This window comes from Rutilus rutilus, assembly GCF_951802725.1.
Source record: "Rutilus rutilus genome assembly, chromosome: 11".
In the NCBI taxonomy this organism is placed as follows: domain Eukaryota; kingdom Metazoa; phylum Chordata; class Actinopteri; order Cypriniformes; family Leuciscidae; genus Rutilus; species Rutilus rutilus.
This window is the reverse complement of record NC_140216.1, coordinates 35,275,620-35,347,708: the sequence shown is the minus strand read 5'-3', so window position 1 is coordinate 35,347,708 and position 72,089 is coordinate 35,275,620. Positions and strand designations below refer to the sequence as shown.

Here is a 72,089-nt window from a genome sequence, read left to right as displayed (position 1 = left end):
ATGCAAGGTGTAAATGTACCCTACATGAAATATTAGCCCTGGTATCCTCTATTACATTCAATTAGTCCTGGCTTTTGAAAGTTATGTATTTAGTGTAAATCTTAATATACCTTTAAGGGAACATGATCTTTTGAAAATAGTTAGCTATAGTTTAAATTGGCTTAAACTACTTTGAAAACGAGTCAAAGTATTTTTTTTTACTATTTGAAAAAGGTTTGCGAGATTTTAGCAAATCAAACCAGACACGTTGTCTTTCTAAAACAGCTGTATAATATCACCTTCAGAACTTAAATAATAGCCAAAGTTTGACTTACCTGCGTCACAAAATGCTCACGAACTAGAAAAAACTCCCATCAAACTCCGACCCCGTCAGTGTCTCCATGGAAACGGATTATGGGTAGTTCTCTTCTGACAAATATTTTATCGAGATTAATTGATAATTAATGGTGAAATGGTAAGGTTTGAGGCTAATAGTAGGTTGAATATAAATATTAATAATAAATTAATCTTTAAACCAATCAATATTCATGACACAGTTGTAAAGTAAAATAATAATAATGACCATAACATTTTCATATTGTAGAATTATCAATCACATTTTTGTGTTTAAATATATCAAAATAAAATTATATGTGTATATAAGCATATATATATATATATATATATATATATATATATATATATATATATATATATATATATATATATATATAAACATTTGAATTGATTGGGTGAATCCACTGACTCCGTCAGTGTCTCCATGACAATGGATTATGGGTATTCTCTCTGCCAAATATTTTATCGAGATTAATTGATTATTAATGGTGAAATTGTCAAAACAATGAATATATGTATATATTAAAATAAAATAAAAAACATTTGAATTGACAGTGAGGACACTTCCGGGATGTTATATCAACACTCAGTTCGCCGTGCCCTGGGCGTTCAATAGTACCGCGGATGGGTTTACATTGGAGTTAGTGGAAAGCTCTGTGCGTCTCTTTTGACGCTCATGGGTGCCATGTGCGTTGAAATTGTACGCTGACGGACGTGTCAAAAGCGTAAGTATATTACGCCCCGGGAATGAGAACGGGTTGGAACAGACGACCACACAGTCGCACATCTGTATAAAAGTGAAATCAACGCATCTTGACCTCGTAGGTTTTTGTGAGAGGAGTTTGATTTTGAGATAGCGGATTTTTGGTGATATAGTGACATAGTGCGATTTGATTAGTTATAGGCTATTTAGGCTTGCATTTAAATTTAACATGAATTTAAATGAAACTGGAAAGAGATAGCTGTAATCTTTCCTCATTTGTATGTCCTAGCTAAAAAAATATCTCCGCCGTTGGCGTCAATGACCTCGTAGTGTGCCGACATGTAGCGCCTTTGCACTCGGGCGTCCCGAGTTCGAGTCCCGGCTCGTGGACCTTTCCCGCCTCGTTTTTTTGTCATCTCTCTACTGTCCTGTCACAATAAAAGGAAAATCACCAAAACAATATATATATATATATATATATATATATATATATATATATATATCTTTGCATGCCAGTAACAAGTGTCCCTTGTGAGAGGATTTTTTCAAAGGCTGGAGAAATTATCTGTAAAAAAAGAAATAGTCTAAGTCCTTCCACAGCAGAGAAATTAATATTTTTGAATAAAAATCTCTAAAAAAGTGAGACATTGTGGCTTGATTTCTTTTATTAATATTCATTTTGCAAGACCAAAATAACATTATGCACAGTGAGGAGCCTATAGGTTACAATCTTCACATATTAGAAAATTATAATAATAAAAAAACAACACATTTTTTTAATGGCTCGTCAAGGTTGTTTCAGATCAACACCTGCAAGTGACCACTAGGTGTCACCGTTGAGACGGGTGTCGGATTGATTCGAAGCCTCGAAACAATATGGCACATTTGGTTCAACTGTTTCAATTGCTTCACGAGGCCTCGATCTGGCCATCACTACGTAGTGGCTGAAGCAGAAGCAGAAGCAGAATCCAAGTGCAGCAGGTTTTATTAAAGAACCTCAAAAGATAACAAACTCAGACAGAGACTCCAGAACAGCCAACATACAACATCAAGAACTCACAAAGACTGAAACAAGACACAGGGCTTAAATACACAGACAGACAAGCTAAACAAGCTAACAAGGGGGCGTGGCTAATGCAAAACACCTGGGGAGACTAATCAACATAACGGGGATGAGACAGGGGAAAACACAGACATGAATCGTGACAATAGAACTGTATGATTACCACATTCATACACAACACTATGGATCTTCAAAGTATACCTAAAAAACACCATGATAATATGATCATGGTAATAACAAAAAATGTAGAAAGAAGAAGAAGAAGAAGAAGAAATAAACATAGGTCTATTACCAAGGTATACCTTGGTAATAGACCTACAATGTTTTGTTCTTCTTTCTTTCTCTCTCTATTTTGGTTCATGTCAAATGTTTGTCCAATGGTAAAACTAGGCATGTTTAACCATAAAAATAGAATAATAGACAAATTTCAACACACATCAGATTCATTTAAATGCTAATTTTTTATTGATATTGATACAGTTATACATCTTCAAATAAAATATAGGGCTGTTAAATATCTGATGGTGCTGATATGACGTAGAGATACAAATATGAAACCTTATAAAAAAATATTTTCCTTCTCTCAGGACAGAATGTTCTATTAAAGATAACTATATTGCTGTTTATGTTTAATGTCTTTTGATCTGTATGAAAATTGAGCACAGCTTCTTTTTACAGTAGATAGTGATAAAATGAGGTCATCATTTTGAGGAAAATTAATATAGAAAGCTAGTCACATATTCTGGTCTTTTCACATTGTTCTGTGTCCTGAGAGAAAGAGTAGAAAACTTTATCTCTTTAAAGTAAACCAGTCACAGTAAATAAACTCATACAGGTTTGGGGCGAGTAAATGATAACAGAATTATTATTTTTGTGTGAACAATCACTTTAGGATTCTCTGAGGTCTCTGTGCTACAGCATTACTGTAGATTCTGTTCACTAGGTGGCGCTATATAGTTTCAAATCAGAAAATACAGACACACACAATGAGGTTCATACAGTCATTGAACACTTGGAAATATTATGTCATTTAAAATTGTATTTATTTAGTGATTTGTTTTTAGTTTACTTGGTTAAAATTGGTTCTTTGTGAGTGCTATGTCTGGTAAATAATTTTTGATTGTGCATCTTTAGTCCTAATTATGATTTGTGTATTGAGTGTGTGTTGCAGTATTTAACACATGATGGACTGAGTGATTGTTTAGTTCTGATTGTTTTAACAGAGACGGCAGTATGGAAGTAAAATAATGCCAAATGTTTTTGAAACAAAAAAGCCTTTTGAATTGCACTACTTGAAAAAAAATAGGCATTGCATTAAACATGCTTGCATTTTAATGCAATGTATTTTTAGGGCTTGCACTATTATGGGCTGAAATTCAACATGGTTGAATATTAAAGCTGTGAATATTTAAATTCAAAACATTTCAAACACATTTTCATTATTAAAAATTAAATAATCCATATTCACCTTTCATATTTCACTTCCAAAATAGTCAAACTGTTTAAAAATACAACCTATAATATTAAACAGGCAGTTTTCGGTCCATTTTATTTCGCTTTCACAAATTCAGTGGTTCAACTTCGACAGTAAATTCTAAATTCAACATTGACATCCAGGAACTGCAGGAAAAGCAGTACCGAGCATACTCTCCATCTCCAAGCGCGTGTTATTGACGAAGACCAGCAGCAGTTAGAGCAAGCCATTTATTCATAAAATGAAAATTGATTATCTGGGTCAGTATATATGCGGAAAAGATGATAAAGATACAAAAGCTGTGTTTATGTTTCATTCAATAACTTCATTGTTACTTTCTCTGTGTAGCCATGTTATCAGCTTTCTCTACCATGAACGGAATTATAATCGGTTTCCCCTTAATACCTCATCATACTCCATAGATATATACACTAGATGTCGCCTTGGCTACGGCAGTTCATTGGAGCCCCTCCTCTTTAATGCATCAGCGTCAATGTAGGCAAAGGTCTAATTAATTTTTTGGTTCGTTCCAACGGTCAGACATGTATTTATCATTGAGTCCAGAGAAAATGTAAGGTTTTGATATTAAGATAATCTATTTCTTTTTCAAAATATAATGCATAGTGCGTGCTAGTAGGCCTAAGTTTATTAGTCACATTCTTCCACTTGAGTAAACTTAGAATGAACTATCGCTACTTTATATATATGAAGAGTTCAGATGCAAAAGCCTCTAAGTGCCATCTGAAATGTTCTTCTTGAATGATCATTTTTATCAAGCTTGGTTATTTAAGTTCAGTAATTTCACTTAAATGGCAATTAATAGGTCATTTTCATTGCCATTTAAGTGGAATTACTGAACTTAAATATACAAGCTTCATAAAAATGATCGTTCTAGAAGAACATTTCAGATGGCACTTAGAGGCTTTTGCATCTGAACTCTTCATATATATATATATATATATATATATATATATAAATGAGAAAAACTTGGCCACTAAATATTTAATATTCAATTATTTTAATGATCACAATTAAAGTTTTAATTTTATTAAATTGAACAAGTGCAACATTCAGCATTCAATCAAATATTCTAAAAGATGTATTATTAATAATAATGTTATTTCAACATAATATCTCGTTATTTCGACATAATATGTGTGCGTGCAACAAGCAAGATGTGCATTTGTAAATCCGGTGACGCGTGCATTGATTTGTATTAATAAACTAGTGTTTTCTGACAGTGTTGACTCGGCTGCAAAGATGAAGTTGACGATAACCATAGTGGACGCGCCTACAGAGAGAAATGCACATAATGGATTACATAATCAGAGAGTTGCCTTTTTCTTTTCGGTTTGAATTATTTCGTTTAAATACATTTCAAGCTTTGTGTATTTGATGTATTTCTCATGTCTGTGTGAGGCATACACTGAGTTTCGTTAAGTTAGGATGAGATGCGCTCCAGTTAACGTGCAATGCAAGTGACCGCGGACGCCTCCATGATTATATTGTCTGTTATATTTGCTTCTTATTTTTTAAATCCAGGCAATTGGTTGATAAAAAATGTATTAAAATTAAGATACAATTTATACAAAACGAAATTCACTTTAAAGAAAGGCTTTAAACAGTTGACATTTTCACAAATTCCAGTGTCCTTCCACACCTCCATCCCCAGTTTGCAAGGAAGAAACAAGCCCCTGAGCCCACTGAATCCTTGTGCAAAACGCACACATAGGCCTACATAAGATTTGTAGAATTCTATGAATAATAATTATGGATGTACTGTTTGAAGATTGACAGGGAGAGGACAAGCATAGGCTATTATTAGGACTGTACTTACAGGTTACAAGCGCCACACTGATTTTTTTTTTTTTTTTTTTCATTAAAAATCAAAAATCAAAAGTTAGGAACAACAAAGCACAACACAGCCAAAAGTGGGTATTGAGGATCAACTCCTGCATATTGTACATTTTAAACACAAGGGTTATTAAAAAAATTATCTAAAGAGTACAGCACATTCACAGTTCATGTTCTTCCTCCAAGCAGAGAAATGTACACTTAACTTATAAAAAAACAACTTGACTACTACCATCCACAGAGTAAATGTAATCCCTTGCTGTCTGGTTTAGATTTCGTTCGTGTGAACATCCATACGCAGCACAAAAGTCCGTCATCCATGAATTCGAAGTATGGCGGCGATAGCAGCGTTACCTAGCTACTTCCTATGACAAGACCCCTGTTCCAAGATGGCGGAGGTTTTGACGCACCCCAAGGCGACATCTAGTGTATATATCTATGATCATACTCAAGGATTCCCCTTCCGTCGTGACAAAACACTATATATAAGTATGCCTACGTGTACTGCATTAGATTAAACTGGGAAGAGTCATAGCACTTGTATATTGTTGTCCTCCATTAGTTTAACTGTAAGTCGCTTTGGATAAAAGCGTCAAATGACTAAATGTAGCTTAAATGTAAATTGGCTTGACATTGGACATTCGCACATTTAGGGACCGTCTCTAAAGTTGGATACAACATTGGCATACACGTTTCTAATCTAACTTCAATAGCAAACTTCAATTTATTTGAGTAAATATAAAAAATCTAAATGTTGCACATTATTCCTGACACTACATGAACACTTTACAGTTGGTTTTGTGACTGTAAGTCGTCCTATTCAAATGCTATCGAAGTTAGAAACGTGTATACCAATGTCGTATGTAACTTTAGAGACGGTCCCTAAATGTGCGACTGTCCAACGTCAAGCCAACTTTATGCCAGTATATCACTGGGAAACACTCAGCATTAAGCTTTGCGCGTTAAATTCATATTCTGAGTCCATCTGCTTGCCTGCGAGTTTGGTTTTTAATATCACTGTATTAGTCCATTAAGCTACGTTAAGCGTTTTATATGTCCAGCAGGGGAATCCTGAAGTATTGAGGGAAACCCTATTATATACACTCACCTAAAGGATTATTAGGAACACCTGTTCAATTTCTCATTAATGCAATTATCTAATCAACCAATCACATGGCAGTTGCTTCAATGCATTTAGGGGTGTGGTCCTGGTCAAGACAATCTCCTGAACTCCAAACTGAATGTCAGAATGGGAAAGAAAGGCGATTTAAGCAATTTTGAGCGTGGCATGGTTGTTGGTGCCAGACGGGCCGGTCTGAGTATTTCACAATCTGCTCAGTTACTGGGATTTTCACGCACAACCATTTCTAGGGTTTACAAAGAATGGTGTGAAAAGGGAAAAACATCCAGTATGCGGCAGTCCTGTGGGCGAAAATGCCTTGTTGATGCTAGAGGTCAGAGGAGAATGGGCCGACTGATTCAAGCTGATAGAAGAGCAACTTTGACTGAAATAACCACTCGTTACAACCAAGGTATGCAGCAAAGCATTTGTGAAGCCACAACACGCACAATCTTGAGGCGGATGGGCTACAACAGCAGAAGACCCCACCGGGTACCACTCATCTCCACTACAAATAGGAAAAAGAGGCTACAATTTGCACGAGCTCACCAAAATTGGACAGTTGAAATCTGGAAAAATGTTGCCTGGTCTGATGAGTCTCGATTTCTGTTGAGACATTCAGATGGTAGAGTCAGAATTTGGCGTAAACAGAATGAGAACATGGATCCATCATGCCTTGTTACCACTGTGCAGGCTGGTGGTGGTGGTGTAATGGTGTGGGGGATGTTTTCTTGGCACACTTTAGGCCCCTTAGTGCCAATTGGGCATCGTTTAAATGGGCATCGCCTACCTGAGCATTGTTTCTGACCATGTCCATCCCTTTATGACCACCATGTACCCATCCTCTGATGGCTACTTCCAGCAGGATAATGCACCATGTCACAAAGCTCGAATCATTTCAAATTGGTTTCTTGAACATGACAATGAGTTCACTGTACTAAAATGGCCCCCACAGTCACCAGATCTCAACCCAATAGAGCATCTTTGGGATGTTGTGGAACGGGAGCTTCGTGTCCTGGATGTGCATCCCACAAATCTCCATCAACTGCAAGATGCTATCCTATCAATATGGGCCAACATTTCTAAAGAATGCTTTCAGCACCTTGTTGAATCAATGCCACGTAGAATTAAGGCAGTTCTGAAGGCGAAAGGGGGTCAAACACAGTATTAGTATGGTGTTCCTAATAATCCTTTAGGTGAGTGTATATATAATAGCAAACAATACTATTTGAACTATCCTCCTACGTATGGTCGCATTGTAAACGGTGGGGCGGTACTTCTGCCGGCACCGGCGTGACCTTTCAACGTGATGACGTAGTTCCCTGTCCGTTTGTTGATCAGCTCAATCCGAACTATTGAAGATAAAAAGTCTATAAATTATTATTATTTTTTTTAAATGACCTATTGTTTCACTAGATAACAACCTCTTTTCAGCTGTGATCGCGTACAGCCCGTTTAAACACTTCAAAGACTTTTGAAACTGTATTGATTTGGACTTAAAAACGATGGGAACCAATGAAGTCCATTGTTGGATGACAAATCCAGAAATGTTTTCCTCAAAAAACATAATTTCTCTCCCACTGAGGAAAGAAAGACATGGATATCTTGGATGGTTTTGGGGTGATTCAATTATTAGGAAATTTTCATTTTGGGGTGAACTAATCCTTTAAAGAGATAAAGTTTTCTACTCTTTCTCTCAGGACACTTTTTTTTTTTCTTCAAAAGGATGACCTCATTTTATCACTATCTACTGTAAAAAAGAAGCTGTGCTCAATTTTCATACAGATCAAAAGGCATTAAACATAAACAGCAATATAAATAGGCATCTTTAATAGAATAATCTCTAATATGTCCTGGAAGAAGGAACATATTTTTATAAGGTTTCATACTTGTATATCTACTTCATATCAGCACTATTAAATATTTAACAGTCCTATATTTTATTTGAAGATCTATATAACTGTATCAATAAAAATGAATTGAAATTGGTCTATTATTCTATTCTATTATATTATATTCTTATGGTTAAACATGTTAGTTACCTAGTACATACCTAGTTTTACCATGGGGTAAACATTAGACATGTCACCTTGGTAATAGACCAACAATGTTTTTGTTTTCTTTCTTTCTTCTTCTCCTTTTTTAATTTTTTAAATATTTTGTTATTACCATGATCATAATATCAGTGTGTTTTTTTAGGTATACTTTGAAGATCCATAGTGTTGAGTATGAATATGGTAGTCATGCAGTTCTATGAAATATATTGAGGTATTACCATCTGATTTACCACAGTATTATCACAGATCTGTAATTAATGGTAGAAACAGCTTTGATATAATGTATCATGTTATCATAGTTTGGTTTGGTTTATTTTAATGTAAAAAAAAATTACAGGCACTTTAACTTTGTCAGGTTGAGATGGGAGAAAACAATGGCATGAATAATTATGAAAAGATGAAAATATAATTGTTAAACAAGCATTATATTTTCACAACATAATTAGCAATTTTAGCTAGAATTATAGATCTTAACAATGAAAAACTAATTATGAAAATATAGCAAAACATGTTTAGATTTGTAATTATATGAATAATTTTCAATGTTTATTCCATATTAGGCTGTAAATTCATTTGTTGTGTTTGACAGGTGTGATGATCAGTGGAGTTGAGTTTTTACCTCCATCATTAAGGAACGGGCAAAAATATGGATAGAGTTTCCCAGTGAAAGACTGATCAGTGAAAGAGTAGAGATGAGAGCTGGACTCCACATCATAAAAGGAGACCAGACCCTCCTCATAATCCACAAACACACCGACCCGCTGCGGCTTCACTCTCACACACAGAGAGACAAGAGAATCAACACTGGCACTATATTCATTCTCATTCCTCAGCCACACAGTCCAGTATCCATTACTGGGTCTCAGTGTGATCTTTCCCTTCCTGTTAATGGATTCTCTGACCACTCCTAAATCCCAGTTAGTCTTTCCCTTCACCTGCACCTCAAAATAAAATCTCCCTGAGGAGAATCCCTCCTTTCCTAGAACAAGTATACATGTATCAAATCTCTCTGGTTTGTCTGGGAGTTTCTGCTCAATGTCTCCACATCTCACTTGTTTTCCATCATCAGACAGGATGAGATTAGGATGAGCTGTATCAGGATCCAGAGTCACATCCACTGACAAAACAGAGTGTAGCGACAATGGCATCTGCTTTTCAAATTAAGGAATCATGTGACGCCAAAACACAGCGTCTTTGTCCTAACTGGTTAATAATTACCCTACAAGGACCAATTTGCCAGCGCCAGTTTGGCTGGGTCTCCCCCGACTTTACAGCCTCATGACATTCCACACACACACACACAAACACCCTTTTTGTGTATAACTGAGAATACGAGAAATATCTTTTCTTTTATTTTCATAATGTGTGTACATTCCTATATGCACGTGTAATAGAGGTGTGGGTTGCTAAGAGTAAAATCTTGAATTCTAAAGATTCATTGAAAGGAAATCACTCCATAGTGTCTTGTAACTCGAACCTGGTCATAAACTTTTATGGCTCCAAAGCTGCAGCTCATCCAGCTCCTTTGCAAGCCAACATTCCAACACCTTAACACACATGGAACATTTCAGAGAAAACTCTTCAAATGTTTGATATGTATTCCTGTGTCTCAAGTGTCTTCACATGCCATAAAGGAAATACTGACCATTTTATTGTGTGTTTAAGCAAGCTTTATTTGTGTGTAATGATGCATATGAACATAATGTTATGTGTGTCCAATATCTACCTGTAATTCTTGGTATCTGTCTGACCGCCCTGTTTTAATTCAACCAGTCCCGCACATAGTATTACAGTAAGATGTATTGTTCCAGGTGTACAATCTTAAGAAGAAATATGAATTCTTTCTCTCATAAGACATATGGTGAAAGTAGGCGTTTTCTTCTTCACACAAAGAGAATTTTCCCGCTTCAGAAAAGACAATCTGATTCGCTGTCATTCCAAGAGAAGGCGTAAACAGATGTTTGTTAAAAGGCAGAAACCCCCTCATCACACTCTCTTCCTTCTTCGACCTCTCTTCTCTCTGATCCCTGCTCTTCTCTCTTCGATCCCTGACCTCCTCCTCTACTCCCCGGCGCAGCGCTTCTCCAAGGATCATCTGAAGAAGGCCTTAGTCTTCTCTATCGAGCGAGCACATGTCCGAGTCGTAGCTGCGTCCCTTGCAACAAAGACTTTAAACCTCTCCCATCCAGGGAGATGAATCTGATTTTCCGGTAACTTTACATGCAGTGAGCCTTTTCGAACTTCGCGGCACCGGAAGACCCAGCAAAAACAGGACGCCACCCTCAGCATCAGCCTCACCCGAAAGGGCACAGAATCGCAAGTACATTGTCTGATAAAAGCTGTTTCCCGGTGTCTCGTGAACCTAGGTTTCTGGATGTAATAATTACTAGCTTTTCCCTTCTCTATATTTCTTTCTTGCTTTCTTTCTTTCATTTCATTTCATTCTGATCACTTATGTTATTGTTTGGTTATATGTTGTTTGTTTATTGTTCGCATTTTTACGTACGTTTATATTCGTAGCTCATATAATCTCTAGTTTTGCATTTATTAAAATTCATAAATACTTTTCACTGCCTCTGTGTTTGAAGAATCCACTTTTTATGAAGTCAATGAAATCAAAGATCTTATTTAAGCTACAAGCTCGATATTAGACTACATTCAGTAGTTTTAATTTATAAACTCAGAAAGTTGGGTGTCCGTGGCCAGGACATGAAACTCTTTTGAAGTTCGTGAATACCTCTTCTTGACTGTAATGATTTTACATTTGTTCGCTGGACGAATTAAATGTTGGTCAGATAGTTATAGAACAAGGTAATCTCGATAATTGATAAAATAAATGTACATGCGACTTATGAATTATGACCATGAGCCATAAATATTAATATTACCAAGATTCCCCATATTCTTGAGCTAATTCATATTTACCCAGAGTCGTATTCGTTACAAGAGAATATAAGTCACAACTTAATACAGATATTTAGTGATGATGTGTGTAATATGTAATCAGTGTTTAATCATACTGTCGGTCAGTGATGAAGCTGTGAGTATCTGAATGTAATCTAGTGTAGTGCAGACAGCACACTGTACCTGCATACTGCTGTATCCTCTTCAGTTCTGTAGAGACTAATGACAATAAAACACCATCAGATCTTTGACATGTTTATGTGTGAATTATAGACACGATTTAAGATTATATTTAAAGAATTGTGTAAAACATCATGTTTTATCTGATCAATGTTTCTCTGCTGATATTTAGAGAATCCCTGAACTCCTATTGTGTTTGAGCTCGAAATATTCCTCCTTTTTAGAAGATCTTTGGGAATGTTTTATGAAATTTTTATTGTAGATATTTTTATGCCTAATGTTATTAATCTCAGTTTTGGAGTGTATTAGTGTTGTGGTTATTCAGCAAAGACAACACTATAAAAAATAATCTTTAAATAAATGAAAATGAAAGCCCAGCACTGCAAAGCTGTTTGAACTACAGGCCAGAAATATTCCTATAAAAAATAAATTCCTTAAATTCATGATGTCTATCGATTTGATTTTCTTCTGCTAAACTGATTTTATCTGACACATAATCACAACATTTAGATGAAACAGCTGAAAAGACAAACAGAAAATGGCAGAAAATGAATGTTTCTTTCTGTAGTTTCTCATCTAAAAGTGTTCACAGATTTACTAAAGCCTCAAGGTTCTGGTTACAGTGATGAAGCTTCTAGTACAAGATGAATTTACTGCATGTTTTCTGAAATTAGAGATGAATATGACCTGATCTCTTCAAGAAGAACTGTGATGATAATGAGACACAAACACTTGATCACACACTTCTCATATTTAAGCTTGACCAGATTCATTCTTCATTACTGATATTAAAAGATGATAAATATATGTATCTGTACGGTGTGTTTGATATTGCTGTACCAGTTAGCGTGAGTTTCTCTTGTAGAGAGTCCTGCAGTTTAGTCAGAGCTCTCCTCAGAGTCTCCAGACTCTCATCAGTCTTCACACTGATCTCAGACCAGTTCCTGGTGTTTCTAGAGCTGCACAGGGATGAGTAAATCTACAGCAGGAGAGAGGAGAAATCCTTCAGCATGGGGAGTGTTATGGTGTCATATACTGCATTATCATTGATCAGAGAGATGTTGACTGACCTGTAGGAGGTGGAGGTGATCTTCAGTGTGTGAGAGCTGCTCCAGCTCAGTGTTTCTCATCTTTAGCTCAGTGATCTCCTTCTCCAGCTCTTCAATGAGCTCTTCCTCCTGTTTCTCTGCTGCTTTCTGCTGCTCCTCCATCATCTCCAGCAGTTCAGTCTGACATCTCTCAATGGAGCGGATGAGATCAGTGAAGAGCTCCACACGGGCTGCTTTCTCCTTCTCTGTGTTTTTCTGCTCAACCAGGACAATCAACACATTATTAGTGGTGTTTGTTAAGAGAAGAATCAGTGTTATTATTTCTCATACTTCAGTGTTTTTAGGCGGTTTTCAAAATCCCTCATTCTGCAGCGTTTGCACTGAATGATTCCTCAAATCATGTGTGTTGTTGAGGAGAGATGTGTTATTACTTTACTAAGTGATCAGAGAATCACAGCTGTGTCGATATTCAGACCAACAGAGTGACTGTGAGTGTGAAATTGCTTTTATACAACAATCCAATAAACAACAATAGATATTAAAATTCATTTAATTAAATTATTTTAAACTCACTTTTCTGATTTCTGCCGAGTGTTTGACGTCTTGAATCTTCTTGATTCTGTCCTGGATCATCTGCTGTGTGTCTTTCTGTGTCTTCATCAGTTGAGTCTATAGACGGAGAACAACACACAATATGTTTTCATAATCGATTCATTTATATCAAAGAACATGTGATTCCTCATGATAAGAGTCATTTAAAATCAGTTTGTCAGTAACTTTTACCTTCTTCTCTTCACTCTCCTCTTCTAAAGAAACAGTGTTGTGGTTCTTGTGGTCTGTTACACCACACATCAGGCACACGATAGTCTGATCATCTCTACAGAACAGCTCCAGAGGTCTCTCATGTTTCTGACATATATAGTCCTCCAGATTACTCACAGGATTGATCAGTTTGTGTTTCTTTAAACCTGCCAATCTCAAATGAGTCTCCAGGTGAGTTTCACAGTAAGAGCTCTGACACACCAGACACGACTTCAGGGCTTTCAGCTTTCTTTCCTCACAGACGTCACACAGAACTTCAGCTTTTTTCAGAACTTCAGCTTTTTTCTCAGGACTTTTCTTTTTATAGTGATCTACGAGCTCTCGGAGTGTGGTGTTAATCTTGAGATCAGGTCTGTGCTTGAATGTTTCTTTACAATATGGACAGTTGCAGGTCTGTCTGTTGTCCCAGCACTTATTCAGACAGGTCTTGCAGAAGTTGTGTCCACATGGAGTGCTGACTGGATCAGTGAACACGTCCAGACATATAGAGCACTGAAGCTCCTCAGTCAGTGGACCACTGGAGGAAGACATCACTGGAGAGAGAAATGATGAAGATAAATCACCTGCACTATAGTCTAAAGTTTGGACACACTTGATACACACACTCAATTTAAGTTTCTTATAATATTAAAATATATTGTGGGAGCAGGACAAGGCCGGTGGCGTGATTGATAAAGAGCGACACCTGCACGCGACGCACCGGTCTCGTATATTTACAAGTCTATATAACGCTCTCCATAAAATATATTATATGGCCAAGAGTAATTTTTATCTTAATAATGTTTAATGTAGGCTAAATGTGATTTTCATCTGCAGTTTAGCAGGTTTGTGTTCAGTGAATCTGCAGGTCATTTTAGTAGTTATGTATTTGTGACAAAATGACAGAAACGCCAATCTTTGTATCACAACCAATCAAATGACATATTTAAATACAATTCTGATACCATTTCAGTGCAGTAAACAACTAAAATAGTTGAGTATTTGATATGCTTAAACCTGGTTCTGTTCAACTTATTCTAGTTCAACATAAACCTACTAAACCAGATCACTTCCATTAGAAACCTGTTCAGCACAATCTCTCTTATATTTCTATCTCTTACCTGTGAGGATCAGATGTGTCCACAAGACTCTTTGAACGGATCAATAAATATTCTGTTGTTTAAAGAGGTTGATCGTTTCAGGAGTCCATATTGTTGTTGATCAAGTTAGTTTCACTTTCTCTGAATCTCTCTGAACTACCGTGATGTCAGAGCTCCGAGTTCCCCAGAGTGGATGATTGGGGCGGGTCGACACATTAAGGCCGCCCACACCCGATTTTATTGGTTTATAATACAGCAATCTTATTGGCGTAGACGCTTGAGGCATGAGCATGCGCATTCCTTTATGTACGAATTTATTAATTTTCTTCTATGCTGTTTAGCCGTAGGCTACTACAGAAATATTAAGTGATAACCATGGCGATTTCAGTAATGATCAATTGGATAATGTTTTGATCAATTTACACGAATCAAGTTAGATGAAGTTACTGTCAAAATGTATTCGTAAAGCGCTCATTTCACATCGTTTCAAAGCAGCTTTACAAAAAGTCAAATTGTAAGCTTTAATATTGAGCAGTTTTAGGGTTGCCAACTTATGGAAAGGAAAAGGGACAATCGTGGTTCTTTATAGGAAAATAAGGGACGGAATAAGGGACACTCAAAATATTTACTGTACCACACAGTGCGTATCATTTCAGAATTTGCAGTTAAATATGTGTACAAAAGATGTATAAAAGGTTCTCAGACAAACACATTTGGGTAATTTCATGGAAAAAGCAACCACATTTCAGAAACTTTCCCAGCTCAAATGTTTTATTTTGTTTAAAAAATATATATTTCGAAGAAAGACAAACATAAATGAAGAAGAAAGCCAAAATATTTCACAAATATTTCATATTTCACAAAAGCCACAATTTTCACCTGAGATTTGAAGTCAGATTACAGGGGGGTTAAAATGACTTAAGAACCTCATCATTATTTTACTTTTACACAGAGATTGTTTGGTCTATTTAGCTAAATCGGTTGACTTTAGCCATCTTTGTTTCATTAGCTATGCCAACGGCCATTTTTAAAATGGGAAAAAGCACTAGGCTACTTTTTGTTTTTTGCCCGAAATGTGCATACCTGCAACTCATTTTAAAAATATCTTAATATCCTTTTAGATTCTAATTCTTAACAAACTTTTATTTTGGTTTCTTACTTTTTAAGGCCGAATATGGTTCATTTTAAGTCCCAATTTATAGGGATGTTAATCTGGCTCCATGAGTAAATTAGTACACATTTTCAATGGTGGCACATTTTCTGAAGAACAAATAAAGTTGAAACTAGAAATGTATCTTATTTTTTTTCTATCAACACAATTGAACATTACTGAGTGTCATAAATAGTATTTTTCCATAGTTTGTGTGCCTGTAACTCTAAAAGTAACAAAGATATCTTAATATCCTTCTATACTCTCATCCTTAATAAACTTTTCTTCTGTAATCTTCATTTTAAAGGCCCTATATTTTTCAATCCCATAGATATAATGTGGCTCCATGTTCAAATTGTTGAATTTTCCCAATTTTCAATATATAGCTACACCAATGGATTTTACTGTATCATCAACCTCTATTCAAAACGATAAACATAAAAGGTTTTTTTGTGTGTTTTTTTGTCAGGAAGATACATAGATGGCATAAAATTAAGCGCAATAACTGAACATCTTTGAAATGATGAAATTACAGCAAAAAAAAAAAAAAAAAACTAGGCCTAAATGTTTTTGCAACCATGTAGGCTATAAATAAATGAAAAGAGCATACTTTCCAGATAAAGAGAACCTAGATGATTAGTATGGGCTGCTTTTGGTGCTTGAGATTGTATTGGTTATTTTCAAGTGCTTGTACACATCAGCCTAATAATAGGTTTGAATACAGTCTGAGGATTTTAGGCCAGTTGGGACTTTTTTCTACTCTGAGAAGCTTTGTAAATAGTATGAATAATAATTTTGTATGATTTAGATATTATTTATGTAATTATTAATCACACATGCACAATTTTAGTGTATCAATTATTTTTAGGAATAAATATATAAAGGTAATATAAATACGCTTTAGAACCAAAAGCTATAAAATGACTACATTCTCTCAATAGGCCTACCTTTATCAACTGTAAAAACTTACAATATTTTACTTGCATTTATATAGCAAGACTTTTTCTTGTGTCCTCTTTCATAGACAGCTATTTTCTTCTTGCTGTGTAAACCTGAGAAAGCAGAGTAAGTCAAGCCCGTTTCTGAAAGAGAGGTAACTTATACTCAGAGTCAGTTACCATGGTAACTTACTCTGTGAACCTAACCTGGGGTGCGTTTCCCGAAAGCATCGTTGGCCAACTATGGTCGCAAGTTCATCGCAATGTCCATTGAACTCTATTGGTAACGACGGAACTTGCGACCATAGTTGGCCAACGATGCTTTCGGGAAACGCACCCCTGGTCGGGAGCAGGTTTTCTTCGGTAAACCCAGAGTTTCTTTCGGTCTCCTCCCCTTTTTTAAAGAGGAAGCGGTGTTTAAACACCTCATGCATTCTTTCGGTACATTTATTCATTGCTGTTTTTACTGCTGTTTTTTTCTATTTTTTAATAAGATGAAGTCTATATGACTCCTTAACTGGCAAATGAAAATACAGTAGTAGATTAAAGTTGCATAATGTAGTTCTAAACAAATTCTACAGAATTAAACTGTGGCATTTACTGAGAATCACTGAACTGTGTTCATCTGTGCAACAGAAGTTGATGGGACGGTCCTGTTTTTCTTCCACACTCTGGGGGGGAGAGACAAGAATACCCATTTAGATTTAAACTTAGATTCTATAGGCTACTCCACATAAAAATGTGAAAAAATCTGAATGTGTATTGTTTGATAGACACATAATATTAACATTATTGGCCTCTCTGTGGCAGCAGAAACTCTTCATCCCCATCGTCCTGTCAAGAGGAGCATTTGGTTGAGTACACTTTATAACACTATTTGTCATAATTTCTGGTGTATTGAGTAGGCTACTTACGTTGGGACCAACAAAAAACCCAACCTCAAAGTAAAATAAATGGAAATATCAAAAATAGCCTAAAAAATAACACATATGTAAACCTCTTACATTTTATGAAGGCCCTTGGATCTTCGGGAGTGACTGGCTCTGAAGTCCGTCCAGGAATTCCCTCAGCCAAAAATGCTGCTGCACTGCTAGACACTGGATGCTATTTAGTTATTTAATATGTCAAATGTTTGTAAAGTCAGGTAGCCTACACCCATGATATGCTCAAGCCTTACCTGATTTAATTATGTTTTTATATTTAATTTTCAGCTGCTGCCATGTTCTTGCAAGATTGCACCTACATGAAAATTTTAATTATAGGTTGAATAACATACTGTTCTTCCAGTTTCACCTCTGATATTATAACAGTTGGGTAAGTTACTCTAAAATAGTTATTAATTACTAACTACAAATTACATCTTCAACAGTATAATTAGATTAATGTAATAATGACTATCTTTAGAAAGTATTGGTCTACTTATTACTAATTACTAAATCCCATATCAACCTCAACCACTTGAACAATACAAGGAGAGACAAGCAACTGCACTTTTAATGATTGTTCAAATAAACAATATACAATTGCATGAATTATTCTTGAATTGACCAAAGTGTGTAGAGGGAGAAGGTTACATAAAAAATATTCCTTTTAAAAATGTATTTTAAATATGCAGAATTGTCCGGGGGGGCTCAAGCCCCTGCCCCTTTTGTCTCAAAATGTATTGTGCCCCTCTCTGATAAATGTAAATAATTATTATTATTAAAATAAATATTATAATAAATAACAATACACTTATACACCATTGCCACTAACAATAATAATACAAAAAAATATTAAATACTTTTTTTTTTTTTTTGGCGGAAGCATTTGGCGGAGGTGAAGTGGTAGGCGGAGTTTCCTTTGCAGCAGTTCGCCGCGAGTCTTCAAACTGCACGGGCAGCAGGTAACATAAGTTAATACGGAAAAGTTACATTAATCCTACCATGCTAGGCCTACTGTAAAAGTTGCGGCAGCATATGAGTTATGCTTAACAACATAAAAGTATAACTTAATTGCAGCCACATTCTGAGTCTGACAATCATTCGTTTTTGTTCAAGGCCATAGCAAGTGTTATTAACGTTACATCTAGTGAAAGGAAATTTTAAGTCCATGTCCAGCTCTAAATTGTAAGGAATTTATATCTTTGATTTCAAAGTAGGCTACACTTTACAATAAGGTTCATTTGTTTATTATTTCTATTAACTAACATGAACTAATCATGAGCAAAACATTTGTTAGGCTACTGTAGGCCTATTTGTTAATCTTAGTTAATAATAATACAACTTTTAATTGTTTTTTCATGTTATGTCACAGTCAGTGCATTAACTAATGTTAACAAATACAACTTTTGATTTTAATAATGTTTTAGTAAATGCTGAAATTAATATTAACTAAGATTAATAAATGGTGTAGAAGTGCAGTTCATTATTAGTTAATGTTTACAAATTTAACTAATGAAACCTTATTGTAAAGTGTTACTTATTTCATGATAGCTAACACTTTAATGAATACAGCCTACATAAAATGTATAACATCAACATAACTAAATATGAATTCCTCATAATTACCTACTTGATTCTCTTGTATGATAGCTATAAGACCAATGGTTAATTTGAATAAGAGTAGAGGTCTAACTCAGTAAGAATAGCCTATTTAAACTTTACCCTTTAAAAATTAGGGTTTTACTCTTTTTTTTTTTACAGATGTTAGCTAGGCGTACTGTTTGTGTTAATGAAAATAAATGTACATCTGTATCAGAACTGCTACTGTCAAATGTGCATTTCCAGAGACAACAAAATGTATAGCTAATGCTTTTTACATTTGTATGTTTCCTTTTGTTGTTCGATTGTTGAAAGGTGAGTAGAATAATTCTTTGTAGCCAGTTTAAAAATATTATCAAGTTCATAGAGCGAGCCTTTCACTGAACGGAAGTTACTGCTGCGCAAAGCGTCATGGGGCCTGAAGGAAAAGGGTGGATAACTGATAACAGCAGTCACTATGGCCCCGGATTTCCACCAACTGCGGAACGGCTGCGGATCGGCTCCGTGCTCCGCCGTCCTTCAATACCCATCAGGTCCGGATTTGTTGCGGAACGGCCATGACTGACAGCTGAGATCTCGCGAATTCACTGGAGAGCTCCGCCGTTCCGCAGTTGGTGGAAATTAGGGGTGAGATAATGGCGGCCTCTACTGGAGACTTCAGAAAAATACTGCTTCTTAATTTTAAAATGTTAATGTGTAGGAGGAGCTCTGACATCACTGTAGTTCATAGAGAGATTCAGAGAAAGTGAAACTAACTTGATCAACAACATGGACGCCTGAAACGATCAACCTCTTTAAACTACAGAATATTTATTGATCCGTTCAGAGAGTCTTGTGGACACATCTGATCCTCACAGGTAAGAGATAGAAATATAAGAGAGATTGTGCTGAACAGGTTTCTAATGGAAGTGATCTGGTTTAGTAGGTTTATGTCAAACTGGAATAAGTTGAACAGAAGCAGGTTTAAGCATGTCAAATACTCAACTATTTTAGTTGTTTACTGCACTGAAATGGTATCAGAATTGTATTTAAATATGTCATTTGATTGGTTGTGATACAAAGATTGGCGTTTCTGTCATTTTGTCACAAAACAGATTTCGACTAAAGAAACAGGAAGTAAATGACCTGCAGATTCACTGAACACAAACCTGCTAAACTGCAGATGAAAATCACATTTACATTAAACAATATTAAGATGAAAATTACTCTTGGAGATATAATATATTTTATGGAGAGCTTTATATATATAGTTGTAAATATACGAGACCAGTGCGTCGCGCGCAGGTGTCGCTCATTATAAATCACGCCACCGGCCTTGTTCTGCTCCCACAATATATTTTAATATTATAAGAAACTTAAATTGAGTGTGTGTATCAAGTGTGTCCAAACTTTAGACTATAGTGCAGGTGATTTATCTTCATCATTTCTCTCTCCAGTGATGTCTTCCTCCAGCAGTCCACTGACTGAGGAGCTTCAGTGCTCTATATGTCTGGACGTGTTCACTGATCCAGTCAGCACTCCATGTGGACACAACTTCTGCAAGACCTGTCTGAATAAGTGCTGGGACAACAGCCAGACCTGCAACTGTCCATATTGTAAAGAAACATTCAAGCACAGACCTGATCTCAAGATTAACACCACACTCCGAGAGCTTGTAGATCACTGTAAAAAGAAAAGTCCTGAGAAAAAAGCTGAAGTTCTGAAAAAAGCTGAAGTTCTGTGTGACGTCTGTGAGGAAAGAAAGCTGAAAGCCCTGAAGTCGTGTCTGGTGTGTCAGAGCTCTTACTGTGAAACTCACCTGGAGCCTCATTTGAGAGTGGCAGGTTTAAAGAAACACAAACTGATCAATCCTGTGAGTAATCTGGAGGACTATATATGTCAGAAACATGAGAGACCTCTGGAGCTGTTCTGTAGAGATGATCAGACTATCGTGTGCCTGATGTGTGGTGTAACAGACCACAAGAACCACAACACTGTTTCTTTAGAAGAGGAGAGTGAAGAGAAGAAGGTAAAAGTTACTGACAAACTGATAATAAATGACTCTTATCATGAGGAATCACATGTTCTTTGATATAAATGAATCCATTATGAAAACATATTGTGTGTTGTTCTCTGTCTATAGACTCAACTGATGAAGACACAGAAAGACACACAGCAGATGATCCAGGACAGAATCAAGAAGATTCAAGACATCAAACACTCAGCAGAAGTCAGAAAAGTGAGTTTAAAATAATTTAATTAAATGAATTTTAATATCTATTGTTGTTTATTGGATTGTTGTATAAAAGCAATTTCACACTCACAGTCACACTGTTGGTCTGAATATTGACACGTCTGTGATTCCCTGATCACTTAGTAAAGTAATAACACATCTCTCCTCAACAACACACATGATTTGAGGAATCATTCAGTGCAAACGCTGCAGAATGAGGGATTTTGAAAACCGCCTAAAAACACTGAAGTATGAGAAATAATAACACTGATTATTCTCTTAACAAACACCACTAATAATGTGTTGATTGTCCTGGTTGAGCAGAGAAACACAGAGAAGGAGAAAGCAGCCCGTGTGGAGCTCTTCACTGATCTCATCCGCTCCATTGAGAGATGTCAGACTGAACTGCTGGAGATGATGGAGGAGCAGCAGAAAGCAGCAGAGAAACAGGAGGAAGAGCTCATTGAAGAGCTGGAGCAGGAGATCACTGAGCTAAAGATGAGAAACACTGAGCTGGAGCAGCTCTCACACACTGAAGATCACCTCCACCTCCTACAGGTCAGTCAACATCTCTCTGATCAATGATAATGCAGTATATGACACCATAACACTCCCCATGCTGAAGGATTTCTCCTCTCTCCTGCTGTAGATTTACTCATCCCTGTGCAGCTCTAGAAACACCAGGAACTGGTCTGAGATCAGTGTGAAGACTGATGAGAGTCTGGAGACTCTGAGGAGAGCTCTGACTAAACTGCAGGACTCTCTACAGGAGAAACTCACTCTAACTGGTACAGCGATATCAAACACACCGTACAGATACATATATTTATCATCTTTTAATATCAGTAATGAAGAATGAGTCTGTTAAAGCTGAAATAAGAGAAGTGTGTGATCATGTGTTTGTGTCTCATTATCATCACAGTTCTTCTTGAAGAGAGCAGGTCATATTCATCTCTAATTTCAGAAAACATGCAGTAAATTCATCTTGTACTAGAAGCTTCATCACTGTAACAGAACCTTTAGGCTTTAGTAAATCTGTGAACACTTTTAGATGAGAAACATCTAACATTAATTATGTATTATCTCTGTGTCTACATTTAATCAAGATTTTTAAACATTTCTAAGAAAATCGAATTAATAGGCATTATGGGTTTAGAAGGTACATTTTTATTCTTTATTATATCAGGCCTGCAGCTTATACTTTAAACTCGTAAGTTTTTCTTCTTAAATCCCTTTTTTTTTTTTTTGCTTGTTTGCACTCCAAAAATACAGTATGATGAAAAATTGAGATGAATAACATTAGACACAAAAATAACATATTGATTCTCTAAATATCAGCAGAGAGACATTGATCAGATTAAACATGATGTTGTACACAATTCTTTAAATATAACCTTAAATGTTGTCTATAATTCACACATAAACATGTCAAAGATCTGATGGTGTTTTATTGTCATTAGTCTCTACAGAACTGAAGAGGATACAGCAGTATGCAGGTACAGTGTGCTGTCTGCACTACACTAGATTACATTCAGATACTCACAGCTTCATCACTGACCCACAGTATGATTAAACACTGATTACATATTACAAACATCATCACTAAATATCTGTATTAAGTTGTGATTCATATTCTCTGTTTTCTCAGTGGATGTGACTCTGGATCCTGATACAGCTCATCCTAATCTCATCCTGTCTGATGATGGAAAACAAGTGAGATGTGGAGACATTAGACAGACACTCCCAGACAAACCAGAAAGATTTGATGAATGTGTAAATGTCCTGGGAAAGGAGGGATTCTCCTCAGGGAGATTTTATTTTGAGGTGCAGGTGAAGGGAAAGACTGAATGGGATTTAGGAGTGGCCAGAGAATCCATTAACAGGAAGGGACAGATCAAGCTGAGTCCCAGTGATGGATACTGGATTGTGGCTCTGAGGAATGAGAATGAATATTGGGCCTGTGCTGGTCCCTCTGTCTCTCTGTGTGTGAGAGTGAAGCCGCAGCGGGTCGGTGTGTTTGTGGATTATGAGGAGGGTCTGGTCTCCTTTTATGATGTGGAGTCCAGCTCTCATCTCTACTCTTTCACTGATCAGTCTTTCACTGGGAAACTCTATCCATATTTTGGCCCATCCTTAAACTTTGGAGGTAAAAACTCAACTCCACTGATCATCACACCTGTCAAATACAATAAATGAATTTACAGCCCTAATATGAAATACTCAATGACAATTATTTATATAATTAAAAATCTAAACATGTTCTGCTATATTTTCATCATTTGTTTTTCAGTGTTAAAATCTATAATTTCTAGCTAATGCAAATAAAAAATATAATGCTTGTTTAACAATTTTATTTTCAATTTTTCATAGTTATTCATGCCGTTGTTTTCTCCCATCTCAACCTGACAAAGTGAAAGTGTTTCTATTGTTTTGTTTTTTTTTTACATCAAAATCAACCATATTATGATAACATTAATAAATTATCAAAGCTGTCTAATTGCTGTGATAAAAGCTGTGATAATACTGTGGTAAATCAGATGGTAATACCTCAATATATATCAGAACTGTATGATTACCATATTCATACACTACACTATGGATCTTCAAAGTATACATAAAAACACCATGATATTATGATCATGGTAATAACAAAAAATAAAAAAGGAGAAGAAGAAGAAGAAGAAGAAAACATTGTAGGTCTATTACCAAGTTACCATGTCAAATGTTTTACCATAAGAATATTGGTAAAACAATATTTTTATTGATACAGTTAAATACATCTTCAAATAAAATATAGGACTGTTAAATATATGATGGTGCTGATATGAAGTAGAGATACAAATATGAAACTTTATAAAAGAGATTTTCCTTCTTTCAGGACATATTAGAGATTGTTCTATTAAATATGCCTATTTATATTGCTGTTTGTTTATTGTCTTTTGATCTGTATGAAAGTTGAGCACAGCTGCTTTTTACAGTAGATAGAGATAAAATGAAGTCACATATTCTGGTCTTTTCACATTGTTCTGTGTCCTGAGAGAAAGAGTAGAAAACTTGATCTCTTTAAAGTAAACCAGTCACAGTCAAATTATCTTTTATCAAATTAGAATTATTATTTTTGTGTGAACTATCCCTTTAAGTTTCTCTGAGGCCTCTGTGCTATAGCATTACTGTAGATAATGTTCACTAGGTGGTGCTACATAGTTTCAAATCAGAAAATACAGATAATATAACAAGGTTCATACAGTCATGGAAAACCTGGAAATATCATGTTATTTAAAAAAAATTAATTTAATTAATTTGTTTAGTGATTTGTTTTTAGTTTACTTGGTGAAAAATGGTTCTTTGTGAGTGCTGTGTCTGGTCAAAAAGATTTTGATTGTGCATCTTTAGTCCTGATGATGATTAATAATGATTCCTGCACCACTCATTATTGGATGAATGTATTGGATCCACATTTTAATGCTCTGTTTGTGTATTGAGTGTGTGTTGCAGTATTGAACACATGATGGATCGAGTGATTGTTTAGTTCTGATGGTTTTAACAGAGACGGCAGGACAAATGTTCTGTCCACTGAGGTTTAGGACACAAGATGAAACCAAAGACCCCAGAGAACGGCTTTAATGGGACCCGGAGTCTCTCCTGGGACAAAGCCACACTTTTCATATTTCCATACCCTTACGAAAAAGAAGTTTATTCAAGTGTGCTATTAGTATACTTCTTTTAAACTAAAAATAAGAAAGTATACTTTCAGTCTACTTTTTATATACTTCTCAGAAATATACTTTATGTAATTCTCAGAAATATACTTCAAATTCCACTTAAGTATACTTGACTTATACTGACAGAAAAGTCCAAGTATATTTGGCCTATACTTGTTGATCGAGATATACTTAAAAGTTTTCTTGGCTTGTACTTGTGTTTACTATTTTGATTGAGTAGCTTATTAAATACTTTTTAAAAAACATAATATTACACACTGTCGTATAAACTAACATGTTCAGCTTTATATAGTAACAAACTTTCTGGTGGAACAGCTTATAGAGCAAATAAAATAAGCATGGAAAATAAGTTTATTCAAGTGTGCTATTAGTATACGTCTTTTCAACTAAAAAGAAGAAAGCATACTTTCAGTCTACATTTTATATACTTCTCAAAAATATACATAATTACACTTAAGTGTACTTGACATATACTGAGAGAAAAGTCCAAGTATATTTGGCCTATACTTGTACTCTTTTGATCGAGATATACTTAAAAGTTTAATTATTCAAAGTATACTTGAGTTTGGCTTGTAGTTGTGTTAACTCCTTTGATCGAGATATACTTAAAAGTTTAATTATTCAAAGTATACTTGAGTTTGGCTTGTAGTTGTGTTAACTCCTTTGATCGAGATATACTTAAAAGTTTAATTATTCAAAGTATACTTGGCTTGTAGTTGTGTTAACTCTTTTGATCGAGTAGCCTATTAAATATACTTTTTTTACATCGTTTTTCATATACAGTCTTATGAAACTTTGTTTGAAAATATTGATTAAAATATTTATATAAAACATATATGTTTCTAATTCTGCGTATCTGAATTTGTGTGTAGGCTAGTCCACTGGTGTACATAGGAATTTACTTTAATTCAACTTTTCCCCACCATTGACTGAATTTTCCAGCTATCCATGTTTTCACTGGTATACGGTAGGGGGGGCTATGACACATCTTCTTACTGAGTGTATACTTCAATCTTGCTACAAGTATTAAAATAGTAAACTACCAGTATACTCATAAGTTCACTTGCAGTACAAATGAGAAACATAATTATGAACTAGTTGTGCACTTAAAGTTTACTACTGTTACACTTATAGTACACTTAAACATATACTTTTATATACTTCAAGTGGGGCGAATTTAGTCCCAAGCGGTATTAAAATAGTACACTTACAAGTTTACTACTAGTACATATTGACATTAGTATACTTACTACATAAAGTATACTTAAAAATATACTTTAACATTACTCAAGTATACTTCATAAAATGAACTTGAAGTATATATTTTTTTTCGTAAGGATAAACAGAGTCCACTGCATCTAACGGAGGAGTCATGAGAATTTCTCAAACCAACGGTTACAGATTATGTTTCACGACTTCACATCTACATATAATTAGTAAAATAAGTTTATGCGTATTTGGCGTGCTGTCCGGGGAGAGGGCACCGAGCTCGCAGTTAGGCCCGAACCCAGAGTACTCCCCCCAGTTGGTAAGTGTAGATGGAACTGGAAGTGAGGAGATGGGGTGGAGGAGGGATGCTGACAAACTTTCAATGAACAGAGATAGGTCTGCTGTGAATTTATACTCTGTCATTGAGTTGATTACTGATTAATCTCCAGCTGTGCATAATTTGGTTAATTATCTGAACCTGCTCCTCCCGAACTTTGTTAATAAAACATCATTTATAAAGGTTTGGAAAGATTTGTTCTGCTTTGTGATGTTTTTAATCCTCATATTTTTGTTTCTGGACCTTTTTATGTAAAGTAGGTCTATTTGAACTTAAAATGTATATTATCGTTGTAAATAAAATGTCAAACCAAGCTGCATTATCAGCATTAAACCTAGATATCACAGACCTTAACTTTTAAGGAACTCAGTGTCTCCATCAGTCCATCTTTCTACTGGATGTGTGAGGAAAGTCTGATCAGTGATTGTGTCGTTCTTCAAGTATATTCTCATCATGCAGTGAGAAACCTGTAGTAATTCTGCCATCAGTCATTTTACCAAAGTACATAGTGATCTTTTAGTTCTACACACGAGCATAACTAAAGGCAGATAGAATGAACTTCATGGAGGGTTTATACAGGCTTAGAGGAGTTATATGGAGTATTTCTATAACCTTTACATATTTTATCAGACATTTTGTCTCAGAAATGCAGATGCATGTATAGGTTTCTTTAAAAATAGAAAACATAATTTTACCGAACCTTTGAATTTGAAACCTACTGAATTTGAAAGTTGTTGTTTTATATGTATTATTTTGAAAGCAACACAAATAGGAAGCCACCTGTTAAAGCATTATTAGTGTGAATATTTCGACTTATTAAAAATGAATGGATAAAAACACCAATGCATGTGTATGTAAAATTCACTGTTTAATACAAACAACATTTTCTGTCCAGATTCTAATGCATCATTACATGATTCAATCCTGTCTCGCTGAACACACACCTCACATATTAACACTCAGTGTGTGTTTTGTTCAGATGTAAGTTTGAGGAATGTTGATGTTGGAGGGAATTTAAAGGCCTGATGTTAATGCAAACACAAGGAAAATTACTCAAACCAAACGTAAAATCAAAACTATGCAAATGTAGCCTACAGCAATGATGAGAACAATACAATCACTTTTGCACGAAACACATGTTGAGTTCAAATGATTTGAGTTAATCATTTAAACTATAAAATGCATTTACTCAATCTAATGTGTTGTTCTAGTTGAGATATTTTTAACACAGATTTGAGAGAGTGACCCATCTCTTTTTTTTAACTGCATTCCCAACTAATAGCTTCTCTAGTAAATAAATGACTTACAGAGACATGCATGGACATGTTTTTAATGTCATTTTCCATTTTCTCTGCACAGTTCATCATCAGTGGCCAAAAGAAATCAAAGTGTCTTGACACTTTTTCCAAAAGTGTTCCACCAACAAGTGCCTGTGCCGTTGTACTTTAAAGATCAGGAGCAAATTGATGCAATCCACACTCACCTGACATAAATTCTGGGCAGCACACCCACACACTGTGACAATATCAAATTCACCATGGATTTCCTTTTTACATTTTTTAATGTTTACATATATTTTTTTATTGAAATACCCACAGATATAAAACTCAAATTAAAAAGGCAGTTTGTGTTCTCGTAACACTTTCTTTTATGTGGTCTGTAACTCTTAGGGGGTCTACAGTGATTCTGCAGGGTCTCCAATAAGTCTTATAGTTTATCTCAGTTGCTTTGGTGCATTTCTCAGATCACAACTGAAATCACATCATCTTGTCACTTGTGCACATCATAAAAGCAATTTCTCATTATTTTATACAAATATACAAATTGCAAATACTTTGGTGCATTAATGCAATTGATAATGTAAAACTGTCTGCTGTTTCCTACATTATCAACTCTTTATGTCATGTTGATCAAAATATAGGCCTATTATACTATTTCTCTGTTGAATTGTCAAACTTCTCAAAACATAGGCATTAGTTCCTTGCATAAGTCATTAAATGCAAAATGGTTGACTTTATAAACTGTCAAGCATGTTTTCAATACATTTCTATTAGACTTTATTTTGTAAATGTGTCCTGAATTGATGAATTGCAGAGGTGTATTTAGAATTTCAGTAATGAAGGAAATAATTAATTGATAAATTAGGAAGCAGCAAGGCAATTCATAATCAATTGCATGAATTTACCAAAGCATTGGCAATTTGTTCAAAAGTAGTTACGAGAATTTCAGTAGTAATCTGAGAAATGTACCAAAGCAACTGTGATAAAAAATTAAGTATTCAGGAATTGTATTCAAAATGTAACAGTGAGTCCTGCTGCGTGTGAATTTGACAAGATCAAATTCACCATGGATGTCCTTTTTTTTATGGTTTTTTTTTTTTTTTTTTTAATCAGTGAGCAGAAGCACTTTGACAGGAGGATAGAAAAACAGAACAGAAGAGTGGCAAGCCATAGGGAAGTCATCTACAGGAGTCATCATAATTCATAAATGGTGTTGATAAATAATGTTTTTGTGAACAACAATATTGTCTATTTCTTCTAAATGGCCCTTGGAATTTTAGAAAAGGGATACATTGTGTTTGTCTTCATAAAATGCTACGTAGGACACTGTTTTGTAGCTGTATGATGACCAATAGTGAATATTACAGCAGATATTTAATCGAGGATCCATATGATTACACGGTGCTATATGTCTAATGGGCTGAATATGGTTAATATCTAAATGTAACTTTATATAAATTCACAACAACATATTTCACTCAGTCTCCTGTATATAAAAATATTATATATTATAAAAATATATTCTATATTCAATATTCAATGAACTATTCTACAGTAGGTCATATATCATTACTTGTCATCTGATCCAACTATGTGTATTATTAATTTTTTAATTCACAAAAACAAACAGTCTTCTGTAGGCTGAGTGAAGAGAGTGAAGCCCAACTGAATATCTACAGATATTTTAATCCATAGTGCTCTTCACTGTAACGTTTATATTTAAATTAACAAAAAACATACAATTGGGCAAAGTCTATGAACGGGAAGGTTATTAATGTGTAAGTTTTGAGCGTCGATTTAATGGTGTTATTTCGCAGTATATCCCCCAACTGGACGCATCAGGAACAGCAGGGGCGTAAAACTGCTGGGGCGTAAAACTGCCTGGGGCGTAGATCTACCGGCTCCAGGTCTGCAGCCTCCCCATATAGCTCCGTGGAGATGACAGATATAATGCAGTGACTGAACGTGAGCTTATCTCAATAATATCTACAAACAGAAAAATACATTATATCAAACATTATTAGGACAGCGTATTTACCAACTATTTACTACTGTATTTACTAACGTTACTTACCAACATCTGGCACACGTGAACTGATGCCAAATATCGCGATGTGTTCGGAATGAGACTTCTTCAGCGCGATTTCCTACTGATAAAATATAATTAAAAAAATATCAATAAATAGCAAAGCAATCCAGCTTCCCTGGCAATAAGACCTAAATAATAACATTAAAAGAAATATATAAACCATGATAAGTGAATAAATGTTGATTAAACAGCTTCTCTACTGCAGACCGACAGGCAGAAAGAATCGTGCTGTGATCACGAAAGATGCTTCCCTTTTAGTTTTAAAAATGTGCTGAAATCACGAAAATAACAAAATAAATTTTAAAAATCAATAGATTAAATTACGTGACCATATGACGAACTGCCATGAGGTTGGAATGTTGATCTGACGGACCCCCACGTCGAAAAACAACGCAAATGGTACACCTCTTTGTTAACATGAATGTCTATCTGATGGACCCCCGCGTCGAAAAACGACGTCAAGGGTACACCTCTTTTGTTGAAACTTGACGCCAGGGGTCCTTGACCATGCGTCAGACATTTGACGAGTAGGGAGTGAGACTGTGTTGCATGAAACACTGGGTAGGCCAGCATGGAAGTACGTACATGGCATTAGTTCCCATTCTCCAGGGCTGGTAGGAAGGTTCTCCTGGCTGGTCATACATGAAGATGTTTCTGGGTTTGACTGGTCGAGTGGACCTCCGCAGTTGCTGATCTACCTCTCTTACTGGCTGAGGAACAGGCACAACATCTATCTCAGGATCCTGAGGGCTTCCACTATCCATAGCATCATCCCTGTGTTCATCTGGTCCTTCCACAGCTGGGGACGGATCTACCCCTCTTGGTACAGGCATTGGCTCTGCTGTCACCAAAGGGTCAGATGGTCCTGGCTGCCATTCATTCTCAGACTCAGGTGCACGGCTCAACGGTTGATATTCGGGAGCCCCAGCCCTTAGCTCACTGTGTAGCTCGGGTTGATGTGGGTGGTATCTGACAGCCCTCCTCTCATACACAGGCAAGGGTCTAAGGTTGTAGGAGCACTCCCCCTCATCATCTGAAGTGCCGACATCAGACTTAGTTGCTTCTCTGGTTGGCATATGACATCTCTGTCCTTGAGGCTTTCGCTCCACACCAGTGTCACGTTCCTTATGGTTGACTGGCAAGTCACTGACAGGCAAGAGGAGGTTGCGGTGGAGCACCCGGAGAATCTGGTCACCTGTTTCAGCTTTGATTCGATATACAGGTCCATCTCCCAGCCCCTCGATGACACAGTGGATCTTCTGTTCCCAGTAAGATCGAAGTTTGCCTGGGCCACCTCTCTCCGACAGGTTCTTGACAAGCACACGATCACCTGGTTGCAGCAAGGCTCCTCTGGCACCTCGGTCGTAGTGCCTTTTCCCTTTCTCGGAAGACTTCTTGCTGTTCTCAGAGGCAATCCGTTATGCATCCTGCATCCGGGAAGCCCAGGTCTGTGCATACTCCTGCCGTGTCTGTACCAGCCGATCTGGGTCGAGATTGAATATAAGGTCAATGGGCAGCTGTGGATGTCTTCCAAAGAGGAGGAAGAATGGTGAGTAGCCTTGTTACGGCCCTTGGCCTTTTTCTGGTCGTTCTCCTGCCCCTCCTCTCTTTCAGGTCTAATTGCTGTCACCTGCGAAGTTGGTGTTTAAATGGGAGCTTCTCTGCTGCATTGATCTCTCTCTTCCTGCTCGGGTCTGGTGTTTAAAGGCTCGAATGCTGCTCGTCCGTGTTCACGCCTCGCTCGGGACGCCAGGACTTTACACAGATGCACATTTAAGTTTATTTAAGTTTGTCTTTTATTTTAACCCTCAACACTTGCACTCGCACAAAACAATACATCCATGCACCTTCCCTGCACTACTGATACTGACGTTCACACCCCATATTTGGTTTTGTTGTTTAAATTTGTGTTTTAAACACAATAAATTTATGTTTTGCACCGCTTGTTTGTGGCATGGTCTCCTATCTGTTGTTATGGCCCCGAGTCAGTCATAACAAAGTGGGGGCTCGTCCATTGGTTTTGCGCGTTTTGTTGCTAGTAATTTGATTTTCTTTAGTGCGCGTTGTGTTTTGATTTAGTAATTTGTTTAGGAGCGCTTGAGGGGCACATGAGAGCGAGTGAAGCTCGTAGTAGCTTCGTCTTTGAATTGTGGTTTTCTGTGCGTCTTGATTGGCGGTTGGGGGGAGATCCCGTGACGTCATTGTCCTTATATGGTTAGTAGTTGCGCTCTTGGAGACATGCCTGAGTTTGATTAGTTTTGATTAGTTGTAATTTGTTTGCTGGCGTTCTCGAGCGGGAGTGTTTTGGCAGTAGTTACTGTTTTTTGGAGACGTGTGAAGGTAAGTGACAGTTTGCTAATGAGCACTTCTAAAGTTTTGGGCTGGCGTTTTTCCTTGTAGGCGTAGCAGCGTTTCCCAATAGGGGTTTCGCTGCATTATTGTTTTAGTGTGGAGGTACGGCGGGTAGAGCTTCCCATTTTCCTTTTCCCTACGTCGGCTCGGGAGCATTTCCGTGGTTTCAGGGGGGTTGCCAGCGTGCTGGTCGCCTTTACTGGGCCATCGGGTTGTAAATGCATAAAAACCCACCGCTACGCCTCACGAAGACTAGGGTTCAGTAAGTTAGCTTTTGGGCTAGGTAGTTAGAGGGGAAATGCCGTCCTTGGACTGTGGTTGAAGGCCTGTGTGTGTACTGTTAAATTTGTCACTTAACGTCTCGTCTGTATTGGTGAATTTGTTAGCCATGGATGAAGTGGTGGAAGATTTTATTGAATCGCCACATGAATGTGGGTTAGACATCTGTACTAAGAAACAATTGATCAAGATTGCAGAGTATTATAAGGTCGATATAGGGGATGCCCGAAAGACAAAGGATTATGTTAAAGGTAATTTGAAAGTGAAATTGTTGGAAAATGGTGTTTTGATGCCGGGTAAAGTTGACACTTCGGTTGAGTCGTCTTTGTTGGGAAGAGTAAGTTCAGTTGGTCTATCGTTTGAGCAGCAGAAAGAGTTGCTCTTGTTACGTGTCAAAGCTGAGCATGAGAAAGAGCAGGCGATGGAAAGAATGAGGCAGGATTTGGAGCGGGAGAAGTTAGATGTAGAGAGACAAAGGCCACGTCCACACGAAGCCGGTGCGTTCCCGATCCGATATTTTTTTTTTCTCGTTCTAAAAAAAAATTCCGTAAACACGGCGTCGTCTCAAGAAATATCTGCGTACACACGAAACCACTGAAACCGACTGAAACCGGTGTAGTATATATGCCAGACCAGTATGGGGCGCTGTAATTCTGCCACAGAGATACACTATACACGGAGAAGAAGACTTTGAGCATGCGCATAACCTTGCGCGCTGTATACGAACCAAGAAGAAGAAGACAAAGATTATCGCTTTTTGCTCACCACAGTTGCAGAGAAGCAATAGATTTTGCTGTAATAAAGCTAGTAGGCTTAGTAGCTTCTGCAGCACGAATACAATCATATAAGTCCGCCATTATTGTTGTTGCTGTTACTCGTGACACAGACGACACGTGATGTGATGACATCATCGTTTCACAAAATATACGGATTGGCTGTACACACGAAACCGCAAGGGTGTCGTTTTCAGATTAATCCACTTTGGGACCCGGTTTAAAAAAATAGCGGTTTCAGTCTCCCAAAACGCCGGATCCGTGTGGACGAAACGCCAATACGATAAAAAATGTATACGTATACAGCGAAACGCGTCTCCGTGTGGACGGGCCCAAAGACTGGCGTTGATCAGAGAAGGTAAACTGGAGGGTGAGGCACTCCGGGCTGATCGCCCCCTGGTGGCACCGGTAAGCATGAAACAGGATGACTTGAGTGATTTTAGGTTTATTAACTTGTGCCGGAGGCATATCGACTACGTTTTCGAGGTTGGAGACGTGGAGATGGGTCACATCTAGAGTTTATGCATGATTTGGCTATGCATTTTGACAATTGGTGCTCAGCGGCCGGGGTTGATTCTTTTGAAAACCTCCGTGAGTTAGTCATTTTGGAGCAGTTTAAAAACTCTGTGCCGGAGTGCATTGCCACCTATATTAGTGAGCGTGGAGTCAAGTCTGCTAGGGAAGCTGCTGCGCTGGCTGATGATTATTTCTTGATTCATACTTCAAGAGGTGGTGCTGGCCCTCATGAAACTAGGGCAAGTAGACCGTTTGAGGATAAAAGTGGTCGTGTTTCAGGGGACTCTGAAAAAATCTGTAATTACTGTCATAAGCGAGGACATTGGAAAAATGATTGTTATGCTCTTAAGTCTCGTCCAAAGCAAACTTTTCCCAGGGCTAACCCTGTGATGTGTGCTGCGTCTGTCACTGACCAGGAGTTAGTTAGAAGCTCTGGAGAAGGCAATCCGGAGTTGAAATCGTACTTGCCTTTTATTACAGAAGGTTTTGTTTCATTAATGGGAAGCAAAGAGCAAGTGCGCATAAAAATTTTGCGTGACACTGGAGCGTTTGACTCGTTTATTGTAGCTGCAACTTTGCCATTTTCAAATGACACCTTGGTGGGTTCAAGCATTCCTGTAGTGGGAATGGGTTTAAATGTTTTGAATGTACCACAACACAAAATGATGCTGCACTGTGATCATTTCCAGGGTGAGGTGTCTATTGGCGTGCGCCCAGCGTTACCTGTGGATGGCGTTGCTATGATCCTGGGTAATGACATAGCTGGTGATAAAGTGTGGGCTGATGTTTCTCCACCTGCCAAGGTGACGGTGACGGTGACTCCTCTGGTGTGCAGTAAGCCTGATGAGAGTGAGGTACACTTCCCTAATGTGTTTAGTGCCTGTGCAGTAACTCGTTCAAAACGTTTGGACAGTGATCACTCTGAAAGTGTGGCCTCTAGTCCTCACTTAATGTTACCTGTTATCCCCTGGTCTGTTTCTCATGATGAGCTGATGCAGGAGCAGGAAACTGACAGCACTTTGAAGTTTTGTATGGATGAGATTTGTTCTCTTGTAGAGGTCAGAAATCGTTCTCATTGTTATTTTTTGCACAATAATGTCTTGATGAGAAAATGGACCCCTCAGTTTGAGGGTTTTGTTGGAGATCCGATTTATCAAGTGGTTGTTCCTTTAAAGTATCGAAATATTGTGTTGCAGATTTCTCATGACCAGTCTGGACATATGGGTGTCAGGAAAACGTATGACCGAGTTCTGCTGTATTTTTTCTGGCCTCGTTTAAAAAGGGATGTGTCTGCATACATTAAGTCGTGTCACACCTGTCAATTGACAAGTAAACCTAACCAGGTTTTGAAGCCCGTTCCACTTTGTCCAATACCAGCTATAAGTCAACCATTTGAACATCTTCTTATTGACTGTGTTGGTCCATTACCTCCATCAAAATCAGGTGCCAGATATTTGTTGACAGTAATGTGTCAAAGTACTAGGTATCCTGCAGCCTACCCACTGCGTAGTATAACGGCTAAGTCTGTGGTTCGTGCATTGTCCCAATTTATTTCTATTTTTGGAGTTCCACGGGTCATTCAGTCAGATCAAGGGTCAAATTTTTGTTCAAAATTATTTGCTCAAGTGCTGAAACAGTTGAACATAGTTCATAATTTTTCATCTGCCTATCATGCTCAAAGCCAGGGTGTTTTGGAGCGGTTTCACCAAACACTTAAGTCCATGCTGCGCTCATTGTGTGTTCAGATGCAGGGTGATTGGGAAGAGGCTTTACCGTGGATGCTGCTGGCTGCTAGAGAGGTAATCCAAGAAAGTACAGGGTTTAGCCCTAATGATCTGATCTTTGGTCATAAAGTATGGGGTCCTCTGGCTCTGTTGCAGGACAACTGGAAGGAAGCTCAGCCTCCAAGTAACCTACTAGATTTTGTGAATGGGTTCAGGTATCGGCTCTATATGTCTCAGGAAGTGGCCAGGAAAAATTTAGACCGGGCACAAGCTAAGATGAAGAAACGTTATGATTGTCAGACTGAGCACAGAGAGTTTCTCCCAGGTGATCAGGTTTTAGCCCTTTTGCCTATAATTACTTCTCCGTGGCAAGCAAAATTTTCTGGACCATTTTCTGTATTAAAGAAGCTTTCTGATCAAAACTACTTAATTTCTACTCCAGCTCGTAGGACAAAGGCCAGGCTCTGCCATGTTAATCTTTTGAAGCCTTATGTTTCCTGTGAGCCATTTGGGAGTGAGGTGGAGTTAAAGTTGTCCAGAACTCATCCTGCTTGTTTGGCTATGCCATCATCTTCAGTTGTGGTTGAGATGGAGGATTTAACAGGCCCTGATGAGGTTATGGTGTCTGGTCGGCTGAAAAATAAGGAAGCTTTAGATAAATTGGAAAGCGTTTTGGGTCATCTAGAGTCATGTCAGCGGGCACAGCTAGTTAAGCTGATTAGAAGTTTCCCTTGCTTATTTGGAGACACGCCATCACGTACAACTTTACTAAAGCATGATATAGACGTGGGAGATGCGAAGCCAATTAGGCAAAGATTCTATCGTGTTCACCCAGAGAAGCGTAAAAACCTGGAAGATGAGATTAAGTATATGGTTCTTAATAAAATAGCAGTTCCCTCTGACTCTAGTTGGGCGTCACCCTGTCTCTTGGTCCCAAAGTCAGACAATACACCTCGGTTTTGTACGGATTTTCGTAAAGTGAATGCAGTCACCAAGCCTGACTCCTTCCCTCTTCCTCGTATGGAGGATTGTGTTGATCAAGTGGGGGGGGCAAAGTTTGTGACTAAGCTGGATTTACTTAAAGGTTACTGGCAGGTACCACTGACAGACAGGGCAAAGGAGATTGCTGCTTTTATTACACCAGGTGGGCTATACTCCTACAATGTTATGCCTTTTGGTTTAAGAAATGCGCCGGCAACTTTCCAGCGCCTAATGAACTTGGTGGTGCGTGACCTGGAAGGATGCGCGGTGTATTTGGATGACGTGGTGGTGTATGCTGACAACTGGGAACAGCATTTGGAGCGTGTTAAAGCTTTGTTTGTGCGTCTAGCTCATGCTAGTTTAACAGTGAATTTGGCAAAGTGTGAATTTGCTAAGGCCACGGTGGTCTATTTGGGTCGTGTTGTTGGCCAGGGTTCGGTGAGACCAGTGCGTGCTAAAGTGTGTGCAATTGATGATTTTCCATCACCAATGACAAAGAAGGAACTCATGAGATTTCTTGGTATGGTGGGCTACTATAGGTGTTTTTGTAGGAATTTCTCTACAGTGGTCGCACCTTTAACTGATCTTCTGAAAGGCAAGGCAAAGTATGTATGGTCTCCGGTATGCCAGCAGTCCTTTGAGAGGGTTAAAGCTCTAATCTCAAATGCTCCGGTTCTGGTTGCTCCTCGGTGGGATCGTGAGTTTCATCTGGAGGTGGATGCCAGCATGGTTGGGGCTGGCGCAGTGTTGCTGCAGAAAGATGATGGGGGGGTTAACAAGCCTATGTGTTTCTTTTCTAAGAAATTTAATCTCCATCAGCTAAACTATTCAGTCATAGAAAAAGAAACGCTTGCTCTTATTTGGGCGTTACAGCATTTTAGTGTGTATCTGGGCTCTGGTCCGGTGGTAGTCTTCTCAGACCATAATCCTCTGACTTTCCTTAGCACTTTACAGACTCCTAACCAACGGTTGATGCGCTGGGCTCTCCACCTCCAGTCCTACACTTTGGACATTCGGCATATCAAGGGGCGGGACAATGTGGTGGCAGACGCGTTGTCCCGATCTCCAATATGTTAGGTAAGATATGCCTCAAAATTTGATAAACTTAGTATCGTGGGATTTTTGTAGCTTAGGGGTACCCTTAGGGTCCCTGTTTTGTTAGGGGGGGGGGGGGGGTGTTACGGCCCTTGGCCTTTTTCTGGTCGTTCTCCTGCCCCTCCTCTCTTTCAGGTCTAATTGCTGTCACCTGCGAAGTTGGTGTTTAAATGGGAGCTTCTCTGCTGCATTGATCTCTCTCTTCCTGCTCGGGTCTGGTGTTTAAAGGCTCGAACGCTGCTCGTCCGTGTTCACGCCTCGCTCGGGACGCCAGGACTTTACACAGATGCACATTTAAGTTTATTTAAGTTTGTCTTTTATTTTAACACTCAACACTTGCACTCGCACAAAACAATACATCCATGCACCTTCCCTGCACTACTGATACTGACGTTCACACCCCATTTTTGGTTTTGTTGTTTAAATTTGTGTTTTATACACAATAAATTTATGTTTTGCACCGCTTGTTTGTGGCATGGTCTCCTATCTGTTGTTATGGCCCCGAGTCAGTCATAACAAGCCTGTAGACTCATGCTTCGTGCAGTTGTAGGCATGTACTATGCTGGGGAGATGGTCTTTCCACTCTGCCTTCTTTTCCTCATGGAGTGTTCTGAGCATCTGGAGAAGTGTCCTGTTCAGGCGTTCAACAGGATTCCCCTGGGGATGGTAAGGAGTAGTTCGGGAGTGAGATATTCCTGCCAGCTGCTGAAGTCTCTGGAACAGGGTGTTCTCGAATTCCCGACCTTGGTCATGGTGGAGCTTTTGAGGGTACCCGAAGCGTGGAATGAAGTCATAGAAGATCTTTTCGGCCGCTGTTTTGCCAGACTTGTTTCGAGTTGCGTAGGCCTGAGCAAAACTGGTGAAGTGATCCACTACCACAAGGATGTACTCGTAGCCTCCTTTACTGGGATCAAGGTGAAGGTAATCAACAGAGAGCAGTTCAAAAGGTGCGCTAGTTGTGATTGAGCCCATTGGTGCTTTCTCATGGACAGCAGGTCGTTTTTGCTTGATGCATGGGCACTGGCGGATGATGTAGTCTTCGATGTTGTGCTGCATAAAAGGCCAGTAGAACCGTTGCCTTGCGAGGTGGATGACTTTATCAGCGCCAATGTGTCCCATGTCATCGTGCAGGTGTTTGAGCATGGTTGACTTGAGTGCTTTGGGGAGGACCAGTTGTTGATTTTGTCCTGCATGCCTGTACAGAATACCATTATCCAGTTGGAGCCTGTTCCACTCATGTATAAGTTGTCGTGTTCCTGGTTGTATTGGACTCCAGTCTTTGTCTCTCGGATTCCATCCGCTCCCTTTTAACCGGATCACCTCGGAAATGGGCCCATCTCCTTTCTGGGCGGCTCTGATGTCTTCTGGGGTGAACATGGGGGCACTCACCGGGGGAGGGTCGTCATCACAGGCGGAGATCTGAAGGGCGGCAGCCCAGGACACATCCTCATCTCTCTGAGCTTTATTCCCCTGCCAGATGAAAAAATATTATGAAAAAACAAGATGAGCAATTTAAAACCAGTTTAAAAATAGTGCTTCTCAATTCAATTCAATTAAGCCAAGTAAAAAAAATACTGTTTGTCTACAATTTTATTATATTATGGAGACATGTAGGTCAATTAAATGTTTTAAATGAGTAATGAAATACAGGCCAAATTACAGACTTTTTTTTGCCTATAAGCTAGAAAATGTATTTTATTTTATTCTTTGCATTTGTATTTACTAAATCTGACTAAACACAATAAAGCCATTCATCAGAAACCATATGTTTGCCATGTGTGTTTTACCTGTGGTTCTCATGATCTAAATGTATGATAGCTAGGAAGACCAATGGTTAATTTTAACAAGAGTATATTAAGAGTTCTAACTTCTAACTCAGTAAGAATAGCCTATTTCAATTTTGCCCTTTAAAAATTAGGTTGTTATTTTATTTTAATTTTTTTACAGATGTTCGCTATTGTCTGTGTTAATGAAAACAAATTTACATATGTATCCCAAATGCCAACTCAAGCTTCTGTCAAATGTGCATTTCCAAGAGACAAAACATGTAATATTATTAATACATGCTGTATCGTCTGTTGGTGCCACTGGTCTCTAATATTCCAGAGCCCTGTCGAATCTGCCGCCTTTAAAAAAAAAAAGTCTGGACACCCCTGCTTTAAAATTTAATTGTCTCCCCTTTTCACTTCTAATCCCAGTGTTTACTGGAATCTAAAGCAGGTAAATACAATATTGTCTACCAAAATAACTGAAATAACTTTGAAATATTATCACTCAAAGCTAAAGTTAATGAACATTTCTAAGGCAATGTAGGCTATATATATAGCTGAAAGTAATTTTTAAAGCTTTTACATTTTTATATTTAATTTTGTGATTCGTTTGTTGAAAGGTGAGTAAAATAATTCTTTGTAGCCAGTATATATAACAAAAATATATATTGCGTTCATAGAGCGAGCCTTTCACTGATTGTTAACAGTTAATGGAAGTTACTGTTGCGCAAAGCATCATGGGGCCTGTAGGAAGAAGATTGATAACAGCAATCACTGGGGTGAGAGAATGGCGGCCTCTACTGGAGACTTCAGAAAAATACTGCTTCTTCATTTTAAAATATAAATGTGCAACACATGAAATGTTTTTTTTTTTTTTATAAGAACAAAACTTTCCATACAAGAGTACATATAACCATACATGTCAGAGGTAAAGAAGAAGAAGAAGAAAAAAGAAAGGCTTCAAAGTTAACAAGAGTCATAACTTTTCATTTACTGAGTTCTTTCCAAACCATTTGGGTCTGGGACACTCCCAAAATAGATGGTTAATAGTCTCAGGGGAAATTTAACAAAAAGCACAAATATCTTCCATGTTCAATTTAAAACACTGTAACACAAGTGACTTAACTGGGTAAACTCGATGAACATTTTTATATGAAACCTCTTTCACTTTGTTTGTGATGCAATACTTATGAGGTGTCATCCAAACTTTACTCCAATCAATATGTTTTTAAATAAAGAATTCCAGTTAGTAACAACAAGTTTACATTTAGATTGAAGAAGGGAACGCAGAAAAGTATTATTACATCCAGAACTTGTGAAATCCTTGCCCTGCAACTTAATACAAGAAGTCAATTCTTCTACTGTTGTTTGTAGAGAATAATTATTATGACCTTCTAATAATCTCAAAATTTCCTTGGGAATTGCATCTAAAACCAAAAGATATTGGACAGGATCAACTGAAAAGTTATAAATATGAACAAACTCAGTATAATTGTATAAAACACCATCCTTTTTGATCAGCTGTTTAACTCAAATAATTCCCTTTTTAGATTAGATTAGATTAGATTCAACTTTATTGTCATTACACAAGTACAGGTACAAGGCAACGAAATGCAGTTTAGGTCTAACCAGAAGTGCAATAGCAGCAAGTGCAGGATATACAGTGGTTCCATAAGTGCAGAACATGGATATGTACTGAATAAATATAGAGTTGAATACTATTATAAACAAAAATTTACAGATAGATTGTCCTATGAATATAATATACAGATAACTATTACTGTGAACAGAGTTTACAGCTAGATATGTACTGAATATAATAATATACAGATGGCTATTACTATAAACAGAATGTTTACAGATAGATATGTACTGAATATAATATACAGATGGCTGTTACTATAAACAGAATTTTACAGATAGATATGTACTATGAATATATATACAGATGGCTGTTACTATAAACAGAATGTGAGCATAATATACAGATGGCTATTACTATAAACAGAATTTATCAAATAGATATATGTATAAGTTAGGCTAATGAGCAGTATAACAATGGATTTAAAGTAGTGCAAATAAAGTTTGGACAGAAGCTATCCGAGTGAAAGTGCAGTGGAAAGTAATTGCATATTACAGTTAAGGTACGATATTGCAATGTATATATAAACAGTCGGTACTGTAAATAAACAGTCGGCAGTGCAAATTGAGCATATTCCAGTCAAGGTAGTAGTGCAAGATGCATATGTAAACAGTTGTTACTGTAATAACAGTCAGCAGTGCAAATGAACATTATAGTATTGCAAATAACAAAATGGAGGCAGGTGTGAGGAGGGAGAGGAGAGTCAATCAGTATATGAGGGGAGTGGGATCAATGAGGGTTAGAGTTTAATAAAGAGACAGCTCTGGGGAAAAAACTGTTCTTTAGTCTGCTGGTCCTGGTCCGGAGGCACCTGAAACGCCTGCCGGAGGGCAGGAGAGAAAACAGTCTGTGGGCTGGGTGAGAGGAGTCCTTAAGGATGCTGCGAGCTCGATGCAGACAGCGTTTCCTCTGGATGTGCTCGATGGCAGGTAGTGGAGTCCCAGTGATGCGCTGGGCGGTTTTCACCACCCGCTGCAGTGCCTTGCGCTCTGCAACAGAACAGCTCCCATACCACACTGTAGCACAGTTGGTCAGGATGCTTTCTATTGCACAGCGATAGAAGTTCACCAGGATAGTGGAGGAAAGCTGATTCTTCCTCAGTGTCCTCAGGAAGAAAAGGCGCTGGTGAGCCTTCTTGACCAGGCTGGAGGTGTTGGTTGTCCAGGTCATGTCCGCCGAGATGTGGATCCCCAGGAACTTGAAACTGGAGACACGCTCAACAGCCATTCCATTGATGTGGATGGTGTCGTGTGTGCCTCTTGACACTTTCCTGAAGTCCACGATGAGCTCCTTCGTTTTGGTGGTGTTGAGGAGCTGGTTATTTTCGGTGCACCATGTGGCCAGGTGCTTGATCTCCTCCCTATAGGCAGTCTCATCGTTGTTGCTGATGAGACCAATCACCGTAGTGTCGTCCGCAAACTTGACGATGGAATTAGATCCGTACACAGGCTTGCAGTCGGAGGTGAAGAGGGAGTAGAGGAACGGGCTTAGCACACAGCCCTGTGGTACACCAGTGTTGAGTGTGATGGATGTGGAGCAGTTGGAGCCTGATCGAACATTCTGGGGTCTGTTGGTCAAGAAGTCCAAAATCCAGTTGCACATGGAGGTGTTGAAGCCCAGGTCTCCAAGTTTGGCTATTAACTTAGTTGGGATGACAGTGTTGAATGCTGAGCTGAAGTCAACAAACAGCATGCGTGCATAAGTGTTCTTATTGTCCAGATGTGTGAGCACAGAGTGCAGTGCCATGGAGACTGCATCCTCTGTGCTCCTATTGCTGCGGTAGGCAAACTGGTGTGAGTCCAATGTGGATGGTAGAGAGTCTTTTAGGTGTGCCAGGACCAGCCGCTCAAAGCACTTCATTACGATGGGTGTGAGTGCTACAGGGCGGTAGTCATTAAGGCACTTCGGGCTGGAGTGTTTTGGCACTGGCACAATGGAAGTGCATTTAAAGCATGTTGGTACAGCTGCTTGGGCAAGAGACAGGTTGAAAATGTCTGTAAAAACCCCAGCGAGCTGCTCCGCACATGCCCTGAGTACGCGTCCAGGGATGTTGTCTGGTCCAGCAGCCTTGTGCGTGCTGATCCTGCTCAGTGCATTGCAGACATCTGTGGAGGAGAGTGTGATCGGTGGGTGGTCAGCTGAGGATTTGAGCTTGGTGGCAGTTTCTCTGTTGTCTCTTTCAAAGCGAGCATAAAAGTCATTTAGCTCGTTCAGGAAGTTGACATCAGTGGCTGCGGGGGTGGAGTGAGAGGGTTTGTAGTCACTGATGGCCTGAATGCCCTGCCACATGCGCCGAGGGTCAGCGTTGGAAAAGTGTCCCTCTATCTTAAGCTTGTAGCAGTGCTTGGCCTCTTTGATGCCCCTTTTCAGATTTGCTCTGGATGTGCTATAGGCTTGTGCATCTCCTGATCTGAAGGCAGTATTGCGTGTCTTCAATAGGAGTCGCACTTCCCTGTTCATCCATGGCTTCTGATTTGGGTATGTGGTGATCTGCTTCTGGGTTGTAACACTGTCAATGGTGGTATTAATATAATCCAGTACAGAGGAGGTGTAGCAGTCAATGTCCGTGTGAGAGCCACTGGTGGCTTGAGAAGCAAACATACTCCAGTCTGTGTGTAGAAACCTTTCCTGGAGTGAGAAATCTGCCCCCGCAGGCCACACCTTGATGGTCTTCACTGATGGCTTCACGCGATTGATCAGAGGTGCATATTTGGGGGTGAGGAACAAAGAAAGGTGATCTGACTGTCCCAAGTGGGGGAGGGGTGTCGCGACGTAAGCTTCAGCCATGTTTGTGTAAACATGGTCTAAGGTTTTGTTTCCTCTGGTGTGACAGGAAACATGCTGGTGAAATTTCGGTAGCACTGACTTTAAGTTTGAATGATTAAAATCACCCGCAACAGTAAACGCAGCTTCCGGGTGAACGGTTTGTTGTTTACTGATGGCTGCGTGAAGTTCTTTCATAGCAAACTTGGCATCAGCATCCGGGGGAATATAGGCTGCAGTTATAATAGTGGAAGTGAACTCCCGCGGTAGATAAAACGGTCTACATTTAACCATGAGAAACTCAAGGTTAGCTGAACAATGTCTCCCAACAATAGCAGAGTTTGTGCACCAAGCTTTGTTAATGTAAATGCACAATCCACCACCTCTGGTCTTACCGGAGCCATCTAATGTTCTATCCGCCCGGAATGTATGGCGTCCCGCTAGCTCAATAGCGTTGTCCGGTATTCCGCTGTTTAACCCTCTGGGCTTCTTCGTATAATAGTCACACTTAGCTTCCTCCCGCCCGAAAACGGGCGAAGCCTTAAAATCTTACTTTACTTTTTCCCAGGATAACCAATCAAATATATTTTTGTTCTATAATGTTTTCTGATTATTATTTAGAATTTTTAGAATTTTTTATGATAGTTTGCATTAATTATATAATTTTTATTAGCTATTTTTTCCATTAGAATTAATATATATATTTTTATTTTATTTATTTTATTTTATTTTTCAATAAATGCAACATTTCACATCAAATTAGAGTGCAGTCCTAAAAAAAAAAAAAATTCAAGTGAGAAGAGCGCCACCTAGTGGCTTCAAAATTTATAAATTTGTGTCATGTCCTATAACCGCCTATAGGCGGCCTATAGCTTTTTTATTTATTTATTTGATTTATTCCCATTCGGAAAGAAAACAATTTATTACTAATCAACCACTGAATGGAACAACACAAATTATACATCATTTTAAAGCTTAGGATCTCAGCTTTTTAATGCATCTAATTACATTTATTAATTCCTAACGAGTGCTGAGTAATCCCTCTAAAACCAAGTGTACCGCCAGCAGGGGCCACCTAGCTGCGAAAATATTCATTACCATATTTTTCAAAAATCTTGCCTTGATTAACACAAAGTTGATGTCATTTGAAAGCTTAGAGTCTGAACTTTACAATGAATGTATCCACTTTGAAAAACTCTTAAGTATTGCTGAGTAATTTGCTGATAAATAGAATTTCTTTTTTTTCATAATCTATAAAATAATGTACTGCAATGTGTCAAAAACATCATACAGCTCATGAAACATTCTCAGATAATTGAAAATGGCACTTCATTTTTTACAGGATATTATTACAATTAAAATGAGCCCAAAATTAACATAATCTATTGCTTTTATGACAAGATATTCTTCATGGAGAAAAAATTGCCCATGAGGGGGTGTCAAAGACTGTACAAAAAGGCTATCTCTTTTCAAAATGCTGTAATTTTTGATTCCTTTATCCAAAAATTATTATTTTTTTATCCAGATGCAGCTAACATGTAGGGGGACTTCACTAAAAAAGAATTTTCCTCCTACCTTATTTCCTTCCTGAGTTATTCCATGACAAATAAGAAAGATATGCAAAATCATAATAAAAATTATATATATATATTGTCTTTTATCCGCCGTTTCTTGGCAGGACAATGTCCAAATGTAATGTAATTTATATTTTCAAAAAATTTAAAAAGAGTTCTTTCAAACGATACCTACCTTTTGACTCTCCTTGCTATAGTTTTGGAGTTATTATGATTATATAATTTTTATATAGTTTGGGGCAAAATGTGCTGTTTCAGTCTTACCAGTTCATTTCTCTCTGTGTGTGTGTGTGTTTGTGTGTGTAGGTGTGTGTGTGTAGGTGTGTGTGTGTGGGGGGGAGGGTGTCTTTTTTGCACTCTTGATGTTTTAGAGTGTCACCCCTTCATTGCTGAACACTTTTTTTCAGCACAGTGGCTGATCTGTAGCTTGTACCACCAAAAGTTTCTCTGAGTTTTCCTATTTTTTCGTATTTCCCATTCATTTCCTATGTCGCCCGTTTTCGGGCGGGAGGAAGCTAAGTGTGACTTTTTTTTTTACGACCCTTTAACATATCAGAATCATCTCCTTGATTTTTTTGTGTGTTCATATAGGTAATAAAATAAAAGTCACCAAGTTTCACCCCCATCCGATGAAGCAAAAAAATTAAACAATTCGAAACGTTCAAGTTTTCGCCCGTTTTCGGGCGAACAAGCCCAGAGGGTTAACCATGTTTCCGTGAAAATTAGAACATTACAGTTCAAAAGTCTCTTGCTGTATGTGATGTTGAGTCGAATCTCCTCCATTTTGTTCAACAGCGACCGTACATTGGCAAGGAAAATGCTGGGTAAAGAGAGCCGGTGTGGTGTTAGCTTTAGCTTAGCTCTTAGTCCTCCGCGCTTCCCCCGCCTTTGTTTACGATCTCGCCGGCGCCTGCGAGCACTTCCGCCCGGCCGGGCAGAGTGCATAGCCTCGGGTGATCTGGCGATCTCAGGAAGGAGTCGAAGGTTGTCCATAAAACTGTCGGAAATTCGCAAACCAATATCCAAAAGCTCACCTTGGGTGTACGATGTTAAGGCACAACTGTTCTGGACGAACAGACCCGAAATGAGCAAGAAAAATACTGCTAAATTACAGAATCTGGAGAGACCGCGAGCCTCGCGATGTACTCGCGCCGCCATCTTGGATGGCAATTTTCAAACCAATTCTCAAAAAAATATTGATTAGTTTCTAACCCTTATAAATCTGTTATTCCAGATGGTACATTTATGGGGAAAATTATGACTATACATACGAGTGAGTCCATGAGAGTAATGCTTGTTTGTGGAAACTTGCAAGTTTAATGGCTATTTTGTTAATATCATAATCACATTTCAGTATTAATTCTATACCACCTTCTTTTTGAAAGATAAAATTAGCTACTGTATATACCATATACTTCGCTTATTTTTTTAAATAATTTTGGAGCCATTTTATTTCAAATATCATGTTAGAGGTCTTAAAATCCAAAACATTCAATCCTCCTTCAATATTTGACCTACAAATATTTTCTTTTTTAATATAATGTAAAGAGTTTGGTGTCTATCATTTAAATTAATTAAGGGGGACATCTAACACTTGCGCATTATAAACCAACCTGGACAAACCCTCAGCTTTAACCAATAACACACGACCAGTGAAAGAGAGATCTCTCATCAGCCAAGAATTCAGTTTCTTTTCAAATGATTGAATGATGGGAGTGAAGTTTAACTCATTCCTGACTTCCTCATTTTTTGATATCTTAATTCCCAAATATTTGACAACAACTTTCATGGGAATACTGCGGTAAAGTCACAGGAACCTAGAGCCATAAGCTCACATTTATTAATATTTAGGGAAAGACCAGATACAGATGAAAATAACTGCAGACACTTCATTGCTTTTTCAGCTTCAGTCTCTTAAGAAAAGAGTAGTGTCATCAGCTCATTGTGTGCATTTCATTTCTGTATCTTCTATTTTGATACCACGAAAAATGTCTTTCTTAATATGAATGGCCATAATTTGTGTGACCAACAAAAAAGCAATGGACTAGGGCAGCCCTGTCGAATCCTTTTCATTTCGAATCTATGAGTAGTTTCATATGCCAGTTTTACAGAGTTATTAATCTTATTATACAGGGTTCTGATTACTTTTTGAAATTTGTCCCCAAACCTGAAACATTTAAGAGTTTTAAAAATAAAGTCATGTTCAATTGTATCGAAGGCCTTGTAAAAATCGACAAACAGAATACAACTATTTTCATTGATAATTTCATTAAAATCTATAAGATCTAATACAAGTCTAATATTGTTACAAATATGTCTTCCTTTTATAAAACCTGACTGCGCCTCATCAATAATAAATTCTAATCCTAACTTTAACCTTTCAGCGAATATAGAAGCAATAATTTTACTGTAATTATTAATTAAGGTAATAGGTCGCCAATTATCAAGTGATAATAGATCTTTATCAGGCTTTGGAATTAAGGATATTAGACCTTGTGTCATGGAGGACAAAACCCCTGATCAATAGATTCTTTAAAGACCATTAACAGAAATTCAGCAGTTAAGCCATCATTACCGGGAGACTTGTTTAATTTAAGTTTTTTTATAGCTGTTCTTATCTCTAAAATAGTTTATCTAAAAAGAGATAAACTTCTTTATCACAAAGAGCTTTAAATTCTCCATCGATACGATCTATATTATGTTTTAGGGGCTTTAAAAAATCTTCTATTTTGTCTACAGAACATGCACTGCTGGAATATAGTTTACCATAAAAATTTGAGACGTATTTTGAAATAATAATAGAGTCCTGTTTCATGGCCATTAATATTAAGCTTTTTAATAGATGTATACTCTCCATTCATTTCTCCAAATTATAAAAGTATCTGGAATTAGTTTCCCCTTCCTCTAACCAACGTCTTCGTGGTCTAACAAATGTTCCCTTTGCCTTGATTATATATAATTTATCTAACTCAGCCTGCAGATTCATTAACAAATTAGAATTCCCATCAGTATTATTATTAGTGATGTTACAAATAGCTCTAATGATTTCCTCTTCCTTTGACTTATTAGACTTTGCAACTTCTTTGCCTTTATCAATTGCACTAAATCTAATCTGAAACTTCATAAACTCTCAATTTTTACTGTATAAATTTTTACTGTATTAAAATTTACTGTATAAATCTCACGGGAAAACGTACAAATTCTACAAGGTGGCTTATTCGTACGAATTCATACGACCTGACTCGTATGAATTAGTACGATTTTTGGAAAATCTTACATATTTTACGAATTGGCCAATTCGTATGAATTCATACGAATGACCTACCCCTGACCCCGCCCCTAAACCTACCCATCACGTGGGTTTAGACAAATCGTACAAATTCGTACGAGTGAGGTCGTACGAATTAGTACGAATTAGACAACTTTTTTTCATTCGTACGAATTTGTACGAATTGGTCGTGAGATAGCGCTGATTTGTTCACTTAGCTTGATTCCAATATGTTTGTATTATCTTCTTAATTTCATGTTGAAAACTGTAATTTTCCAATAATTTATTAAAAGTTTCCAATAAGTCTTAGAGCCTTTATATGAAGCTTCGTTATTCCTTTTTATGAGAAGATAAATCATCATTTACAATATCGATGGTTCAATTGATACTCTGTTTGTATTTTGTTCTAATGAATTAGAAATGAACCAAAAATCGATTCTTGACTGTTTAGATTTATCCCTATTACTCCATGTGTACTCTTTCAAATGTGGGTGTTTATATATATCAATTACCCCCTAAATTTTCACAAACTATAGATAGCTCTGAATCGCCTGTAGATTATCTAATTGGAATAGGAATTCATCTGAACATCTGGGACAATATTAAAGTCCCCACCTAGAGTCATTTCAATATCATGAAATCTTTTTCTTACTTTGTTAATCTCATTTTCAATATCAGAGAACAAATCAACATTATATGTTTTAATATTTGAGGCATATACAGTACCTAACAAAAACATTTTCCCATCAATGGATACCGTTAGACAACACATGTAAATGTGTGAATACAGGAGGAGCTCTGACGTCACTGTAGTTCAGAGAGAGATTCAGAGAAAGTGAAACTAACTTGATCAACAACAATATGGACGCCTGAAACGATCAACCTCTTTAAACAACAGAATATTTATTGATCCGTTCAAAGAGTCTTGTGGACACATCTGATCCTCACAGGTAAGAGATAGAAATATAAGAGAGATTGTGCTGAACAGGTTTCTAATGGAAGTGAACTGGTTTAGTAGGTTTATGTCAAACTGGAATAAGTTGAGCAGAACCAGGTTTAAGCATATATAATACTCAACTATTTTAGTTGTTTACTGCACTGAAATGGTATCAGAAGTGTATTAAAAGTGTGTCATTTGATTGGTTGTAAAGCAAAGTTTGGCGTTTCTGTTATTTTGTCACATGACAGAAAGACTAAAGAAACAGGAAGTAAATGACCTGCAGATTCACTGAACACAAACCTGCTAAACTGCAGATGGAAATCACATTTATAATAAAATAAAACTACACTTGACTATATAATGTTTTTTTCTGGAGAGATGTATCTATGTATATATATATACAGTATATACAGTATGTATAGTTTTGTTGGAAAATATATCACTCAAAAGTTCAAAGTTCAGTTGAGTTCTCAAAAAAAAAGTTATCAAAAGAGCAGGTCAAAGTTCAGTTCTGGAAGTTTATGAGTTTCTTACTGAATTTCAAATGAATTATTGTGTTTCACTCACTATCAATTCGTACATTCATTTTAACCAATTTGATATAAATTATAAATTTGACTTGAAATAATATTATGATGAATAAGTAAAACTAAATCAGACTCGAGGTAAGATTTCATTTAAACCTCAGTCAAAGAGTATAGAAGCCCAAGAGGCGAAACTCTGTTGTGTTATGGGTAACAGTCTGTAGATGGCGCTGCGGAGGCGAAACCGCCATTATGGACTGAAAGCTGCTGGAATCGTTAGCGCCAGTCAATGGCAAAATCCATTTTAGTATGTGTTAATAGTTCATGTGTGCACTGCTAGATTGCACATCTTTTTTGTACCTTTCCGCCTGTAATAGGACATTCATAGTTTTTTTTTTCTTGCCATTGAAACGTTCACTGTGTAAAATATTAACTGTCTTTAGAAATGTTCATTTATAAAAAAAAATTTCCAAATCATATATATGGTGATGTTTACTAATTTCAAAATCAACATTTGAATAAATATCTTATTACTTATATCTAATTACTGTGTATCTGCCTATAGACAAGCGAACATATATTATTTCATGAATTTCTGTTAGTCATATAACAAGGAAAATGCATAATAGAACATAAATATTGATAGATTAAAGTTTTGCAGTAATTTTATAATTGTATCTTTGCAAACCGTAAGTGGTAGGCTAATGAAGCCGGTGGGGGACATACCCTTACTAAAAAGTACTAAGGAATCTAGTATTTTGGGACAAAATAAATGTTTTTTATTATTATTGTTTTCATATTTATAGTATTTTGGGACAAAATATTATAGTAATCTTATAGGAATACTATAGTAATTTGGGACATACTACATAAGTACGATAAGACTATAGCAGCTTAAAAATATTATAGAGAGGCTATACAGAACACCACAGAAGTATGTTATGTTCTGTAATACCTCTATAATATCCTAGAGCCGCTATAGTATTTCTATAGTAGTCTTATAGTACTTCTATAGTAATATTTTGTCCCAAAATACTATTTTCCTAACCAACACATATACGTATATTTTCTGTCATTTAACGTCATTTAACGTCGGTCATCCTCATTAATGTATTTTAAATTGTTTTCATATTTAGATATGACGGCCAGAAAAAAATTAAGCTATGTTAAGTTTTTGTTATTTTAAGTTTTTCAGTGCCATTGACTCCCTTTATTTTTCGGCGTTTTCCTTCAGTTTTCAGTCCATAATGGCGGCCGCGCCGTCAAGTCATGGGGGCAACTGTTGCTATGGGGCGTTCTATTGAGTTTCGCCTCTTGGGCTTCTATACTCTTTGCCTCAGTGACTAAATACACACTCATTAGGAGCAAATATAGGCTAAGATGTTTCTTATCAGTCTATTGATTATACAATAACATTTATTTTCTTGAAAACGAAGAGGAAAGAACAATGGCAGAATCTTCACCAACATCAACAAAAGCAAGAAAAAACAGGAGTTGGAGTATTGAGGAAACACCTCCATGTAAGTCAATAAATAATAAATAAAAAACAAGAAGAATGAATTGGTGCATGAATAACTTTCATTCTTCTCATATAATATTTAATATGTACCGTTCAGGAGTGAACAGTAGTAGATAATAAAATCATTTAAAGTCAAGATTTCAAATCAATATGGCTCCAAAATCATGTATTTATTAATTTGGTACAGTAAGTGTTTGTGTAATGAGCTTCACATTAGGGTTCTGATCAGCTAGTCTTGGTTCATTTTGCAGTAATGACCAGCTGACTGTACATGATCTCTTATATATTTGAGTTTCTTCAAAAACAGCTTTGTCTCTAGACATTCTTTACATTCAACCAACTTCATGAGGTGCATCATGGGAGTATTTATAAACAGTAATGAGCCCATTTATAATAATAAGGCTAATAATAATAATAATTATTGTTATTTCAGTCCTTCAAGCAAAAGCCATTAGATCAGAAAGTCAAATGTGTCTCCAAAATTTAGACTATAGTGCAGGTGATTTATCTTCATCATTTCTCTCTCCAGCGATGTCTTCCTCCAGCGGTCCACTGACTGAGGAGCTTCAGTGCTCTATATGTCTGGACGTGTTCACTGATCCAGTCAGCACTCCATGTGGACACAACTTCTGCAAGACCTGTCTGAATAAGTGCTGGGACAACAGCCAGACCTGCAACTGTCCATATTGCAAAGAAACATTCAAGCACAGACCTGATCTCAAGATTAACACCACACTCCGAGAGATCGTAGATCACTATAAAAAGAAAAGTCCTGAGAAAAAAGCTGAAGTTCTGAAAAAAGCTGAAGTTCTGTGTGACGTCTGTGAGGAAAGAAAGCTGAAAGCCCTGAAGTCGTGTCTGGTGTGTCAGAGCTCTTACTGTGAAACTCACCTGGAGACTCATTTGAGAGTGGCAGGTTTAAAGAAACACAAACTGATCAATCCTGTGAGTAATCTGGAGGACTATATATGTCAGAAACATGAGAGACCTCTGGAGCTGTTCTGTAGAGATGATCAGACTATCGTGTGTCTGTCCTGCACTGACGGAGATCACAAGAACCACAACACTGTTTCTTTAGAAGAGGAGATTGAAGAGAAAAAGGTAGAAGTAAACTGATTTTAAATGGCTCTTATCATGAAGAATCACATGTTCTTTAATATAAATGAATCAGTTATGAAAACATATTGTGTGTTGTTCTCTGTCGATAGACTCAACTGATGAAGACACAGAAAGACACACAGCAGATGATCCAGGACAGAATCAAGAAGATTCAAGACGTCAAACACTCAGCAGAAGTCAGAAAAGTGAGTATAAAATTATTTATTTCAATTAATTTTAATATATATTATTGTATAAAAGCAATTTCACACTCCTGTTCGCTCTGCTGGTCTGAAAATCGACATGTCTGTGATTTCCTGTTCACTTAGTAAAGTAATAACACATCTCTCCTCAACAAGACTCAAGATTTGAGGAATCATTCAGTGCAAACGCTGCAGAATGAGGGATTTTGAAAACCGCCTAAAAACACTGAAGTATGAGAAATAATAACACTGATTATTCTCTTAACAAACTCCACTAATAATGTGTTGATTGTCCTGGTTGAGCAGAGAAACACAGAGAAGGAGAAAGCAGCCCGTGTGGAGCTCTTCACTGATCTCATCCGCTCCATTGAGAGATGTCAGACTGAACTGCTGGAGATGATGGAGGAGCAGCAGAAAGCAGCAGAGAAACAGGAGGAAGAGCTCATTGAAAAGCTGGAGCAGGAGATCACTGAGCTAAAGATGAGAAACACTGAGCTGGAGCAGCTCTCACACACTGAAGATCACCTCCACCTCCTACAGGTCAGTCAACATCTCTCTGATCAATGATAATGCAGTATATGACACCATAACACTCCCCATGCTGAAGGATTTCTCCTCTCTCCTGCTGTAGATTTACTCATCCCTGTGCAGCTCTAGAAACACCAGGAACTGGTCTGAGATCAGTGTGAAGACTGATGAGAGTCTGGAGACTCTGAGGAGAGCTCTGACTAAACTGCAGGACTCTCTACAGGAGAAACTCACTCTAACTGGTACAGCAATATCAAATATACCGTACAGATACATATATTTATCATCTTTTAATATCAGTAATGAAGAATGAGTCTGATCAAGCTGAAATAAGAGAAGTGTGTGATCATGTGTTTGTGTCTCATTATCATCACAGTTCTTCTTGAAGAGAGCAGGTCATATTCATCTCTAATTTCAGAAAACATGCAGTAAATTCATCTTGTACTAGAAGCTTCATCACTGTAACCAGAACCTTGAGGCTTTAGTAAATCTGTGAACACTTTTAGATGAGAAACAACAGAAAGAAACATTCATTTTCTGCCATTTTCTGTTGGTCTTTTCAGCTGTTTCATCTAAATGTTGTGATTATGTGTCAGATAAAATCAGTTTAGCAGAAGAAAATCAAATCGATAGACATCATGAATTTAAGATGCAAATTTGTTCTTTTTTAGAGGAATATTTCTGACCTGTAGTTCAAGCAGCTTTGCAGTGCTGGGCTTTCATTTTCATTTTCTTAAAGATTTTTTATAGTGTTGTCTTTGCTGAATAACCACAACACTAATCCACTCCAAAACTGAGATGAATAACATTAGACATAAAAATATCTAAAACAAAAATGTCATAAAATGTTCACAAAATATTCCCAAAGATGTTCTAAAAAGGAGGAATATTTCGAGCTCAAACACAATAGGAGTTCAGGGATTCTCTAAATATCAGCAGAGAAACATTGATCAGATAAAACATGATGTTGTTCACAATTCTTTAAATATAACCTTAAATCTTGTCTATAATTTACACATAAACATGTCAAAGATCTGATGATGTTTTATTGTCATTAGTCTCTACAGAACTGAAGAGGATACAGCAGTATGCAGGTACAGTGTGCTGTCTGCACTACACTAGATTACATTCAGATACTCACAGCTTCATCACTGACCGACAGTATGATTAAACACTGATTATTACACACATCATCACTAAATATCTGTATTGTGAATTTATGATTCATATTCTCTGTTTTCTCAGTGGATGTGACTCTGGATCCTGATACAGCTCATCCATATCTCATCCTGTCTGACGATGGAAAACAAGTGAGATATGGAGACATTATACAGAAACTCCCAGACAAACCAGAGAGATTTGGTAGATGTGCAATTGTCCTGGGAAAGGAGGGATTCTCCTCAGGGAGATTTTATTTTGAGGTGCAGGTGAAGGGAAAGACTGACTGGACTTTAGGAGTGGCCAGAGAATCCATTAACAGGAAGGGACAGATCAAGCTGAGACCCAGTAATGGACACTGGACTGTGTGGCTGAGGAATGAGAGTGAATATAAAGCCTGTGATGATCCTCGTGTCTCTCTGTGTGTGAGAGTGAAGCCGCAGCGGGTCGGAGTGTTTGTGGATTATGAGGAGGGTCTGGTCTCCTTTTATGATGTGGAGTCCAGCTCTCATCTCTACTCTTTCACTGATCAGTCTTTCACTGGGAAACTCTATCCATATTTTAGCCCGTGCTTTAATGATGGAGGTAAAAACTCAACTCCACTGATCATCACACCTGTCAATTATAATAAATTAATTTACACCCCAATATGATATAGATGAAAATAATAATCTTTATAACTAAATCCGAAAACATTATGTGCTGCAATTTTTTTTTTTTTTTTTTTTTTTTTTTTTAAATCTATAAGCTATAATTACATATTGTAATGTAAAATATAATGCTTAATCAGTAAAGGATTTTTTTCATGAATATTTGTTTCATAATTTCATGTTATATTTTTTCTCCCATCACCACTTGTCAAAGTGAAACTGCCTGCAAAATTTTAAAACCAAATTATAGTAACCTAATCAATTATTGTATCAAGGTTGTTTCTACCATCTCAAAACAAAAAGTTCTGTGATATTACTGTGGTATATCAGATGGTAATACCTTGATATGATAGAACTGTATGATTACCATATTCATATATCATTGCATGTACATGGTATTTAAAGGTACCTTAAAATACCATGGTATTATGATCATGGTTATGTAAAAAACAAACAAACATGGTATTATGGAACTGTCAAATATTAACACCACAGCAAAACCAGGTTAAAATTTCCTTAAGAATAGAACAGAATCATTTAAGCCAAGTTAAGTTCTATAGACAAATTTTAACACATCAGTTTCATTCAAATGCTTTAAAAAATTATACAGTTGGCATATCTTTAAATAAAATGAACTGTTCATTTTGTTGATATTAAGTAGAGACAATTCTGAAACCTTATAAAAAAAACCTTTTTAAATTAATATTTTTCTTTGTCTGAGATTATTCTTTTAAAGAGACATTTATGTTTCTGTTTGTTTAACTGATAACAGCAGTCACTGTGAGAGAATGGCGTCCTCTGCTGGAGACTTTTGGAAATGACTGCTTCTTGTCTAAACCTTTTACAGTCTCTATAGACTAAACAGTGGATATTAAAAAACAAAAACAACAAAACAAATAAAAAAAAACACTGTTAAACCAACTGGTTGGTTTTTGTCATGTAAAAAATGATTCAAAAATACCCTTTTGCACATTTAATGTAAAGGTTACAACCTATATGCAATGTCACTGAAAACCACAGTGACATATTTTAGAGAAAACAATTAATAACTAAAAAAAAAAAAAAAAAAAAAAAAAAGTTTGCTCCCCGAACTAATACTTAGTTGAAGCAATCTCTGATTTTATTACTCAGTCTGTTTGGACAGGAGTCTATCAACTTGGCACATCTTGACTTAGGAATATTTTCCCACTCTTCTTTGTGAACATTTAAGGTCTATTAAATTGCTAGGTCATCTCTTGTACATGGCCATCTGTGACCTGGTCGACCTGAAGAGTTTCAATAGGATTCAGGTGTAACAATATTAGCTCAAAGGGGAAATATTAATTATAATCCATAATTACCAATTATGATTAATTATTAATATTTGGGTCAGTTAATTAGATTAACTTTGAAGTAAGCTAAATTAATATTACAATCAATTAATCAGTTCCAACGAACTCTTTGATTATTCATTTATTCTAAGAAAAGTGTATCTTTCATGGTCACCGAAAAATAATTATTTCTTAGCATGTACTGCACTTAGACGAGCATGTAACAAGATCAAGATCGTAAAAGTGACTTTGTTGCAAGCAGAGAATCAGAAACCAAATCCATATTGTGCACAAGTTTTATTAACTAACTCACAAACATAACTAACACTAAACAAACATACATACATACATTCATACATACATACATGCATAGGTAAAAGGGTGAGTGATGTGGAACCGGAAGCAGGAAATAGAACTATGGAAAAGATCTATTTAACTATGAAAAGAACCATCAGCTTATCATTTTCAGAGCACCTCATTAAATTGATACTTGCATGGTCGGTGCAGTGGATACAATTCTTGAAGTGGTTGAAAATTGAGTTTGTTGATGGGTCCGTGAGTGTCAAAAGTCACTGTACAAGTTGCAGTCGTTTTCTTCTCTGCTGGGTGGAGAAGATATGATGAACTTGCATGGTGGTTTCGAGCACATGTGGTGAGTCGGAGCCTGCTGCCCTGGCCTGTTGAGGGCACGCTGGACGGCACGGCATCCTGAAGTGCCAAGAAGGCCAGGAGTTGATTGGATTGAAGACCAGGCAGTCTGATTCCCTTTGGAAGTATGAAAGCATGGCAGACGGGGCTCAGGTCTGCTTGGGCCCTTGGGGCCCTTGTGGGAGGGGGGGCCAGCAGCTAAGAAGCTAAGAGGAAGGCAGGGCTAACAGAACGGCCTTTTAAAGCTTGACAAAAGGCACACCTTGCAGGCTGGCTAAACCAATAAGAAAGCGGGAATTTCTGAGGGGAGTTTCCTCTGTGGGGAGGATTTATGACGCTATCTCAAATGTGGTCAGACATCTGCCTTCCCTCTTTTCATTAATGCTCAGATAGATATAACAAACCCACACTGCATTCTAAGAGAAGGTGATGTACATCAAAGTGTGAGTCATTAAATGAGGATTAATTAGATAGGAGACATGATACAGGTAAGGTTACATTGACCGTTGGTTGTATAATAAAATACATGCATGGTATATACATAATAGTACACAAGACAGTCACTCGTTCACACAGTTTCTGGGATGCATGTTCATTTGATAATCTATGATTAATGCAGCAAAGTCTGTATTAAAGATTGTTTCTGTCTTCCCATTGTCTCTCTCTCTTTGAGCCTGTGGTCGCATTCTTTTACACCCATAAAACCAACTTATCTGATCGTGGCCATGTTAACGAGAAGACCTTCTTGCCCTGTTTGGTTTTGTGTTTTGTGTCTGATTTGGTCTCAGTCGTTACACAGGTCTGGGCTCTGGCTGGGCCATTACAAAAGATTCATCTCTTTTGCTGAAGTCATTCTTTGTTGATTTAGATGTGGGTTTTGGATCATTGTCATGCTGAAAGTTGAAAGTTCTCTTTATTTTCAGCTGTGTTAAAATCGACTGGTACTTGGAGCTACTCATGATTCCCTCCTTCACTAAATCCTCAGTTCCAGCTGAAGAAAAGCAGTCTCAAAGCTCAATGCTGCATCTCAATGCTTCAGCGAGGGTCTTCTGTTCTTCTAATGTTGAGCTGTGTTGTTTTTGTGCCAAACATACCCTTTAAAAATTTGGCGAAAAAGTTCAATCTTTGTCTCATCAGACCATAACACATTTCCCTATGTTTCGTATGTTTTTGCATAGTTTAACTGGGCTTGGGTGTTTTTTTTAATCAGGAAAGGTGTGTGTCTTTGCCCCGTAGCCCAGACAGAGAATACAGGAGATAGATGTCACATGTCGGGAGAAACCAGTACTTGTCAGAAAGAGCTGCAACTCTTCATGTTGCTGTAGGTGTCTTGAGAATCTCCCTGACCAGTTTTCTCTTTGTCTTCTCATACATTATGGGATGCCCTGTTATTAATAATGTCACTGACGTGCCATACTTTCTCCATTGATGACTGTCTAAGTTGAGCTGCATTTGTCCTGAAACTCTTAACCCTCTGGGGTCTGAGGTGTTTTTGGGGTCCTTGAGATGTTCTGACATGCCCTGACATTTGTGCTTTTTTCAGTTGCTTATAAACATAGTAATGGCAAAAAAAAATTACACACTATTTAGCACAAACAGGGCTACCATAATATGTGAGCAACAAGAATGTACATGTCTGCATTTTTGAGAGAATAATGTTTATGCGTGGTTATTGAAAAAACTAAAAACTAAAGTTTCTGAAATAAGACCACAAAACACACACTAAATATGTGCCAATAAGACTTTTGTCTAATGGATGTCATCGCCTAGTGTTTTTTCTTCAAAATTATGTGAAAATCACCCTGCCTAATCCTTCACATAACACAATACATTGATTTGAATTTTGCAAAGCACTTTCTGTTTGGAAAGGCCATATGCGGAGTGGGCGTCACAGATCATGCATATGTAGTGGTTCACACCTGAGGACCGCATACTTAATGAGCCATTCATTCAGGTGAGTCACTGAGCCACAAGAATGCAAGAGCAACAGTTGGAAGCATCTCAATTCTTTTTTATTTTTCCACATATTGTGCTTGCAATTTGGCCTATAATAGCCAAGGAAAACATGTAATTGTGCAGTTAATTCTCATACTGTATTTTCAGTTTTGGAATATTTATCCTCTCCCCAAATTTGTCACTAATAAAACACAATAAAAATTATTTAAAGAAAAGGCTTATATTTACCTTTTAATAGTTTGTTTACATCTACCTTGTAAATATTTAAATAAACAACAATTCAAGTGTAATCTTTCTTTGTACAAACTAAAGTATACATTTTATCATACATATTTCAAAGTTAAGGATTTGATTGATTATTTGATTATTTTTGACAAAAAAATTGGCAAATAAAAGCTTATTTGAGGTGGCAGATATTTTACAGTAAAAATGTATAATCTATCCAAAACTAATCAACGAAATGTTGTCTTTCATATGTCTGTAACATAGGTCTTTCATTTTTATTATAAGGAATATAAATGCTAATTTGCAGTTTAATACGTTGCTTATACAAATATATATATGTGTATACACACACACACATATATATGTGTATATATTTATACACAAAAATAAATTTTATTAATTTTTTTTATATACTTTTTTTTTTTCACAAATTGTGCTTGTAAATTGTATAATATCCAAGGTAAACATGTCTAGTAATTGTGCAGTAAATTCTCATACTGTATTTTCAGTTTTGGAATATTTATCCTCTCCCCAAATTTGTTACTAATAAAACACAATAAAAATTATTTAAAGAAAAAAAAATATATATTTACCTTTTAATAGTTTGTTTACATCTACCTTTTGAGGGACATTTTCCATTATTATTATTATTCCTCACAGCGCTGCGAGACGGTGTAAACAAGTAATGATCTGAATAAACTTGTGTTTTCTCGAGCTGATATGGGGCTCGAGAAAACACAGCCCCTCACAGGTTTGCGCCGTGGATTCCCGCGAGTCAGACGCGGATACTGTGTTTGTTTTAGGCTCGCGCAGTCTTCACTCGGACGCGCGCTTCAATCCGTTGTGGAGACACTCTTTTCGTTCCAGTGAAATTACAAAACAAAATACACACACACACATGTCTCTGCCTGATATACAACCACTGATAAACATAATCTGATTTGACAAAAAAAAAAAAAAAACTATATGAGCGCAGATTCGAACTCAGAACCTCTGACATGCTAGGCAAATGTTCTACCACTAGACCACTTGAGTTCACGTATTTACTCACGTGAAAACTCGGTGTTTACTCGGCGTGATCAATTCGCTCTTGAACATGCTGCCGTTCGTCTGAGTTACAATCTTCCTCTGAGGAAAAGCCAAGGTGAGTTATTCCTCGCTGTCCAGAATCATCTGAAGAGCGTCTTTACCGGAGAAACGCGCCATCCTCTCTAAACGCGATGAACTATCAGTGAATCTGATCTGATTAAACTTCGTGTTTTCAAGGCATTGATCGGGGGGCGGGTGCGAAGCATAGATCACCTAAACTATTTACCATGTCAATAGCGCCGGGGGCGGGGCGGCCTCAGTTCATTATAGAGATAATTAGGCAGAAGGAAAAAACGGTACCTCTCCTTGCTTTCAAACGGATTACATGAGTTGAAAACATTTGTTTTTTTTTATTAATTACTTCATTTAAAAGAAGAGATTTCAAGCTTCATAAAGACATATATCACGTGCCTGTGTGAGAAGTATTCGCTGAGTTATGATTCATTTTCGGACACGTTTCAGAATGGACTACACGGACAGAGAGAAGGCAGAACTCGCTCCATGATTATTTTTCTTAATTTGGCGAAAAGCACAACACTTTGTTTTTATTGTGAGTATACAGAAAAATAATACACATTTAACAGAATCGATTGATGTATGAAACTCCTATGGAAAATCAAAGTCAACAGAGTATTTATGAGTTTCTTTTACACTGATAAAAAAAAAGCGAGCTGGTATCGCCGGCGATACCGCCGACCTCAGGGGGTCTTAACCAATGTTGCCAAACAATCAAGCTTTTGTAAGTCTGCTGAAATCTCTTCTTCATAGAAACATCAGTCCCAATACAAACAGACACACATGAACCAAACACACCGAATACCGGGACAAATGTTAATGTGTGAATACAGGAGGAGCTCTGACATCACTGTAGTTCAGAGAGAGAGATTCAGAGAAAGTGAACCTTGATCAACAGCAATGGACGCCTGAAACGCTCAACCTCTTTAAACTACAGAATATTTATTGATCCGTTCAAAGAGTCTTGTGGACACATCTGATCCTCACAGGTAAGAGATAGAAATATAAGAGAGATTGTGCTGAACAGGTTTCTAATGGAAGTGAACTGGTTTAGTAGGTTTATGTCAAATTGGAATAAGTTGAACAGAACCAGGTTTAAGCATGCCAAATACTCAACTATTTTAGTTGTTCACTGCACTGAAATGGGATCAGAATTGTATTAAAAGTGTGTCATTTGATTGGTTGTAAAGCAAAGTTTGGTGTTTCTGTCATTTTGTCACACGACAGAAAGACTAAAGAAACAGGAAGTAAATGACCTGCAGATTCACTGAACACAAACCTGCTAAACTGCAGATGAAAATCACTTTTATATTAAAACTACACTTGACTATAATGTATTTTGTGGAGAGATCTATCTATCTATCTATCTATCTATCTATCTATCTATCTATCTATCTATCTATCTATCTTTATTTCTTGGAAAATATATCACTTGTACTTTTGTTAATCTAAACAGCAGGTCAAAGTTCAGATTGTTCTGTAAATTTTTATGAGTTTCTTACTGAATTTCAAATTAATGTTTTGTTTCCCTCACTATCAGTTCTTACATTCATTTTATCCAATTTAATATAAATATTGATTAAATTGTCATGATCAAACTTTGTTTTAAGTCTGAACATTTTTTTTTTTAAATAACTTGAATGTCATTCTCTTACAGAGGTTAATAAAACTGAAGAGCTGTTTACTAGAGTGAATGAACTGTGCTGTTTGAAATTATTTGACTTGAAATAATATTATGATGAATAAGTAAAACTAAATCAGACTTGAGGTAAGATATCATTTAAAACTCAATGACTAAATTCACACTTATTAGGAGCAAATATAGGCTAAGATGTTTCTTATCAGTCCATTGATTATACAATAAAATTTATTTTCTTGAAAACGAAGAGGAAAGAACAATGGCAGAATCTTCTCCAACATCAACAAAAGCAAGAAAAACCAGGAGTTGGAGTATTGAGTATACACCTCCATGTAAGTCAATAAATAAATAAAAAAAAACAAGAAGAATGAATTAGTGCATGAATAACTTTCACTCTTCTCATATAATATTTAAAGGTATAGCGGAGGATCTTTCCGAATTTTAGATAAGAACCGCCCTCTCCACTTTTTGAAAAAATGCACATGCGCAACACTCGGTCTGTTCCCGCGAGGGAACGCCTATTAAACGTGTGCGAGGTTCTCCTCGTGCACGCTCTGTTTACAAGTTGCTGTCGGCATCGCTCATACAAGATTACTTTCCAAAAAAAGATGTGCATTGTGCACTTTTTCTCCAAATAGCATGCCAAACTTTACCTGTCGAGTAGAAACTTCGCGACTGAGGCATCAGTGGGAAGCCCAACCTGTGTTTTCAGCGCACGCCATCGTGTAAAACAATCTCCCAAAAACACTCTGATCTTGTTTCTCTCTTCTGAGGCCTTTCTCTTCTTCTCATACAGTTCGTACAAACTTTTTCTCTTGCGACCCTCGGACATTTTCAAAGGACCCGGTGAAACGGCGAGCTTCAATGAATGGCTTAAACCGTAGCTCACCACACATAAACAAACCCCTGAAAGTGCGCATGCGCAGAAAGCGAAAACTAAGGGACGAGCACGTACGACGGCCTTACGTAAACATATCACCAGAATGATTGACACTTAGGTGGACCAATAGTTTATACTACCCACCCGGAAAAAGAAAATCCTCCGCTATACCTTTAATATGTAGTTCAAGAGTGTACAGCAAAATCATTATCATTATTATTATCATTATTAAAATCAGTGTTTCAAATCAATATTGCTCCTTTGTGTAGTTATTTATTTGGTACAGTAAGTGTTCGTGTAATGAGCTTCACATTAGGGTTCTGATCAGCTTTGCTGGGTTCATTTTACAGTAATGACCATCTGACTGTACATGATCTCTTACAAATTTGAGTATATAGTGCAGGTGATTTATCTTCATCATTTCTCTCTCCAGCGATGTCTTCCTCCAGCGGTCCACTGACTGAGGAGCTTCAGTGCTCTATATGTCTGGACGTGTTCACTGATCCAGTCAGCACTCCATGTGGACACAACTTCTGCAAGACCTGTCTGAATAAGTGCTGGGACAACAGCCGGACCTGCAACTGTCCATATTGTAAAGAAACATTCAAGCACAGACCTGATCTCAAGATTAACACCACACTTCGAGAAGTTGTAGATCACTATAAAAAGAAAAGTCCTGAGAAAAAAGCTGAAGTTCTGAAAAAAGCTGAAGTTCTGTGTGACTTCTGTGGGGAAAGAAAGCTGAAAGCCCTGAAGTCGTGTCTGGTGTGTCAGAGCTCTTACTGTGAAACTCACCTGGAGCCTCATTTGAGAGTGGCAGGTTTAAAGAAACACAAACTGATCAATCCTGTGAGTAATCTGGAGGACTATATATGTCAGAAACATGAGAGACCTCTGGAGCTGTTCTGTAGAGATGATCAGACATGTGTGTGTCCGATGTGTGACGTGACTGACCACAAGAACCACAACACTGTTTCTTTAGAAGAGGAGAGTGAAGAGAAGAAGGTAAAAGTTGCTGATTAAACTGATTTTAAATGGCTCTTATCATGAGGAATCACATGTTCTTTAATATAAATGAATAAATTATGAAAACATATTGTGTGTTGTTCTCTGTCTATAGACTCAACTGATGAAGACACAGAAAGACACACAGCAGATGATCCAGGACAGAATCAAGAAGATTCAAGACGTCAAACACTCAGCAGAAGTCAGAAAAGTGAGTTTAAAATAATTAAATTAAATTAATTTTAATATCTATTTTTGTATAAAAGCAATTGCACACTCCTGTTCGCTCTGCTGGTCTGAATATCGACACGTCTGTGATTTCCTGATCACTTAGTAAAGTAATAACACATCTCTCCTCAACAAGACACATGATTTGAGGAATCATTCAGTGCAAACGGTGCAGATGAAACTGGGAAAAAAAACTCCCTAAAACACTGAAATATGATCAATACTGAGTCTTGCTTTAGATATTTTATACTGAACTGCTGGAGATGATGGAGAAGCAGCAGAAAGCAGCAGAGAAACAGGAGGAAGAGCTCATTGAAGAGCTGGAGCAGGAGATCACTGAGCTAAAGATGAGAAACACTGAGCTGGAGCAGCTCTCACACACTGAAGATCACCTCCACCTCCTACAGGTCAGTCAACATCTCTCTGATCAATGATAATGCAGTATATGACACCATAACACTCCCCATGCTGAAGGATTTCTCCTCTCTCCTGCTGTAGATTTACTCATCCCTGTGCAGCTCTAGAAACACCAGGAACTGGTCTGAGATCAGTGTGAAGACTGATGAGAGTCTGGAGACTCTGAGGAGAGCTCTGACTAAACTGCAGGACTCTCTACAGGAGAAACTCACGCTAACTGGTACAACAATATCAAATACACTGTACATATATTTATCTTCTTATAATATCAGTTGTAGCGACAAATGACCATCTTGTCACTTAGAGGTGTTTGTAGGGCTATCTGATGCGTGGTTCCAAACAAATACACTTCCAATCCAGTCCTGCGTTTATCTTCTTTATTTGTCTCAGTTCTGATGCTCAAACATATTGCAATCACCAGTTAGCATGTCCTTACAGGATCCTGACACGGTCAAAAATTGTTTGCTTCCCCATTACACATAACGTCTCTTGCTCTCTGATTACCTATATACCCTAAACCCATACTCCACCCGGTGTTCTCCAGTGGAACTACAACAGATATTTAAATAAAGCATAATGGCTCTTACACAACGGCCCCTAATTGTACATGACAGGTAGACATTACAATACAATACAATATTTATACAAAGAGCCATTAAAGTCCAAAGTGACACTGTATAACATTGCATTTAAACAATGCATTTAAACAATATTCCATTTGTTAGAACATATAGTCTTTGCAATCAGTCCTTTACTTTTCCAGGCTGTCATACAATAGACAGAGCTTTGTCACAGGTCTCTCAAGTATATTGGTTTTAGTTTGTACTAGCACAGAACATACAAGTCCATTTTTATCAGGAAAAACTTCCAAGACTCGTCTCATCAACCAGGATCCACGTGGGGCTGTAGAGTCCACAATGACAACAATGTCACCAGGAACAAAGGCCCTCCTTTCCTTGTTCCATTTCTGTCGCTCTTGAAGCAAAGGCAAGTATTCACTTGTCCATCTTCTCCAGAATAAGTCGCACATATATTGGACCTGTTTCCATCTCCTCTTGCTGTATAACTCTGATTGGTCAAAGAGTCCAGGTGGTAGAATTGGCTTGCCTTTCATTTGAAGAAGGTGATTTGGAGTAAGTGGCTCTAGGTCATTAGGATCATCTGAGAGCTTTGTTATTGGACGATCATTTTGAATGGCTTCAATTTCACATAGCACAGTATGACATCCTTCATCATCCAAAGTTTGCTGATGTAAGATGGAACTCAAAATTTCCTTGACCATTCTGATCACACGCTCCCACACTCCTCCATAATGTGAGCCTCCTGGAGGATTGAAACTCCACTGACCACCTTTCTGAAGCATTGCCTTTTGAATCTTGCTTTTATTCCATGAACTGAGTGTTTCTCTTAAATCTCTTTCTGCTCCAATAAAGTTGGTACCATTGTCTTATCTTATATAAACAACTTGTCCTCGTGTGCAAATAAATCTGCGTAGAGAGTCAATGCATGCATCAGTGTCCAAGGAATAGGTGACTTCCAGATGAACTGCTCTACTTGCCATGGAAGTAAAGATGACCCCATAACGTTTCACAATGGAGCGTCCTTTTTTGACCTCTACAGGACAAAAATAATCCACTCCTATGTTCGTAAATGGAGGAAGGTCGGGAATGAGTCTCTCTTTTGGCAAGTCTGCCATCTTCTGCTCACCAACCTTAACTCCAAGACGTCTACAATGGCCACAACTAGATGATCAACTAGATGAAGATCTTCTAGGAAGATCAACTAGATGATCTTCCTAGCAGCTGCATTACCTTTAATGCTCCAATATTTTTTTCTCAGCTTGGAAAGAATATGATTGTTATGAGGTTGAAGGATGAACCCAATCGCAGACAGTATGCAAGTGAACTACATTTATCACAGAAAAAACAGGGAAAACAAAACCCACGAGGGGGCAAAACAAGACAGGGTAGATATTAGACAGACAAGACTAGACTAGACTAGGACTCAGACTCAGACTCAGACAATAAACTAACAGCTAAGACAGGATCAACTCTTCACAAGACTTTCAACAGGTTACTCACAGTAGGTATCACATTGATTGAATGACAATGAACCGGCACAGGACAGCAAACACAAGGGGATTAAATAGGGAGAAACTAATGAGGGAAACAGGTGACACAGGTGAAGCAATAATGACAAAACGAGGATAACAAGGGGGCGGGGCAAGAGAACGAGACAACACAAGCACATGGCCCCGCAAAAGGCCATGTGTTTGCACATAAAACACGGGTCTGTCATGATTCTGCCTCAAGACTAAAGAAAATCAAGGACACGAGTGCAGAATCATGACAGAACCCCTCCCCTAAGGAGCGGCTTCCAGATGCTCCTCAAGGGAACATTAAACACGGGACATGACGGACTGAGACACAGACACGAACCAACAAAACATGACAAATAACAATAAAGGCATACATGAATAAACAATAACAGGGTTGGGGTGAAAAATCAAAAACAATAAACAAGGCAAAGGAGGTGGAGGAAGCACACAGTTCTTAGGGGACAGACCAGGTTGAACGGGTGGACTAGGGGTCTTGGGTTGACAGGACGATGGCTGATGGCGAGGGGTCCGGGCAGACTTGGATGGGGACACATGAGGAAAAGTCTTAGGGGAAACAGTCCGGGGTTTAGTGGAGACAGGGGTGACCGGGGAAACAGTCTGGGGACTAGTGGTGACAAGGGAGACCGGAAAAACAGACTGGAATACTGCATTAGTGGCAGCAGCAACAGACTCAGGCACAGAGGAAACAGAGGAAGACGAAACAGGACTCTTGACGGGGGACAAGGCAGGCGAAGGCGCAGGACACAAGACGGGGTGAAACAGACGATATTGGAGCTGGAACAGGGACAGAGATCTCGGAAGACGATCTGGAATCGACGCTTCTCACTTCAAATTCAGTTGAGGCGTCGAAGGCAGCAGACTGGGGATCGGCGCTTACGGCAGCTGACTGGGGTACGGCGCTCACGGCAGCTGACTGGGGTACGGCGCTCACGGCAGCTGACTGGGGTACGGCGCTCACGGCAGCTGAACTGCGATCATGACTCTCTGCAGTAGACTTGAGATCGGTGCTCTCCGGAGCATTAGGAACAGGGACTGGGGACAAGACAGGACTGACTGGGACATCAAGAATTCTGACAAGACGGGATAAATATTCAGACAGGGTTCTGGCAGCGATGATGACTGGCATCTCCTGGCGAGCTGATACAGACTCTATCACGGCCTTTGCAGCGGAATCGGCCGCTGCTTTCTCTTCAGCAGACATGACTGAAGACTCAGAGACGACATTCACAGTACAAGTCTCTGGAATGGATCTCCCCAACGCCGACTGGGAAACAGCGCATGCAGTAGCGGGCTCTGGGACAGCGCTTGCAGTAGCGGGCTCTGGAACAGCACTTGCAGTAGCGGGCTCTGGAACAGCGCTTGGGACAGCCAGAGATGAAGGACGAGAGGCTCCCTTCCTCCTCTTCTTTCTCCTTGGCCGCGGAGCAGATGCCATGGACGGACTGGTGACAGGAGAGGGAGGTAAAGCAGGAACCATTACAGGAACTGGGGAGCCCAGCACAGGCGAGGAGGACTCCGGGCAGGAAGACTCCGATGCTGACTCCCACGACGGGTGCCTTCCACGCTTACCATGAAGATTTATGGACGTGGAAGGTGTCTCAGGAGTCATGGCAGGACTGGGTTGGTCCCCAAGTGTAGCGACGGCTAGCAAACGACCCTCAGGGATCACAGGAAGCTTGGCAGAAGGTGGAGAGGACAACCACCATTGTTCCCGGAGCTCCGACTGCCACTTGAGAAGAGACACACTGTCTGCTGGGTTCAATGATGGCCGGTTCATTCTGTTATGAGGTTGAAGGATGAACCCAATCGCAGACAGTATGCAAGTGAACTACATTTATCACAGAAAAAACAGGGAAAACAAAACCCACGAGGGGGCAAAACAAGACAGGGTAGATATTAGACAGACAAGACTAGACTAGACTAGGACTCAATGAGAAACTAATGAGGGAAACAGGTGACACAGGTGAAGCAATAATGACAAAACGAGGATAACAAGGGGGCGGGGCAAGAGAACGAGACAACACAAGCACATGGCCCCGCAAAAGGCCATGTGTTTGCACATAAAACACGGGTCTGTCATGATTCTTCCTCAAGACTAAAGAAAATCAAGGACACGAGTGCAGAATCACTGTGACCCAATTGTTGATGAATATGCCGCAAAATGAGTGTGGCAATGTGCTGGGCCCGGTTGCATAAAGCACCTTAAGTTTTTCCCTTAAGTAAGATACTTAAGGGGCGATTTCCCCTTACCTAAGAGAATAACTTAAGGGTGTTGCATATAATCTCTTAAACGGCTCTCTTAGGTAAGGGAAACATTTAAGTGTTTCACGACAGCGATCCTGGATTCACGTTATAAAAGTCTGTTGTTGCCATAGATACGCAAAACACTAACACTAGCAATTTCGCAGTTTCATCAAATAAAGTAGGCTAGGATATCGGAATGGACAATAAATAAATAAATAAATAAATGCATTCTTCTTGACGAATATGGTAAAAGAAAAACAATTTGAAAAGCAAACTAAATCCCAATGAAACTGCGGGAATTTGACCGTTGCGTTTAAATGACTGGAAAAAGCCCCCACAACCCGGTGAACCACTCTGCTGACAGACGATTTATGCACGTGGAAAACATCTCCCACTACCGTCTGAAAACTCCCAGTTGCAAAAAAACGCAGTGCTATAAGCAGTTGTGACACCGCAGGTAAAGAGTGGTTGTGATGTGTGACATAGTCAAGGTCGCCGTCTAGTTTGTTAGCGATGTCAAATATTGCGCGTCGATCAAATCGGTAACGTTATTCTTGCAACAATTTTTCATCGCAAAGATGGTCCAAAGGGTTCTCCCTATCCCTAAAAATTATTCTTGGCACATAATGATCTTCAGCTGGTTCCATAAATTAAGCCATGTCTTCTCATTTTTGTCCGCGTTACTCTTAAGGTTACGATTTCCAAACCTTAAATTATACTTAGGGAAATGACCGTTAAGGGGTTTTATGCAACACTTAACGCTTTTTAAGGGATTACTTAAGTGAAAAAACAGCATTTAAGGGAAATTCTAAGTGTTCATGACGTTTCACTTAAAGAAACCCTTAAATAACACTTAAGGGTTTTTTTCTGCAACACCCTTAGGTTTAAGGGAAACATAAGGGCGAACTTAAGGGAAAATTACACTTAAGGTGCTTTATGCAACCGGGCACAGATCTTTATAAAGAATGATAGGATGCTTCCTTTCCTCAGGCATAGCAGCATTCCTACTATTTCCATAGTCGTCCTCCAACTCTTAATAGACCATCTTGAAAGACAGGATCCAACTTATACAACTTGCTGTCTCGTTTTAACTTTAAAACAGATGAAGATGATAGAGCAGCAATTTCCTTTCCAAACTGTTGCTGTTGACTAAATGCAACATTAGAGGTTTCAGCTTCAGTCAGGTCCTCCAAAGTTAAGTTCTGTGTAATCGTTGAGAATGTTAGCTTTTGAAGCTCATTTTCTATCTTCTTGGAGGATGGCAATACACCCAAACAATCTAAAGAGGTTTTGATTTCTTTTCGCCTTTGACTCTGTTGCCTAAGAACTTTCTTTAACTTCAAAAACCAAGCAACAGCAACTTTCAGCTTTATCCAGTCTGAGAAGTGTGTAATCAGTCTATGAATGGCATTGGTTGCACTTAACACTTCATTTACACCTCTTTATGTTCCTCTTTACCTCAGGATCATTGACCTTAAGAGTAGAATCAACTATTTGTACTAGCCACTCTTCCTGTGTTTTCCACAGATAATCTGGTCCACTGATCCATTCTTCACTCGATAACAGCTGGTCTTCTTTCATACCTCTTGAACAACAGTCTGCAGGATTTTGAGATGTAGATATGTATCTCCACTGCGACGGTCTTGTAACTTCTCTTATAAAAGAGATCCTGTTGGCCACAAAGGTCAGAAGGTGTTTGTCCTCATTTTTTATGTATTTTATCACAGATATAGTATCTATCCAAAACACTGATTCCACCAATGGAAACTGTATCTCTGCCGTCAACATTTTGTCCACTCGAGCAGCAAGTACAGCGGTTGTCAATTCAAGACATGGTATTGTTGCATGCTTCAATGGTGCTACTCTTGATTTGCCAAGTAGGAAACTAACAAGGACATCCTTGTTTGTCTCCATCCTAAGATATGTTACAGTACCATATCCAAGTGTACTTGCATCAGAAAAATGATGCAGCTGAATGTTGGTAAGTTGGTCTAATCCTGTGGGCTTTAAACATCTATCCACCTTAAAGTCTTCAATCTTTTCAAGTTCTTTTAACTATTTATGGTGCTTTTCCACTGCATGGTACGGCACGGTTCGGCTCGGTACGGTTCGACTCGGCGCGGAACGGTTCGGCTCGCTTCGCTTTTCCACTGCGTGGTACGACTCGACTCGGTGCGGCGCGGTTCGGTTCGCCAAACTGGGTGGGACTGATCGTTATAGTTGCCGCCTCTACTGCCATGACATCATCGTAAATGCGCCACATTTCAAACGCACAACACAGGGGATGGTGCTCTTGATTCTCGGCATGTGGATGTTTTTAAATTAAACGTTCTTATAATGGTTTACTATATGGAAGGAAAATTCTTAACGTGTAATTAAACGTTGCGTTCATATTCTGGGCTCATCTGATTTTTTGTACATAGCATAGCCTACTTTGTTATGATTTCAGTATCATAATGATTAATAAATGCACGCACAATTATCCGTGAACTTGATTTGAACAAATGCCTTTCAACTTGTGTGTGCAAAATTCAGAATTAAATGAATGTGCAGCAATCTTTACAAATAGAGAGTCTAGGCCTAATGTACTGTTTTAAACTATAGCCTACTGCCATTAAAAAAGTGCATTTAGTTAATGTTATGTTATTTTTTTTCCATCTGCCTATGTTGATTATGAAAAGTGAACAGCACGAGTAGAGAGACATGGAGCGATTCAGACATAATTTTGACCACTTCATTAAAATTTGTTTTGTAGAAAGCCTTTATTTAAAGTGAATTTCGTTTTGTATAAATTGTATCTTAATTTTAATATTTTTTTCATCAAACAATTGCCTGGATTGAATAAATAAGACGCAAAA

General features: G+C 37.9%; 4 protein-coding genes across 4 annotated transcripts; 3 read left to right on the top strand and 1 right to left on the bottom strand.

The window, feature by feature from the left end:
* Positions 1-9,064: 9,064 nt before the first annotated feature.
* On the bottom strand, positions 9,065-14,799 carry LOC311299462 (E3 ubiquitin-protein ligase TRIM39-like). Its single transcript, XM_084423035.1, has 7 exons — positions 14,663-14,799; positions 13,524-14,095; positions 13,314-13,409; positions 12,762-12,995; positions 12,532-12,670; positions 11,695-11,730; positions 9,065-9,724 (listed from the first exon to the last, which is right to left on the bottom strand). The coding sequence occupies exons 2-7, from the start codon at positions 14,091-14,093 to the stop codon at positions 9,177-9,179; spliced, it is 1,623 nt and encodes a 540-aa protein (XP_084279161.1). The 5' UTR covers positions 14,094-14,095; positions 14,663-14,799; the 3' UTR covers positions 9,065-9,176.
* A 5,190-nt stretch (positions 14,800-19,989) lies between these two features.
* Positions 19,990-23,957, top strand: LOC311299457 (E3 ubiquitin-protein ligase TRIM39-like). The gene is made up of 7 exons (XM_084423030.1): positions 19,990-20,108; positions 20,688-21,259; positions 21,374-21,469; positions 21,788-22,021; positions 22,113-22,251; positions 22,924-22,959; positions 23,112-23,957. The coding sequence occupies exons 2-7, from the start codon at positions 20,690-20,692 to the stop codon at positions 23,657-23,659; spliced, it is 1,623 nt and encodes a 540-aa protein (XP_084279156.1). The 5' UTR covers positions 19,990-20,108; positions 20,688-20,689; the 3' UTR covers positions 23,660-23,957.
* Positions 23,958-49,652: 25,695 nt separating this feature from the next.
* On the top strand, positions 49,653-55,523 carry LOC311299449 (E3 ubiquitin-protein ligase TRIM39-like). The gene is made up of 8 exons (XM_084423021.1): positions 49,653-49,786; positions 51,737-51,820; positions 52,349-52,920; positions 53,028-53,123; positions 53,427-53,660; positions 53,752-53,890; positions 54,707-54,742; positions 54,894-55,523. The coding sequence occupies exons 2-8, from the start codon at positions 51,748-51,750 to the stop codon at positions 55,457-55,459; spliced, it is 1,716 nt and encodes a 571-aa protein (XP_084279147.1). The 5' UTR covers positions 49,653-49,786; positions 51,737-51,747; the 3' UTR covers positions 55,460-55,523.
* Positions 55,524-63,651: 8,128 nt separating this feature from the next.
* LOC311300146 (E3 ubiquitin/ISG15 ligase TRIM25-like) lies at positions 63,652-66,745 on the top strand (the record flags this gene model as incomplete). The annotated part of the gene is made up of 5 exons (XM_084424280.1): positions 63,652-64,223; positions 64,339-64,434; positions 64,691-64,858; positions 64,950-65,088; positions 66,708-66,745. The coding sequence occupies exons 1-5, from the start codon at positions 63,654-63,656 to the stop codon at positions 66,743-66,745; spliced, it is 1,011 nt and encodes a 336-aa protein (XP_084280406.1). The 5' UTR covers positions 63,652-63,653.
* Between the last annotated feature and the right edge of the window lie 5,344 nt (positions 66,746-72,089).

Bases quoted from the DNA above. Each gene is read 5' to 3' on its own strand.
- LOC311299457 (XM_084423030.1), top strand. From the start codon at position 20,690: ATGTCTTCCTCCAGCAGTCCACTGACTGAGGAGCTTCAGTGCTCTATA. The intron at 22,252-22,923 runs GTACAGCGATAT...TATTGTCATTAG, and splicing joins GGAGAAACTCACTCTAACTG to TCTCTACAGAACTGAAGAGG. The intron at 22,960-23,111 runs GTACAGTGTGCT...CTGTTTTCTCAG, and splicing joins GAGGATACAGCAGTATGCAG to TGGATGTGACTCTGGATCCT.
- LOC311299449 (XM_084423021.1), top strand. From the start codon at position 51,748: ATGGCAGAATCTTCACCAACATCAACAAAAGCAAGAAAAAACAGGAGT. The intron at 52,921-53,027 runs GTAGAAGTAAAC...CTCTGTCGATAG, and splicing joins AGGAGATTGAAGAGAAAAAG to ACTCAACTGATGAAGACACA. The intron at 53,891-54,706 runs GTACAGCAATAT...TATTGTCATTAG, and splicing joins GGAGAAACTCACTCTAACTG to TCTCTACAGAACTGAAGAGG.
- LOC311299462 (XM_084423035.1), bottom strand. From the start codon at position 14,093: ATGTCTTCCTCCAGTGGTCCACTGACTGAGGAGCTTCAGTGCTCTATA. The intron at 13,410-13,523 runs GTAAAAGTTACT...CTCCGTCTATAG, and splicing joins AGGAGAGTGAAGAGAAGAAG to ACTCAACTGATGAAGACACA. The intron at 12,996-13,313 runs GTGAGTTTAAAA...CTGGTTGAGCAG, and splicing joins ACTCGGCAGAAATCAGAAAA to AAAAACACAGAGAAGGAGAA.